Genomic DNA, 60,948 nt, shown 5'->3' on the forward strand with positions numbered 1-60,948 from the left:
TGCAGTGGTTATCAAACTTTTTTGGGTGAAGGCACCCTTGATGGCTTTGACATTTTTTCAAGGCACCCCTCTGCAAAAACAACTACAGAAATGCCGTAATGACCCTTAGCAGGCGACGACTCACACCAAGTAGCTAGTGATGCTGTTTAGTTACTGCGATTCCTCTCATGTTCAACTTCAACCATGGTTGCGGGGACTAAAGGTTAACTAGCAGGTAGCAGGTAATGCAGCCACATTGTATATCAATGTGCGGTTGCATTACCTGATGGTATTACATAAAGGATGGGGATGCATGCCGAGGCACCCCTGTTTGAGAACCCCTGCACTAGTGTCTTCTCTGCTGTCTGACTGTCAGTTGGCACTTTGCACTTGGCACTTTGCACTTGGCACTTTGCACGTCGCACTTTGCACGTGGCACTTTGCACTTGACACTTTGCACTTGGCACTTTGCACGTCACACTTTGCACGTGGCACTTTGCACTTGACACTTTGCACTTTGCACTTGGCACTTTGAACTTGGCACTTTGCTCTTGACACTTTGCACTTTGCACTTTGCATTTGACACTTTGCACTTTGCATTTGGCACTTGACACTTTGCACTTGGCACTTTGCACGTGGCAGGTGGCACTTGGCACATGTCACGTGGCATGTGCAAAGTGCCAAGTGCAAAGTGCCACGTGCAAAGTGCCAAGTGCAAAGTGCAAACTGCCAAGTGCCAAATGCAAAGTGTCACTTGCCAAGTGTCAAGTGCCACGTGCCATGTACCACTGCCAAGTGCCACGTCCGGCATGCTCCTGGCAGACGTTACACCTGCTGCTGCATTGCCCTGCTCCTGCTGCCTTTGCTGCTCCCACCACCAGGTTGCCACAGGCCACTTCTGCTGTGCTGATACCACCTATATTTAACCCAAAACACAATTGCTGCGTAATTTTTGGGAGGTGCCTGGGCTGAAAACTGCCCTGTCCCAGTTGTGCGGTTGGACTTTGGACACAATGTGGGCTGTACGACTGCTGTCTGCAACCTAGTCCTGATGTTAATTGACAGCCATATTTTTTTTTTTGGGGGGGGGGGGGGGGGGTTAAGTCACCACATCATCAATTAGTGTTTCACTTTTAAAAAAAATGATGCTACATGCCTTATTTGCCCTAAAAAAACTTTTTGAAAGCAATTTAAAGGCCATTTCCGGTTTTCCTATCCAGATATCCAAATCCGCCCGGATACCCCGGATACTGAGGTCGGATATCCAATTCGGATTCGGATTAGAAGAGTTTGAACTCGGATATCCGACCCGGATCGGATATCTGGGTATCCGAACAGCACTGCGTCTCACCATGTTTAACACAGAACTCAACTTACAGTACAATCAAATTCACCCTCACTCTCCCATTCCTAGGAGCCTGTTTGCAATTAGATGACCACCTGTATTATAGTACTTATATTTTCTCAGTCTAAATTTGAGAGCACCTATCTAGTGATAAAGAACTGAATGTAAGGTGTAATGGACACTTAATCAGGGCGGGTTGTCATATATACATTTTTTCCTTACTACCTGCTCTATAGTTATATAAAGGGTGAGGAAAAAAATTCATTAGAAAAAATTGGTGAATAATATAAACTTGAAAAAGAAAAAACACTAATCAGTGCCAACAGGTATTATTAGACAACCACAGCTGAGGAAGAACAATATCCAAAGTTGCAGATGATGTATATAAAGTCAGCACAGGTCTCATTAATGTTAGCTCTAAAACAGGAGTGTCAAACTCAAGCACAAAGTGGGCTGAAATTGCACATTGGGACCTAATCGCGGTCCAACCTCAATATCTACTGGTCACCTTCCTCCCTTATAAAGGTCCCAGGTGTCTAATGGCCCTCTTGCAGCCCTATACAGTTCTTTGGTGCCTAGTGGTTCTCGCTCCCCTTTCACAGTTCCCTGGTGTCTAGAGGCCCCAATCATCCCCTATACAGTTCCCTGGTGTCTAGAGGCCCCCACCCTTATCTATACAGACCCCCTTCACTTCCCCTATTTAGTTCCCTGGTGTTTAGTGCTTTCCCCCTCCCCATATGGCTTCTCTGTTGATCTAGGGCTTAACCTCCAATAGCTTCCCTGGTGGTCTAGAGTGGGCCAAACATAATGCAAAGTGGGGAAACCACTTGAGGGTCAAATTTAATGGCTCTGAGGGCCAGATTTGGCCTGCAGGCGCAGGCCAGAGTTTTACTTGTATGCTAAGAGTCTAGACAATAAGTTTCCACCATGCTTGATTTTTTAAACCTTCAAAATCTTGTGTCCACCATCACCAATTAAGGGAAATAAAGACTTACCAGCCACATACAACCCAGGTTAGAAGGTTGCATGTAAAGCTCTAGTGACAAAGGGTGTTGGATTGGAACCCGGAATCATGCTGTAGTATATTGTAGTCCCCCAGCCAATGTCAATATGATGTCCCAAGAAATAAATGTAGATTAGAAACACACAGCAGTTTTAAGTGTAGACTTATTTATTTATAAAAACTGCAGTATATCAAACAAGCTATGAAAATATCATAACATGAGATACTAGGGGCAATCTATCATCTACACAAGATATACTGGTTGAATTTAAGTTTCTGTATACTTTACTTTACTTTAGGATCTAGCCATGTTACTCCATAATAGCTGTTTTTCATAGTCCTCTTCAACAAATATCCTGATACTTATATCTAAAGTCAAACAACGTAGTTATGTCACTTCCGTCCCTTGTTATGAATACTAGAAGCATTCTATCACATATGGGGGATACATTGGTTGAATTCAAGTCTTTAGTAAGTCTGGAAGTAAAATCCCTTTTTCTTCTATACGTAACTAGGGCTAAAAACTATCAAATACTATCTAAATAAAACGTACCATATTTGCTGCCGTATAAGACGCTCCAGAATATAAGATGTATCTAGGTTTAGAGGGCAAACACTAGAGGAGTAAAAATTTTACTAAACTTGGTGTGTCCATAGTTCATAGTCCAGGAGCGTCTTGTACATGTTCTCCTCCAATTATTGTGCCCCTCTCTGTCCCCAGTGTGTCCCCTTCTGTCCCCAGTGTGGACCTTTCTGTAACCAGTGTGGCCTCCTCTGTCCGCCATTTTGCCTCCTGTGGCCTCCTCTGTCCCCCATTTTGCCTCCTGTGGCCTCCTCTGTACCCTGTTTTGCCTTTTCTGTTCCCACATTTTTCCTCCTCTGTCCCCCGTTTTGCCTCCTGTCTCCCCTGTTTTGCCTCCTGTGTCCATTTTTTTTTATACAGTGGCAAATACGGTATGTACAACAAAAAGTACCTAATGAATTGATAATTTCACACTGAAGAAGAATATATTTGACAAATCATTTTACAGACAGAGAAGTTACAGTATGTGGCCATGGGGCCTTGTGTTTCCTGGCCTAGGCATGCCCCCATCTGGGATTCTGAAAGGAGAATGTGTTAAGGGCCATGTCAGGCAATGGGGAACACATTATTATTATTTCAGTAGTAAAAAAGTTTGGGCCTGATCCAATTAACTTTTTCTCCAGGTTTTCTCCTAGGTGATATTTTCACATCTTATTAATAAAATGCCTTTTAAGCTGCCAGCAGGAAAATATTCAGAATAATTCTGACAGTACTTTTTCACCTACTTTTTGGCACTTTTTCAATTTGGGAGTGATGGAAATTTACTTTAAACAGAAGATGAAATATTATCTCCCAGGTTAAACTTAGGAGAAAGGTGAATGGGGCCCATTATGTACAAAACACAAACAAACAGAAAAAAACAAAAAACACACATGAGAATGTTTATAAAATAATTTATTTTAAACTGACATTTTTTTCTCATTATACAAATCTTGTCGACCTTTATTGCTAAATAAGGAATTATATAGCTACATATATTACAAAGAATGTGCAAAAACTCAGGGAGGTTGATTCACTATACTACAGTAAAACTGTATTATGCATCTAGTGCAAAGCAGTGTTATTGGTGCCAATGACCCTAGAGTAGCATGTGTTGTGCAAATTGTGCTATTACAGGGGTAATGCTTGCGTTATTCATGTACTGCAGGTTCCACTATTTGTGCAATGTGCGCTATTCTATTGCCATCAGGGCTGGATTTCTGGAAAAGCAACAAAGGCCAGGGCCTTGGGCACCTACTAACCAAAGGGTTGGCTTGACATGAAAGAGGTGCTCCTGCATAATTAACCTCTTGAGGACTGCAGTGTTAAACCCCCCTAAAGACCAGGCCTTTTTTTGTTGAAATGGCCACTGCAGCTTTAAGGCCAAACTGCAGGGCCGCACAACACAGCACACAAGTGATCTTCCCCCTTTTCTCCCCACCAACAGAGCTCTATGTTGGTGGGGTCTGATCGCCCAACATGGGCCCCCCCATGTTCATTTTTTTTAATATAAATATTATTGTTTGTGATTTTTATTAAAAAATCACTGTTTGTTTAAATAAGTTCCCTCCCTCCCTCCCCACAGCCAGCCAATTATGGCCATCGGCTGTCATAGGCTTCTGCCTATGAGAGCCGATCACTCTCTTGTCCCCCAGGGGGACAGCCATGTGACACGGCTGTCCCCAGTACAGCGCTGCAGCCGATCGCAGCGCTGTACATAGAAATAGACGGCGATCTCGCCGTCTAACAGTCTCCCCGCTCGGAGACTGAAGGCGGGGCGGAGCTCCGCCCCCCCCCCAAACAGGAGATGCGCGCGCAGCCTGTGCGCGATCTCCTGCATTAGCTGGCGCCAGGACTTTACGCCAATTGGCATTAGGCGGTCCTGGGGCTGCCGCCGCGGCCACGCCCATCAGCGTGACGCGGTCGGCAAAAGGAAGAGAACATGGAAAAGGGCTTTTAAGCATGGAAGAGGAGCCACAAGGTATTTGGCCTGGGACAGATAAGGAATAAATCCAGGTTTGAATACTGTCAGTGCCGGTAAAATTGCTGTGTGCTAGGTTGGTAGTATAGTGAGTCATCCCCGTAGCAACCAAGCAAACTGCCACTTAGAGCAGAAAGTATAATAAAACAGTAAATAGGAGAATTCTTACTAACTAAAGATCAATCATTGTTAGAATTTATTATTATAACTGCACTTTAAGGTTGCATCAAGCTAAATTTCCATTAGCCCTTCAGTCTCAGTAGTATGTGTTTTCTCTCTCCCCCCCCCCCCCCACCCCCCCGACACAAAAACTAGCAAACAGAAAAAAAAAATTGTAAATGATAACAAACCACTTATGGGCTGTTAGTTGTATTGCGATTTTTATGTCTGTTTGGTTGCAGAAATAAACACACAAACAAACCTAATGGAAATTCACCCTTACTAAAGCTAGTGATTATCAGGGAGCAATAAACAATACAACTGTTCCAGAGACCCGGAAGTGGCTTTTCTGCTATATGGTGATAAATGATGGCAGCCTTCACCTGCGTCATATCAGAGCACAGCAAGGATTACTGAAAGGCTGATAAATTGCAGTTTGTACTATTGCAGTCTCATGCAGAACCCACAGCACAGGTGGGTGAACAACAGGTAGATATATTCAGTGATGGGTATTACAATGTGCACCTGTCACACACACAGGTAGTCACTGAATGTGCTGGGCCTGGCAGTGGCGCACACAGTAGGAATTACCAAGGCTGTCTATGCAACACAAGTGTCTGTGGGACACACACACACACACACAAAAAAACAAAGATCACAAGAACAAGATTAGCTCTCAAAAGAGCTGTTGAGGGGTGCTTTTTTAGCAATAAGAATCAGCAAGGAGCAAGCTAACAAGCATACAAGACCCTAACTAAGCTTTCCCTATAGGTCTCTGCACAGCAGCTCTCCCTTCTCTAATTACTGCAGGCACACGAGTGAGTCCAATGCCTGACGCTGCCTGCCTTTTAAAAGGGGGAGGCTCCAAGAGAGGGTGTAGCCTAATTGGCTACACTGTGCCTGCTGACTGTGATGTAGAGGGTCAAAGTTGACCCTAATGAATGATGCACTATGGGGGCTTATGGAACATCCGGAAAAGTTTGCGGTTCTCCACAAACGCGAACCGTTTGGGCCATCTCTAAACAGCACAACCACTAATTCACTAACATTTTAGCAACCCCACCACGTTCTGATATGACACAGGTAAGACCTGTAAACATTAGCCAACTTACAGCAAACATTTTTAAAATATCCAGTTCATTTTTATTGGAGAACTCGGTTTCTAGTAAATCAACTCCTATAAATTCTTATAAATTAGATCATGAAATAGTCCTTGTCCTTTTTTTATTGAATGTGTTTGTCATATTTTCAGCTTCAAGTCACACAGCTCACTGAGATATTCTTCATTGTCTGGATCATATTTTAAAGCTTGTTCATAACATTCAATTGCATCTGCTATTTTACCATTAATCTTATAGACAAAGCCAAACAAACCAAACCCAACTGCGTCAGGAGGACAAACCTTTATCTTCCTCTCGGCCAGTCTTTTCAGCCCTTCCTCACTGTAGTCCCTATATTTATATCTGTCTGGTATCTGTAAGCACTCTTTGTAATGCTCTATAGCTTTGGCTTGTGATTTCATGTAATACTCTTGAAAGAGGCCATAATTCTGGTGGACCTGCTGCTTCTCTTCATTTGTAAGATTAGGGAATTTAAGGACATTTTTAAATGTGTCATCTGCCTTCTGGTTCTCTTTTGCTCCACAGTACATTTTAGCCAGGTCTATGTGCGCATACACAAATGTTTTCTTGTGTTCCAACACCTTCTGAAAGTGATAAATTGCCTTGTTAATGAATTCATCAATTTCTCCAGTGTTTGCGTAACGGCTTCGAAGGTTTTTCTTTGTATCAATCATTTTCTGTCTGTAACACACACCTATTTGGTGGTGCAGAAAGCCAGAGGTTGGCATAAGGGCTACAGCATCTTGCAAGACGGACAATGCTTCATCTACCATCCCAGCTCTTCTGTAAAACTTGGCCACATACCGTAGAAGATAGGGAGACTCTGGGGCTTGTTGTAAAGCTTTTTCTATGTATTGTCTTCCTTCCTCTACTCTTTGTAAGTCCTGCAACTTCAAGGCAAGAAGTGCCTTCAACACAGCATCTTTTGAGTTTACTTCTACAGCACTCTGCAGTAACGCTAGTGATTTGCATTCGGAAGCAGGGCATTTCACATTGTGTACAGCTTCTATGCGATAAACTGCTGTTGCATGGCCAGAATGCCACTCGGGTTCTTTTGGGTCTAGCTCTAGAGCCTTTGCAAAACATTCTCTGGCATTCTCAAAATACTGACCACCAAATTTTATCAGTGACCAGCCTTGTTCACCATAAACCTCTGCAATGTTTTCAGTACGGCATGGAGAACACTTGAGCTCTTCATAAATGTGGTCTATCTTGTCTATGTATTTCTGAGCATCTTCATATTGTTTCATGTGGTAGTATACCCAGGCATAGTTCCCGAAAGTCACCAGATATCTTTTGCCTGTTGCATCTGAGTTACTTTCTTGAATTTTCTCCTCTGCATTCTTTAAATTGTGGATGGCTTCTGTGTAATCGCCTTTCAAGTGCATAATGTACGCCCGGAGATTATACACCATATACTTGTTCTTGGTGTCCAAATATTTGAGCTCGTAGTCCAGTCTTTCCTTCATTTCATCGACATCAGCATCCTTTTCTAGAAGTTGCCACGTAAAATGGCATTTTATCTGCAGCAAACAGGATTTCAAAGCCGCTTTAGAAGGGCTACTGTAATAGAAACATAATTATTTATACAGTATGTAGTCACTACTATACATCCAATGCTTACACTTATAAATAAGGTAAATTAAATCATAATTTCCTTGTGTTCAATAATGTTATTTTTTGTTAAAGATGTTAAAGAGATCTAAGGACATCTGGGTTACATATTGTTTACATGTGCGTCCCTTTTACCAAGAGCCTGATAACCAGCACTTTATGAACACAGCAATCATCATTGTAGAACTGTCAGATTATAATAGTAAACTTGTGATCATTTGCAAGCAGCAATCTCTCATAAAAGTGATGTTCGCTTAAAACATACCTGAAGTGACATTTGACATGATTAGATAGGCAAACAACAAAAGTGGGGTTTGGGACTGCATACATGTACAAGAGAGGTGTGCCCACGATTTCAGCGTTTCAGGCCAATGGAGCTGTAATATCAAAAGTCCATTCACCATTGAATTATTAAAAATACAAAAATGTATTGGTCACATCACAGTAAAAAAGTTGTGGTACTGCTTTTTATTGTGATGGGACCAATACATTTTAGTATTTTTGATACTTCAATGATAGTGCCTGATCTGCATTGGGCTCGAGCAATTCTACAAAGTCCCTTCTTGTTTTCTAGCACAGCAAGTTTTTTTTTTTAAATCGTTATCTACGTAATAAAAACTTGTGGACAGCTTGTCAAATTCAGTCCACTTTCCTGAAAAGTATATAGAGGCTAAAGCAGCTGAGAAATAATGCTTAGGGTGGCCCTAATTCACTGCTATGACAGCTTCCACCCTAACCACCCCCCTGTCTCCACCACCAATCACTTACTGTTTGTCAGCATCTGCAGACTATATCTGACTGCACACAGCACCCGCCTGATACAGAGGCGCTGTGCTTTATACACACACTTCTAAAGTAAGCCTTTTTTTGACATGTGACATGATGAGATAGACATGTGTATGTACAGTGCCTAGCACACAAATAACTATGTTGTGTTTCTTTTTTTCTTTCTCCGTCTGAAAGAGTTAAATATCAGGCATGCAAGTGGCTGACTCAGTCCTGACTCAGACAGGAAGTGAAGACATTGTGACCCTCATTGATAAGAAATTCCCCTTTTTATCTCTTTCTTGTTCTCAGAAGCCATTTTCTGCTAGGAAAGTGTTTTATAGTTTGAATTTATCATCAGTGAGGGTCACACTGTAGTCACTTCCTGTCTGAGTCAGGACTGAGTCAGCCATTTACATACCGGATATTTCACTCTTTCAGACAGAGAAAGAAAAAAAGGAACACAGCATAGTTATTTGTGTCCTAGGCACTGTACATACACATGTCTATCTCATCATGTCACATGTCACTTCGGGTATCCTTTAATAGCAATGCAGCAAATAGGGCAAGCAGAGATGACATTTCGAGAGGAGCCTCCTCTCTTTATCAAGCCAACATGCCCTCTGAATCAATACAATCCAAGTCATCCTTAAATAGTGGTTCCTCCACATGCTCCACATCCCCAATATCCTCCCACTTCCACAATCCAAAGCTCAACAGTTCAGCCGTTTTAACTCCCTTCTCTCCCAATCCTCCTCAACCATCTTCATGCTTATCAGCAGAAGAATTTGCAACATACTTTACTGATAAAATTGACAAAATCCAAAGTGTTTTTTTCCATGCAGCCCTCAAATCCCATCTCCACATCGCTCATCGATTTTGCTCTATCTGCCTTCTCTCCGCTCTCTGAACATTCTCTCTCCTGTATAATCTCCAAATCCCATCTAACCACCTGTTCTTTGGATCCTATTCCCTCCCATCTAATTCCACAGCTGTCCTCATCATACGTTTACTAACAACACTATTTAAACTATCCCTCTCCACTGGCAAATTTCCATCCCCACTCAGAAAGGCTGTTGTGATTCAACTACTTCAACCATCACTAGATTCCAGCGCACTTGCCAACTACCCCACAGTTTCACTTCTCCCATTCTCATCCAAAGTACATGCGGAACTAAGCAATTATTTATCTGCTAACTCTCTGCCAGATCAGTTTCAGTTTGGCTTTTACTCTAATCACTCATTAGAAACCGCTCTTACTAAAGTGGCCAATGCTCTTCTTACAGCTAAATCCTAAAGTCATTTTTCCATAATTATTCTTCTTGATCTGTCGTCAGCATTTGATACTGTTCACCACACCTTACACCTACAGATACTTTCATTTGTAGGTATGAAGGGCATCACTATCTCCTGGTTATCTTACTATCTCTCTGGAAGGTCTTTCACAGTCTGTTACTCAGATCAGATCTCTTCTCCACATTGTTTGTCTTTAGGGGTACCTCAAGACTCTATCCTTTGCCCCCTCCTCTCTTCCATCTACATGCACAGTGTTGGATACTTAAACAACTGGGTTGGGTTTTAATATCACTTATATGAAGACAATACACAACTGTACCTCTCGGCCCCAGACATTAACTCCCCCCTCACACTTGCTCCTGACTGCTTGTCTGCTATATCCTCCTTCATGACCTCTCGCTTCTTAAAACTTAATAAAAATTAAACAGAACTAATCATTTTTCCACCATCTCAGTCCACCTCTCTGCCTGATACAACAATAAATGTCAAAGCGGTTTAAAACTCTGACAACATTTTCAACAAAAATGTGTTTTCCTACTTTTTATAACCCATACAATTATCATTTTTGCTTTTGTGGACACGTATTAATATTCATTTAGACATTACTACTTCCCAAAGTTCAGTTAATTGACTTTGAAAGCTGCTGGTGCATTTTATTTATAACTGTTGTCATTCTGTTGTAAATGCTGCCAGCAGTTATTTCAGATCTTCCCTGCAGAAGAAAGAGTCAGCCCTGTGATGTAACCCTTTGAATGCTGTCTTACTAAAAAAAAAAACATTGTGTTAGTATATTATATGCTGTAAATACGGTAATCTTTTAGAGCAAAGAAGAAATTCTAGGTTATATTCTGCTTTAATAACAACCCCATAACTTCAGTTTCCAAAGCACTGTGCTTAGGGGTAATATTTGACTCTTCTCTCTCTTTTATTCCTCACATTTATTCCTCTTGTCATCTTCAACTCAAAAACTTAACTTGCATCCAACCTTTTCTCACTCAGGACACAACTAAAATGTCAAAACATGCTCTTATAATATCTTGTCTGGACTATTGTAAAACTACTTTGTGGACTACCAACTAACAGACTGGCACCACTCCACTCTGTACTGAACTCAGCTGCTTGTCTCATTCATCTTTCTTCTCGATCTTCTTCTACTGCTCCTCTCTGTCAAGCTCTTCATTGGCTATCAATTAACCAGGGGATCCAGTTCAAACTCTTAACCCCAACCTACAAAGCTCTCCCTAATCTCTCTCCCCTGCACATCTCCTCACTAGTTTCCAGATACCAACCCAACCGCAAACTCAGATCCACACACCTTCTTTTTTTTTTCCCTCCTCTAGAATCACCTCCTCACATTCACATATATAAGATTTTGCATGTGCTTCACCCACTCTTCTGGAATGCCCTTCCACAACACATCTGTCACTCTCCAACCTTTGATATCCTTAAACCCTCTCTCAAAACTTACTTTTTTCCTACAATCATGTGCTCTACCTTAGGCTATTGTCCTTAGGCCAAGTTGCACTCCTACTGGATATCCTAAAACACTGCTTCTGGGTGTCTTTACTATATTGGCTGGTGGCTGGATAGTGCAATGGTTAGTGGCTTGGCTCTGCCTGTGACACAGTTGACCAGGGTTCAAATCTCGGCTCTTCCTATTAAGTAAGCCAGCACCTATTGAGTAAGGAGTTCTTTGGGCAAGACTCCCTAACACTGCTACTGCCTACTGAGTGCACTCTTGTGGCTGCCTCGCAAGTGCTTTCAGTCTAACAGGAGAAAGCGTTATACAAAAATAAAGGAAAGGAAAAAAAAGGAATTTAATGTATACAACCCCACCTCTTGTTTCCCCCTATTCCTTTAGATTGTAAGCTAGCAAGGGCAGGGCTCTCTCACCCTTTTGTGTCTTGGAATTCATTACACATCTTATTTTTCATGTTACTTTTGTCACTGTAATTACCAATTCTGTATTTTGTACCGATTCTGTATTTTGTACCAACTCTGTATTATGTATTATTCCGTATTATTATGTACCCTATGTTTGTTTCTTACGTTGTACAGCGCCACTGAGTATGTCTGTGCTTTATAAATCAATAATAATAATAACAATAATATGTAATATGTATGCAACAGGAAAGAAAGAAAATAAAAGGGAAGCAAGGATTAGAACATTTCATGCAAGGATGTAGTGGCATATTTACCTCATTCTGCAAGTTCAGTGTTAGCCCTGCGGCAATGAACTGTGTCCATCAGAGCTGCACCTTAGCAAGCTGCTTATATAAGCACAGAAGTATGCGAGAGTAGGCGGACTGGAGGAGTTTAACAGGTAATAAAACTTAGGAGCACAACAGACTGGAGAAAAGAAACTGAGACTGGCAAGCATACCACACATGATTACAGCACTGTGACATGTATATTATCAGCGGGCAGGGAAGGTGTGTGTGTTTAAAATAGAAGATATTAAAGTGCTAGGTGTGTATGTGTGTTTGTCTAAAATAGAAGAAATTAGTAGGAGGAATACTGTAAAACACATGGGGGGAGATTGGTCATTTTATTAAATAGGGGGTGCCATCTGAAGTGATTGTGGCTAAACAATATTTTATTGTAATGATTCCCATTGCATCCCTACTATACTGGTGCCCCAATAAATGTCCCCATTGCATGTCTCCCTTTTAGTTTCTCCCATCAAAGCAAAGCATCCACCTTTTCAAAGACCCCCTATTGTCTGCTCCTTAGAGTGCTTTTATATATAACTATTACAATAGTTCCTGTGCTGTGTCTCCTTTTATAACTACCGCTGGCCAAAAAACGTGTCCACACTTAATATTGATGTTGTTCATTTATTTCTCATAAATGAAATATAGTGGAACACTGAAGCACCAAGAAGCACCTTGATATATCCAGATGTAACTTCATGCCTTGTGGTACAACACCAAATTGCATGATACACCTTCAAACACCTTGGCACGCCGTGAAGACTGCATATAAACAACAAAACGTTTTGTTTCATTAGACATTAGATTACTTGCTTCCAATTTCAGAATGACATTAAGACACACATGCAGGGCAGTTTCTAACCTTTTTGTCACTCCAGGCAAGAAACACACGCACGCACACACGCACACCCACACACGCACGCACGCACACACAGGCACGCACACACACACACACACTCCCCAAGATACAAACACACCCCTTTCCTGCACTGCACTCCCGCTTAATGAGTATAGTAAAGCCTAAGCTGTGCTCTCACCTCTCCACTGGAGTCCAGTGCTGTGCTTCCGCCTGTCCGCTCGACCTAGTGCCCAGCATCTCCTACCGCATATAGCATGATTACACACAACATGATGAGAGTGAGGTGCCAGCACTAGAGAAGACAGCTTCTGCTGCACTATACTCTGCATTTACACATGGTGCTGGGGGAGTACAGGACTCAGGAGGGGGGCAGGGACAGATAGTGACACAATGGAACATAAGGAGAAACAGAGGGACAGAAGGACACACTGGTGGGCAGAGGTGGCACGGGGAATGAAGGAAGCAAAAAGGGGGACAGAAGGAGGCACAGGGCGACAGTGGGATGCAAGGTGGGGGGTGTATGTGTTTTAGAGGGACACAGTGGCGGCTGCCCGCAACTTATACTATCCAGGCACAGCAGAAGCAAGTGATAGAACACCTATGGGGCAGGGCTTAGTCCAGGGGCAGGGCTTCATCCAGGGGCATGCCACCCCCAGGAAAAATAATACTCCAGAGTAGAGATGGCCCAAATGGTTCGCAGGAGATCTTGTTCAAGCGAATTTAGCTGGTTCAATTTTGCGGTAAACCGTGAACACTTAGTGAGTTCGACCCGCCCCCTATGCCACATCATTGGGCTAAACTTTGACCCTCTACATCACAGTCAGCAGACACATGGCAGCCAATCAGGCTGCACTCCCTCCTAGAAACCCGCTCCACCTTATATAAGGCAGCAGCATCAGCAATGTTCTCACTCCGTGTGCTGCTGTATTAGTGAGAGCAGGGAGAGACATTGGAGAGATAGGGAAAGCGATAGTTAGGAGGTCTGTTAGGTTGCTCCTTGTTGATATTTGTTGATGAAAAGCACCCGAAAACTGCTTGTAACGATCGGTGTCGGCAACCAGAGAGAGAATCTGATCCTTGGCTATCCGCAGTATAAGAATACAGATATACCTGATTATTGAGGATCTGCGGAATCGTCAATAATCAGATATGTCTAACCTCTAGACACCGGAGAGAGTGTAAGTGTTTGGTGCAACAGTAACAACTCTGAGTAAAGACCACTAGAGGAGCTGGCGGCCTATGCTCTTGAGGAATTCACCCCTGACTGTGGGTGATATTCCTGTAGCCTGTGGACCCCTGGGCGGGGGACCGAGGCTGGATAGCAGGAAGCCCTGCTGCTAATATAAGAGGGTCCAGCCCGGAACTGGGCTATCGTAATACAGAAGTAGCAATGTCCTAGTTTGGGGTGTGAGGTCCGTAGTCACAACACCCTGGAACTAGTCTGGAGCATAACATAAATGATAATACAATTCCCTAGTCTTGGGTGTGAGTTCTGTGATCATCAACACCCTGGAACTAGTCTGGAATATAACACAAAGACAATACAGTTCCCTAGTCTTGGGTGTTAGTTCCGTGATCATCAACACCCTGGAACTAGTCTAACAAATAATACAATTCAATTAGTACTTTAAGCTATCAACAGAATCTGGCTAAGTGTGAATTCCTAGGTCCACCTAGTTCAAACACACTGTAAGGATCTGACTATGGTCTGAGTGCCTTCACGCAAGTGTTAGCAATGGCAGACAACCAGCAACTGACAAGCAGCAGAATATATAGTTGGTGGACTCTGCCGCCCCGCCCGAGCCATTCAGCCAATCATGAGTCCTGCAGGAATCAGCTGATCTTCCTGATCAGCTGACACTTCCCCTGCTGGTATAAAGGTCCTGAGTTCAGGCCCGCGCGCGCGTAGCTCTCCATCTGCCTATGTGCACTAACAGACCCAGCCACACCAAGCGCACGCTGCTGCATGCAAACCGCCACGTTGGACGCGGAAACAGCCGCTTTGCTGTCAGGACATGCGGCGGCTTTTCCGCATTCCACCATACTACCAGACGCGTGTCTATGCGTGCAAACCGCCGCTGTGGACGCGGAGTCAGACGCCTTGCTCTTGGCATATGCGGCGGCTTTTCCGCGTTTTCTCACACTGCTCTTTTGAGAGCTAATGTTCTTCTGATGTGTTTTTTTTTCTGCGTGTGTGTGCCACTTACATTGCATATACAGCCCTGTCTGTCGCAGCTGGCCCTTGCTAATTGCTGTACTGTGCCAGGCCCAACACATTCAATGCATACCTTTCACTGCCTCTGTGTGATTGCACTTTGTAATATACCACCAGCAGTCAGGTCAAAAAAGTGTTCAGTACCTCACCTTTATCAAAATGAATGAGGCATGGATCCCGGAGGGCTACTGCCTGCCCAAAGACTAAGTCAGTCCCCACAAACAGCATCTCTGCCTGCACGCCGTATGACTGCCTCCCCCAAGACTAAGTCAGTCCCCACACGGCATCTCTGCCTGCCGGCCGCTGTTGCCTGCCCCAAGACTAAGTCAGTCCACACACAGCATCTCTGCTTGCAAGCCACTTGACTTCCTTCTCCGCCACCACCAACAGGGTCCAGACCATGACTCCAGGTGGATTCCTGAATTTTTAACGCCAACAAAAACAACAATATTTTTTTCTGGTGCGTGTACATGCCTGCCTAATTTTTCTGCCTGCACTGCAGCTGCAACAACAAAACAAAAGGCATATACATGTGTCAATTCCCCTTCGTGATTGTTAATTTGCCACGGTGAAGGGGCTTGCGTATCACAATAGAGCAATGACCAGCTATATGAGTGTGTTGGGGGGCACACCTGACCCAAGATAATAAGGTTGTTGCTTCATTGTGGACAGTTGTTCTGTCATTGAGCTACCTCAGCCCGACCATAAGGGCTTGAAAACCGCCATCGCCTGCACTCTTGCCATCGTGCGCACCAGTCCAGCACGGCCATCACTACACAAACAGCTGTTTGCGGTGCATTACACAGTGAGTTTGGTCTGTCAGTGTGAAGCAGTACACTATTTACACTAACTGCTGATCCATGTAAGATGTTTTCAAGCATTTTAGACCTCCAATTTAGCAATGCAATGTGATTTCTGCCTTTTAGGGATTATAACCCTGCTGTGCGCCAAATCCGTAATTTTCCCTGGGACTTTTGGCGTGTATCCCACTCCGCCATGCCCCCCTCCAGGTGTTAGACCCCTTAAAACATCTTTTCCATCACTTTTGTGGCCAGAAACAGTGTTTGTAGTTTTTCAAGTTCACCTGCCTGTTGAAGTCTATTGCGGTTCGAAAAGTTCATTGGTTACAGGGCAGCCGCGGTGCGATGCAGCTATGTAGCCGCTTCGCACCACTGTAACTCTGCCTAGTTATGTGATGCTGCCAATTTGTGTGATATGCTGCATTTTGGTTTTGTTTTGTATTAATGGAGGGGGGGGGGGGCTTCATCCAACATTTTGTAGGACAGGCCTTATAAGGTCCCTTTTACACCAGCAGTTGAACTGTGTGCTCACCAAGCAGTTACCAAGCAGCAGCTGCCAGTTGAGAGTATTTACCAGGCAGGAGCAGGCAGTTGTTAGAGTTCGACAGGTTTTTCACTGCCTATCAACTGCTCGTGTGACAGGGCCCTTAGACCCCTGTTAAGTTCATGGACATTTGTCTCCACCCATGGCCACACCCACATTCTGGTGCGTGGCAACACCCATTTTCTAGCTAGAGTGCCCAAAAGTGCCCCGGATCTCTTAGGATCCTAGCAATGCCCCTGATGCATGGCAAGGAGGCTTCCCTTGTTATGAATATTAGAGGCAATCTATCATTTATATTGGTTGAATCTAAGTGTCTACTTACTTTAAAGAGAACCTGAACTGAAAATTAAAAGTCAAAATAGGCATACACAAGTCATACTTACCTTCCATGTAGTCTACTCCTCAGTGTCTTTCTCCTGTCCCGTGTCCTATTTGTTCACTGTGATCAAGGGAATTCTACGTCCTCCGTTTTGAAAATGGCCATTACCCATAATGGCTTTCTGGTCAGCACACTGTTACACTGTAACATCGCCCACTTGAGCCATAGGGAAACATGGACATTACCTGGTACATCAGTTTTCCTCTCAGCTATAACTGACAGCAACTGATAATTTACTAACAGCAACTGATATATTTCAGATCTGACAAAATATTGTCAGAACTGGAAGGGATGATTGTCAGCAGAAAATGGTGAGTTTCTGAGAGGAACTGATGGCAAGGTAACTATGTAATGTTCATTTGAAGTTACCTCATGTGTTTATTTTAAATATTTTTACTCAGTACAGGTTCTCTTTAAGATCTACCCATGTTACTCCATAATAGCTGTTTATCATAGTCCGCTTCAACAACATCATGTTTCTCTCTCTAGCTTCTGACGCGACTTCCTGTATAAACAGGAAGTCGTGTCAGAAGCTACAGATAGGAACATCGGTGGAACGCAAGAAAGGTATGTATCTGCCGCTGCCCGCCGCCTGCATGCACACAGTATTCAATGCTGGAGGGGAGCGCAGAAGTGAGAGCCCGAGGTGAGGGAGAGGGGGGGACCATCCACCCTCCCCACCGATGTGCTACCAAGCTCTCCTTATGCTGCGACCCCTTCAGCCCCCCAAAATGGCCCGGGGGGAGGGGGGCCCACTCAGAATCTCTGCAGGGGGTCCCAGCGCTTCCTAGTTACGCCCCTGTCTATTGATTAACATTGGTTGTGGTTTTACTGTGCAGAAAATGCTCAGAAAAGTGGAGACAGGCCCTTAGGGCTTGTTCACACTACAAGAGCTTTTTAAAGAGACACTGAAGTGAAAAAAAAATTATGATATGATAAATTGGTTGTGTAATACGAATAATTACAAGAATTTTAGTAGAAAAGAAAATATTCTAATATATTTATTTTCAGTTATATAGTGTTTTTTCTAACATTTCATCATTCTCTAATATTTGCAGTTTACACACTACTCAGCATTCTAAATGGGTTCACTAGCCTGCTCTGGAAAATCTTCCCTGCAGAGGGAAAAAAAAGATACATTGGGCTCTATTCATAAAACATTTGCGGTGAAAAAAATCTTGGAGGGAAAATACTGCATCGGTATTTTAGACTTTTGTGTGCTAATTCATAAAAAAGTTTACACTTGCGATGTAAGGTCGGGTAATTCCCGCACTCAACTGGCGGTACTGGCTGAGTTGTTACATTTGCTCAATCACAAGAAAATGTATGCGTGCTCTACACCAAGGGGGCAATGGGAAGCCTCCTCGTGGCGCCCCTGGATAGTGCTGTATAGCATGAACTAATTCCCGCAGGGCGATTGTTTTGCGGTTTTTGGTTTTGACCCTGCATATTTAGGCATGCGAAAGCAAATGCTTATTTGCATGAGCAATGTCTCGTGATTAGCCAATAGGCCAAATTTGCAAAGCCAGATTTGTCAGGTTCACTTGGTTGATGCACACATGTTCTTTCTCTGATTGTAGTTAGCATTGCATTTCTTTTTTCTGAGGGCAGGTAGTGAGTGGCTTGTTTTAGGAGGTGAGAGCCCTGGAGCAGGCTATTTGCGCCTGTCCGCCCCTTATGTGTCGCGCCCAGGTTATGCGCATACAGCAGAACGCAATGGACGTTGAGGTAAGTGCCTGTTTTTAATCTTGGGAGGTGTGTGCGGGCGGCTCTTCCCGGCGCTGGCCACGCTGGGGAGATCGCCTGCACCCCCCAGCCTCCGCCTCCGGGGTGCCACTGTGTGGGTTCCAGGCGGTGAGAGTGCCTGGGACCCCCGCGGCCCCCCGGTTGTATAAAAGGGGGCAATGGGAAGCCTCCTCGTGGCGCCCCTGGATAGTGCTGTATAGCATGAACTAATTCCCGCAGGGCGATTGTTTTGCGGTTTTTGGTTTTGACCCTGCATATTTAGGCATGCGAAAGCAAATGCTTATTTGCATGAGCAATGTCTCGTGATTAGCCAATAGGCCAAATTTGCAAAGCCAGATTTGTCAGGTTCACTTGGTTGATGCACACATGTTCTTTCTCTGATTGTAGTTAGCATTGCATTTCTTTTTTTTTTTTTTTTTTTTTTTTTTTTTCTGAGGGCAGGTAGTGAGTGGCTTGTTTTAGGAGGTGAGAGCCCTGGAGCAGGCTATTTGCGCCTGTCCGCCCCTTATGTGTCGCGCCCAGGTTATGCGCATACAGCAGAACGCAATGGACGTTGAGGTAAGTGCCTGTTTTTAATCTTGGGAGGTGTGTGCGGGCGGCTCTTCCCGGCGCTGGCCACGCTGGGGAGATCGCCTGCACCCCCCAGCCTCCGCCTCCGGGGTGCCACTGTGTGGGTTCCAGGCGGTGAGAGTGCCTGGGACCCCCGCGGCCCCCCGGTTGTATGGGGGCAATGGGAAGCCTCCTCGTGGCGCCCCTGGATAGTGCTGTATAGCATGAACTAATTCCCGCAGGGCGATTGTTTTGCGGTTTTTGGTTTTGACCCTGCATATTTAGGCATGCGAAAGCAAATGCTTATTTGCATGAGCAATGTCTCGTGATTAGCCAATAGGCCAAATTTGCAAAGCCAGATTTGTCAGGTTCACTTGGTTGATGCACACATGTTCTTTCTCTGATTGTAGTTAGCATTGCATTTCTTTTTTCTGAGGGCAGGTAGTGAGTGGCTTGTTTTAGGAGGTGAGAGCCCTGGAGCAGGCTATTTGCGCCTGTCCGCCCCTTATGTGTCGCGCCCAGGTTATGCGCATACAGCAGAACGCAATGGACGTTGAGGTAAGTGCCTGTTTTTAATCTTGGGAGGTGTGTGCGGGCGGCTCTTCCCGGCGCTGGCCACGCTGGGGAGATCGCCTGCACCCCCCAGCCTCCGCCTCCGGGGTGCCACTGTGTGGGTTCCAGGCGGTGAGAGTGCCTGGGACCCCCGCGGCCCCCCGGTTGTATGGGGGCAATGGGAAGCCTCCTCGTGGCGCCCCTGGATAGTGCTGTATAGCATGAACTAATTCCCGCAGGGCGATTGTTTTGCGGTTTTTGGTTTTGACCCTGCATATTTAGGCATGCGAAAGCAAATGCTTATTTGCATGAGCAATGTCTCGTGATTAGCCAATAGGCCAAATTTGCAAAGCCAGATTTGTCAGGTTCACTTGGTTGATGCACACATGTTCTTTCTCTGATTGTAGTTTGAGTTGTTACATTTGCTGGCTGAGTTGATACATTTTCTCCTGCAGAGATAGTATAAAGGAGGCAGCCCCAGCATTCCTTTACATGTGCATTCTTTTTAAAACTGCCTCTCCTTGCCCTGAATCTTCTCTGAATCTGTCTAATAGTCTTTCTAAACAATCTTTCCTATCTGTCTCCCTGGCAGCACAACTACGGGTCAGCTCCGCCCCCTGACCCCTACAGGACTGGTCTGTATAAATTTCTCGGCCCTGCCCCAGTCCAGTGCTTTTTTTCTTGCGTCCGCCGACAGGACTGGGTACTTGGTGAATACATGAGATACCTTTTTACTTTTTTTTTTTAGATTTAAATTGCGTTTTTTCTTTTGCCCTACCGGCTGTGTCTTCACAGCTCTCGCGCCCCGCATAGTTCTCGCTAGAAGATTCTAAAGGAATCAGTGTGGATGTTTTTCTCCCATCTTTCTGCTGGCCTTTATGGGGAGACATGGTTCAGGGCCCAGTGCTGTAAAGCGGCGCGTCATCGGACTGGGCAGCAGCGTGATGTGCGCCTCACGAAGGACTTCCGCATTCACCGGAAGCAAACGTCACATCCTCCCTTTGGGAGGACGGAAACCGGAAGCTCAACAGCGGGCGCCGGCCTATTTACTGGAGGATCTCCTAGGCTCAGAGCGCACAGATCACGCTGGGAAACAGGACGCTAGATGCTGCCGGGTAAGATAACCACCCTACAGAGCGGCAAGATGCGGTGAGACACGTTATTTTTCTATTTCTGAACGACATGTTTGTCCACCCATAGATATCCCAGTTGGTGAGCCCACATAGGAATTGCTCTGCTCCTAGTTCCTGCAGGAACGAAGGTATGGGATCCATTGAACATTATATCTCTCAGTGTGCTTAAAACTCCCACAGTGAACACTAATCTATGCCCCATTTTTTCCCCTCTCCTAGTGCTGCATATTGTTGCTGCCTATGAGCATGGAGGAATATCACGCTGCCCAGGAAATAGACCAGCATAATTCTGATAGGTAAGGGCATGGTTTTTTCTACATTCTTGAAGAACAGCCTTTCAGGGAAGTATTATTGCTGAGCGACTCTTAATTATGTTTTCCAGCCCCACACAACCTGAAGGGCCATCTTCAGAATCAAAGAAGAGATCATCTTCATCCAGCAAATCTCAGTCACAGAAAGAGGGACATGAGCACACACACCCACGAAGACGCAAGCCCTGTTGGGCATGTGGGGAAGAGTCAATGCCAGGGAAATTGGTGTGCGCTGCGTGCTTCTACTCAATCCCAATTGAAGAGGAGCCCACACAGGAATTACCCACGCTTGTTAGTGAGATTGTACAACAATCACTGTCAGAGTGCCTACCGTCTACCAGCGCAGGGAATGAGGATAGGACATCCGAATTTTCCTTTGGCTCAGAGAATGTTGACTCAGTAGACGGAATAGCGGTAGGATTTGACTTCACATTAGTAAGCTCTTTTGTGAAGTCGGTCCGCGGAGCTATACAATGGGAGGACCCAGAGGAGCCCCCCGCAAAAACAAGGAGGTATTTCCCACATTTGAGAAAGAAGCCTATCGGCTTCCCAGTCATGGAAGAAATAGCAGAATTGGAAAGGGATGAGTGGACAAGGGTTGACAGAAAGACCCCCTTATCCAATCGCTTTGCGAAGTTATATCCCTTGGAGAGTGAGATCACAACGCAGCTGGAGGCAGCCCCAACAGTGGACGCGTCAGTATTGCGTCTAGCAAGACACGTCACCTTGACCCTGGAGGACTCGGTGGCATTCAGAGACCCATCGGATAGAAAGATAGATACGGAACTTAGAAGAGCGTACCTAGACATGGGAGGGGCTTGCAGACCTGCAATTGCCTTAACCTCCGTCTCAAAGGCTTTGAAGACATGGACGGATAACCTGGAGGGGGCGATCCAAGCAGGAGTCAGTAAGGAGACTCTCTACCTAGCCCTAGAGGAGTTCAAATTAACTGCAGATTTTATAGGCGAGGCGGCTATCGACATCATTAGGGGTGCGTCACGGGCTATGTTACACACCATTGCCGCAAAACGCGCTATGTGGCTAAAGCCATGGTCGGCGGATGCAACCTCTAAGTCCAGTTGGTGCAAAATCCCGTTTGACGGGAAAAATCTGTTCGGACCCAGAATGGACACGGCCATCTCTAGGGTTACGGGAGGGAGATCCGGACTAATCCCCCAGGATCGACAACAGGGAAGGACCCGGAGACAAAACACGAGGGGGTTTCAGTCCAAGAATAGAGACTTTTGCGCATCAAAGAACACTCAGCCCTTTCGTAGACAATGGAAGGGAACACAGTCCTCCCTCACAAGATACAATAAGCAGCGTAACCCGACTTCAGTCTCCCAAACACAGAAATCCTTCTGAGAGCGCGTCCGCCCATCTGGAGCCAGTAGGGGGGCGGCTGCAGAATTTTGACGATATCTGGGCGGAACAAGTTCAAGATCCCTGGGTAGTCAATACTTTACGCCACGGACACTCATGGGCATTCAAGGACGACCCCCCCCCCCCAGGACCTGTTTGTGCCCACGACAATACCTCACTCGCAACAGCGCCAAAGAGTGTTACAGCAATACATTCAAGAACTATTATTAAAGAGAGCAGTGATAAAGGTCCCGGAAATGGAAAGGTCGAGGGGATTTTACTCCCCGCTCTTTTTTGTTGTAAAGAAAACAGGCCAATTGCGCCCCGGTATTAGACTTGAGACGGCTAAACCAGCATATAAAGGTGGAAAGATTCAAAATGGAATCCCTCCAGACTATCTTACCATCAATCCACTTAAACGATTGGATGCTTTACCTGGACTTAGCAGATGCATATCTGCACATTCCAATAAAACACAGCTATCAGAAGTATCTAAGATTTGCGGTAGCAAACGAACATTATCAATTTCGTGCACTGCCATTTGGAATAAACACCGCTCCCAGGACCTTCACGAAAACGTTAGTAACAGTGATTTCCCTGTTAAGACAAAAGGGACTGCAAACCTTCTATTATCTAGACGATGTGCTACTCATAGCGGAGACAGAGTCTACACTACTGGAGCACAGGGAGATAATGATAGACACACTGGAACGCTTTGGTTGGTTAATCAGTTGGGAGAAGAGCAAGCTACAGCCCACACAGGTTCTCATATTCCTGGGAGCAGAGCTGGACACACTACAAAATGCAGTGAGGTTACCACAAGACAAAGTCCAGTCGATAAGGTGCAAGACATCACAGGTGCTGCAGGTCCAGTCGCTGTCGGCGAGACAGTGCTTGTCTATCATCATAGGTACCCTAGTGGCGACAATACCGATGGTGAAATGGGCCAAGTGGAATACGAGGATAGTCCAGAAGACGTTCTTAGATCAGTGGAAGGGAGTCGATTTTCAGCAGACAATAAAGATCCTTCCAAGTATGAAAAAAGAATTAAGATGGAGGACGATTGCAGAAAATCTTACGAATAATCACAGATTAGTCCCGGACAAACCTATAGTCATCACCACGGATGCCAGCTTATGGGGCTGGGGAGCGCATCTAGAGGACACATATGGCCAGGGCAGATGGAGTGTACATCCACGGGACACCCCCGCGAACATATTGGAGATCAGAGCAGCATTCAGAGCCTTAATATTGTTCTCCAGGAAGATAGTGAACAAGAGCGTACTACTCAGGATGGACAATACCACGGCAGTGGCATACCTGCAAAACCAGGGGGGGACCCGCAGTTGGACTCTGCTAAGGGAAATAGCACCAATTATGACATGGGCACAGCAGAATGTATCCTCCCTACAGGCAATACATATCAGAATTATGTAGCAGACTCCCTCAGTCGACAATGGGTGGACAACAAAGAATGGGAGTTGAGCCCACAGATCTTCAGTATGATATGCCAGGAATGGGGACGACCACAGGTGGACATCATGGCAACCCCGGAGAACGCAAAATGCCCGGTATTCTACTCGAGATACAGGTACCGACAGGCGGCGGAATGGGATGCCCTATTGGTGCCATGAAACTTCAAACTGAGCTACATCTTTCCTCCAATCCCTCTGATTCAGCAGGTCCTGAAGAAGGTTCAGCAGGAGGCAGCAACTGTTATCATGATAGCACCATACTGTCCGCGCAGGCCATGGTTCCCGCTACTTCAGAGACTTATCATAGAACCTCCAATGAAACTGCCATGCCCTCGGGACCTTCTAATCCAGGGGAGGATCGTACACCCAGATCCGCACATTTTCAGTTTGACGGCTTGGAAACTGAGAGGTCGACCCTAGCACAGTTAGGATGCTCAACACAGGTCATAGACACACTATTAAGATCAAGGAAAAGTACAACAAATGCAACATACCACCGCACATGGAGGAAGTTCATACAATTAGTGACAGAGAGAGGTCTGCAAATAACAACGGTGGAGGTGAACACAGTGCTAGATTTCTTACAAGAGGGCGTGAATCTGGGACTCAGCCTGAGTACTATAAAAACTCAGATCTCGGCTATCTCAGCACTAACACACTACAAGTGGGCCCTACATCCACTAGTGATGCAATTTCTACAAGCACTAACAAAGATCAGGCCACCGACAAGGAACTGGTACCCTCAATGGAATCTACCTCTAGTACTGGAGGGACTGACCAAGCCTCCATTTGAACCATTGATAGATTGTAACCTCTATAATCTCACAGTGAAGGTGGTATTCCTAACAGCCATAACATCGGCCAGAAGGGTGTCTAAGATTCAGACACTGAGTTGCAGGGCACCCTATACGCAATTCTTCCCAGACAGGGTCACTTTAAGACCAGTGGACGAATTTATACCAAAGGTGTCCAGTTCGTTTCACTTTAATCAGGAGCGGAACTTACCTGCATTCGCAGACCTTAGGGCAAACACTCTTTAGATATTCCACAACTGCTAAAACTATATATTTCAAAGACTGAGTGGATCCGAAGGACAGACAGGCTCTTTATAATCCCAGGAGGATATAGGAAGGGACAACAGGCGACCACCAGAACAATCGCAACATGGCTGGTAAAAGCGATTAGCCTGGCCTACAAGAATATGGGACAAGATCCGCCTAAACAAGTAACTGCACACTCAACGAGGTCAATTGCAACCAGCTGGGCCGCAATGGTGAAAGTTTCACCGGAAATAATTTGCCGTGCAGCAAATTGGTCATCGACCAACACCTTCGTTGCACATTACAGGGTAGACCCAGGAGCTCTATCCACGGTACAATTTGGGAGGGAGATCCTCTCAGCTGCTACTATGACAAATATGTAATGTTATGTTTCTCAGTAGCCAATAGCAAGTACTTTATTTTCAAAGATTGATTACAAGCACTGTTATGTGAAACAATTGAACTAATTAAACGAGTGTTAAGCATATTACTGTTCTACTGTATCCTTATTGGCCCACCCTTCTACATAATACATATATCCCGTAGTTGTGCTGCCAGGGAGACAGATAGGAAAACGGAAAATTGAATACTCACCTTCAGGTAATTTTCCTTTCCTATTTGTCTCCATGGCAGCACACGGAGGCCCACTGTAACGATTGTGGAATTCTCTCCGTGATCAGAGCACAAGACGTGCGCTGACACTGCGGAAATCCTCCACAAGCGTGTAATTTGAGGGAACCCAGCAAAAGGTGCAATGCACCTGTAGAGGGAAATTCCTGTCGACAGGAGGAGCTGTGGAGTGCAGAGGAACAGTTCCTCTGCCCTGCCACAGACGCAAGACAGGAATTGCACGAAGGGGAGAAACGCAGGGCAAGATAGCCCTGAAGGAGAGAGAGCAAAGCGACAGAGGGTATGTGTGTCCACCAAACTAGTCGCCACCCTGCGATGATGAACACACAACCATGAAGATAAGGTGAGAAGGCAATCGCAGGAGATGGCGATTGCTAACAGCGACACAAGACAGAATAAGCACAGATGAGGAATGTATGTATGTCCACCAATCTAGCCGCCAACCTACGACAGCGGACACACAACAAAGGAAACCAAGTGAGAACACAATCGCAAGAGAAGCGATTGCGAAAGAGAATGAGCACAGGGACAGATTGTATGTGTGTGCACCAAACTAGTCGTCAACCCGCGACGGTGCATACACAACAGCAGATATGAAGTAGGAACGCAATCGCGAGAGAGGCGATTGCCAGAGGTGACACAAGGCTACAGCAAGACAGAGCACAAGAGCAGCAAATCATACAATGAGAAGATAAGGAAAATAACAAACGCTAGCTAAACGCGAACACCGCACTCATTCGCAACAGTGCACGCATTTATGCGCGGTCTCTGCGTGATAAGTACAACAGAGACAAGCACGCCTAACTAACCACCGACAGACAAACATGAAACAGAGGACGCGAGCGCTTGCTTAACGGTTACCTCACCGAGCCTCCAGCAAGCGTTCGTAGCAGACAAGACAGATACACGAAAACAGGAATAAGTGAGAGAGACGGATCCACAGCACTAGCGCAAGGCGAGTGCAATCCAGGCAAGACAGATTAGAGGAGATAGCTGGTAGCAACCGCTGCTCCAGCTATACTCCAAGAACAAATGCTTAAAAACAAGAAGAGAATCGAGAGCCCAATATAGTGCAGTATTGTTAGGTAAAATGAAGAGTTCAATACAATTTTATGTGTATATACTCACAAACACGGGTTACCCGTAGGCAACCACTTTAAATGCTGGTGGGGAGCATTAGGACCTGACCCCACTCAGGTTAAGAAGTCGCTCTCTGTAGATAGTAGATGGGGATGCACCCCTACACCCAGGGTGGACTAGAAGATCAGCAAAAGCTCGGTATACAGAGGTGCCAGAGTAGAGTAAAACTTTTTAAAAACCGTTTAAAAGCAGAGGGGGATGTTAGGGTGGACTCACCTCCCTCTTACAAAAAAGAAAGCTCACTCGAGTCTCGATAAAACAGAATTAACAAATAATTTATTCAACTCCAAAGATGCAACGCGTTTCGCAGGCGTGACCCCGCTTCCTCAAGTAAAAATGGGAGCACAACTCAGTGGGTCAAGCAGAGGCGCTCAAACCTACTGCTTGACCCACTGAGTTGTGCTCCCATTTTTGCCTGAGGAAGCAAAAATCTGTCTCAGCCTGGCTCCACCCCTCGGGGAGCATCAGACCTGTGGAAGGAATCTGATCCATATCAGTAGCTCTTACTGTCTAGCATCCATCTTACGGGTGCTTTCCTCAAAGTATCACTGTTGCACCAAACACTCTCATATCTCAGGTGTCCAGAGGTTAGAAGATATATCTGATTATCGGTGATACTGCAGATCATCAATAATCGGGTATATTCTGCATTCTCTGTGTTACACCGATCGTTACAGGGCTTGAGTCACTTAACCGTGATAACTAATATCATGGACGTTTTCGCATGCATTTTCGCAAGTGCGCGCGATCCCAAATGTTCACGCAACAACGCAGTAGTGTTTTGGAGTTTTTTAAGCGCTGGCGATTTTTCCAAATCACCCTTAAAGTGCTTGTGCAATGATTCTCTATGAGAGAGTTTACATCTGAGCAGTTTGTTTACAATCCGCTCATAGAAGCGCTGCATGGACCAGTTTTTAGGCGATTTGCTTCAATGCAAGGTATAGAACGCAAAACACACACAAAATCACTTTGTGCAGCAATTGCGTGAGCGTTTTAAAGAATAAATACATTGGGCTTGATTCACTAAACCGTGATAACTCATATCACGGTCGTTTTCGCTCGAAAATTCGCCATCACACGCAAACGCGAAAATGCACGTGAAAACAGACATGATATGAGTTATCACAGTTTAGTGAATCAAGCCCAATGTATTTATTTTTAAAAACGCTCACGCAATTGCTGCATGAAGCGATTTTGTGAGCGTTTTGCGTTTTCCTATACCTTCTATTGAAGCAAATTGCCTCAAAAATGGTCTATGCAGTGCTTCTCTGAGCGGATCATATAACAAACCACTCAGATGTGAACTCTGTCATACAGAATCATTGCACAAGCGCTTTCAGGGCGATTTGGAAGAATCGCCAGCACTTAAAGAACTCCAAAAGCACCTCCAGTGTGAACAGCATGTGGCCATGGGGCTGTGTGTTTCCTGGCCTATGCTTGGCTCCAGCTGGGGCATGTCAGGCTAGGCGGAGCACATTATTATTATTATTATTATTTCAGTAGTGAAAAAGATTGGGCCTGATTCAATTCAATTTTTCTCCAAGTTAAACAGAAGATGAAAAATTATCTCCCAGGAGAAACTTAGGAGAAAGGTGAACTGGGTCAGGCCCATTATGTACAAAAAAACCATAAAAAAAAAACCCCCAAAAAACACATGAGAATGTTCATAAAGCAATTTATTTTACATTGCTACATTTTTTTTTTATTTTACAAATCTTGTTGACCTATATTGCTAAATAAGGAATTATATAGCTACATATATTATAAAGAAAGTGCAAAAAAAATCAGAGAGGTTGATTCACTACACTATAGTAACTGTAGAATACATCTAGTGAAAGGCAATTTTATTGGTGCCAAAGGCACTAGAGAACCGTGTGGTGTGCAATTAGTGCTACCCGTGGTACATTGGTAATGCTTACATTACCCATGTACTGCGGGTTCCACTATTTGTGCACTACTCTATAATCTCCAGGGCCCGATTTCTGGAAATGCGACAAAGACCTGGGCCTATTGAGCGGTATGGCTTGGCATGAAAGAGGTGCTCCTGCATATAAAAGAGGAAGCTGCAACTGGAAAAGGATGGCAGCAAATGGGGAGGAACATATGAAAAGGAAGGTATATGATTGTTAGGCATGGAGGAGGGGACTGAACATAGAATGGTGCTGTGTATGGAAGAGGAGCCACAAGGAATTTGGCCTAGGGGCAGACTAAGAGTAAATCCAGCCTTGAATACGGTTTGTGTCGGTGCAATTGCTGTGCGCTAGGTAGGTCAACCCTGTAGTAACCAAATAAACTGCCACTTAGAACAGAAAGTACAAAAGATATTGGCCTCAATTCACTAAGATCATGCTGGAGATAATAAGGCAAGAGAAAACTTACCTCCACACAGTGAGAGCGTTATCTTATCTCTTCATTTCTTAACTACCTGACGGCCGGGTAACGCCCATGGGCGTGACCACGGCGGCAGCCCCAGGACCGCCTAACGCTGATTGGCATCAAGTCCTGCGGCTGCAGTTTGCACATCTCCTGCTTGGGGGCGGAGCTCCGCCCCGCCTTCAGTCTCCGAGCGGTGATTGCCGCTTGGAAGACTATTAGACGGCAAAACCTCCATCTATTTACATGAACAGCTGTACTGGGGACAGCTGTGTGACACGGCTGTCCCCTCCATGTGCTATTAAGTGATCGGCTGTCATAGGCTGAAGCCTATGACAGCTGATCACGCTGATTGGCTGGCAGGGGGAGGGAGGGAAATCTATTTAAAAAAAAAAAGCAAATTTGATTAAAAAAACCAATAAATATTTATTTTAAAAAATAAACACAGGGGGGGGGGGGGGGGTGGCTGGCATCAGCTCTGTTGGTGGGAAGAAAAAGGGGGGGGGGGATCACTTGTGTGCTGTGTCGTGTGGCCCTGCAGCTTGGCCTTAAAGCTGCAGTGGCCCATTTAGTTAAAATTGGCCTGGTCTTTAGTGGGGTGTAACACTGCGGTCCTCAAGTGGTTAAGTTACCTCCTCTATAGTTAATTAACTACATGTGAAAATAACTAGGAGGAGAGGAGGTAACTTAACAGCCTGGCCCATATGCAATTAACTTTTTCACCTAAGTTCTCTCCTAGGAGATAATTTTTCATCTTTGATTTAAAATAACTTTTTAGCAATTTGCTATGGAAAAAGTACCAAAAAGTAGGTGAAAATATACTGTCAACATGATTTTCAGTATTTGTTTGCTTGCTGGTAGTTGAAAATGCATTTTATTTATACAATTTTTAAAAATATCACCTAGGAGAAAACTTTAGAATTCTGTAGTTATTTTAAGGATTGAAATGTTACCTTAAAGACAGAAGAGTTAACTTTAGGTTTGCCTGAGGTTTCCTGAATACGACATGCCTCATCACCATGGTGATCACTCTAGAAACGTTATTAAAGGGACTCCAAGCAGTGCAGTAACTATGGAAAGATGCATAGATGCTCTCTTTCTCTCTTTCTCCTCTTTCCAATGATATATAAACCGCCGCCCTACGCCTTTTAGCCTTTTTTCTTTCATTCCAATGATATATAAACCGCTGCCCTACGCCTTTTAGTTTTCGCCATTTTTGCGATCGAAATCGCGACCACAGCAATTTCGATCGCGAAAATAGCGAAAACTAAAAGGCGTAGGGCAGCGGTTTATATATCATTGAAAAGAGGAGAAAGAGAGCTTCAAAATTATATGCATCTTTCCATAGTTTCTGCACTTTTTGGAGTCCAGCATTGTATTACACAGGACGACACTTTCCCCAGTGTCGGCAGCTCCATTCAGCACAATGCAATGAAATACAAGGAACCCAGGGGGATATAATTACAAACATCATGTTGGTAGGTGTGAGGATATAATTAATTAGTTGTGGGTATGCTTAAAGGCATACCCACAGGCACTGCTCAGAGTCCCTTTAAAGACAGGAGATAAGCTTAGTGAATTGAGGCCATTGTTATAATTCTTACAAAAGAGTAATCGCTGTTTGAATTCATTTTTATGACTGTACTATAAGGTTGAATTGAGCTAAATTTTCATTAGTCCTCCTATTTCAGCGTCTTTTTTTTTTCCCCCGGGCAAAAAGACAACTTGCAGATGGAAACAAACCACTGATTCTCCATGGGCTGTCAGTTGTAGTGTGATTTTCATGTCTGTTCAGGTCAGATGCGGAAATACACAAAGGGCCTGTTTCCACTACACGCAGATTGGATGCAGAATGGATGCAGAAAAGCCACTTCCAGGTTTCTGGATTACTTACAGTATGTTGTTTAATGCTCTCTGATAATCACTAGTTCCGTAAGGGTGAATTTCCATTAAGTTTGTGTGTTAGGGCCTGTTTCCACTACACAGATTGGATGCAGAATGAATGCAGAAAAACTGACTCCAATGAATGCCTGATTTTGGCCATAGCGCCCCTTTAACAACAAAATGATGTTCTTGTGTGTGCTGCTGCACATGACAGTAACAGCACAACCACTAATTCACTAACACTAGCATCCCACTCTGTTCTGATATGACACAGTTGAGAACTGTAGACGTTAGCCAATGTACAGCAAACACTTTTTAAAAGATCCAGTTTATGTTTATTGGTTTCATATCTCTAATAAATTAATTGCTATAAATTGTTATGAATAAGATCATTAAATCGTCCTTGACCTTTTTTTTGTTGTTCATATTTTCAGCTTCAAGTCACACAGCACACTTAGACAGTGGCGTACCTAGGGCATTTGGCACCCGGTGCTGGGTATTAAAAGACCCCCCACCCCTTTAAAAATGGGCGTGGCTACAACCGGCAAAAAATTGGGCGTGGTCATGACCGGATGAGGGTCGGAGCTAACTGTAATTTAAAGTATTAGCTAGTATAGTTGCCCCCAGTATAGCTAGTACAGTTGCCCCCAGTATAGCTGCCCCAGTGAAGCTAGTATAGTTGCCCCCAGTATAGCTAGTATAGTTGCCCCCAGTATAGATAGTATAGTTGCCCCCAGAGCTGCCCCAGTATAGATAGTTTAGTTGCCCCCAGTATAGCTAGTTTAGTTGCCCCCAGTATAGCTAGTATAGTTGCCCCCAGTATAGCTAGTATAGTTGCCCCCAGTATAGTTGTCCCCAGTATAGCTAGTATAGTTGCCCCCAGTATAGATAGTATAGTTGCTCCCAGAGCTTCCCCAGTATAGTTGCCCCCAGTATAGCTAGTATAGTTTTCCCCAGTATAGCTAGTATAGTTGCCCCCAGTATAGCTGCCCCCAGTATAGCTAGTATAGATGCCCCCAGTATAGCTAGTTTAGTTGCCCCCAGTATAGCTAGTTTAGTTGCCCCCAGTATAGCTAGTTTAGTTGCCCCCAGTATAGCTAGTTTAGTTGCCCCCAGTATAGCTAGTTTAGTTGCCCCCAGTATAGTTGTCCCCAGTATAGATAGTATAGTTGCCCCCAGTATAGATAGTATAGTTGCCCCCAGAGCTGTCCCAGTATAGTTGCCCCCAGTATAGCTAGTATAGTTTCCCCCAGTATAGCTAGTATAGTTGCCCCCAGTATAGCTGCCCCCAGTATAGCTAGTATAGTTGCCCCAGTATAGCTAGTATAGCTGCCCCCAGTATAGATAGTATAGTTGCCCCCAGAGCTGCCCCAGTATAGTTGCCCCAGTATAGCTAGTATAGTTGCCCCAGTATAGCTAGTATAGATGCCCCCAGTATAGCTAGTTTAGTTGCCCCCAGTATAGATGCCCCCAGTATAGTTGCCCCCACTATAGCTAGTATAGTTGCCCCAGTATAGCTAGTATAGTTGCCCCCAGTATAGCTAGTTTACTTGCCCCCAGTATAGCTAGTTTACTTGCCCCCAGTATAGCTAGTTTAGTTGCCCCCAGTATAGCTGCTCCAGGAGGGGGGAAGCAGCGCTAGAAGGAGGGGCAGTGGGGGCAGCGACGGGGAGGGGGGAAAGATCCCCCCCTCCCTCACCTGGGTCCCCTCCTTCTGCCTCTCTCCTCCTCCAAATGACAGCGGGGGCAGCGGGCAACTTACAGGCAGGGCGGGCGGGCAGAGACTACTTACTTTACTTCTGCGTTCCAGCAGCTGGAGCGCTCCGTCGCCATTACGTGCCTCTTCTCCGCCTCCAATGCTGTGACACGCATTGGAGGCGGAGAAGAGGCACGTGACGGCGACCCAGCGTTCCAGCTGCTGGAACGCAGAAGTAAAGTAAGTAGTCTCTGCCCGCCCGCCCTGCCTGTAAGTTGCCCGCTGCCCCCGCTGTCATTTGGAGGGGGAGAGAGGCAGAAGGAGGGGACCCAGGTGAGGGAGGCGGGGGGATCTTTCACCCCTCCCCGCCGCTATCCCTGTCACCCCTCCTTCTAGCGCTGCTCTTCCCCTCCTGCACTGTCTGCAATGGGGGTCGTGGCGACACCCCCCTGGCTGGCTGTCACCCGGTGCGCCACGCCCCTCTGCGCCCTATTGTAGGAACGCTACTGCACTAAGATATTTCATGTATGTTCGGATGCAGAAATACACACACACAAACAAACCTAATGGAAATTCACCCTTACTGAAGCTCGTGATTAGCAGAGAGCACTAAGTAATACAAGTGATCCAGAGACCCGAACGTGGCTTTTCTGCTATATGGTGACAAATGATGGCAGCCTTCACCTGCGTCATATCAGACCCTAGTAAGGATTACGGAAAGGCTGGTAAATTATAGTTTGTACTATTGCTGTGTCATGCAGCACCCACAGCAAATATCTATTTTGCTTAAATACACAACAACTTTAATTTATTAAGGAGAAAATGTTGTTGCTGTGGGTGCTGCACATGACAGTAACAGAACTACTAATTTACTAACATTTTAGCATCCCTACCTTGTTCTGATATGACACATATGACACATATGACACAGGTAAGAGCTATAAACGTTAACCAACTTACAGCAAACATTTTTAAAAGATCCAGTTCATTTTTATTGGAGAACTTGTATTCTCCCAGCTCTAGTAAATTAACTCTGATACATTCTTATTAATAAGGTCATGAACTTGTCCTATCCTTTTTTTTTATTGAATGTGTTGTTCATATTTTCAGCTTCAAGTCACACAGCTCACTGATATATTCTTCACTGTCTGGATCATATTTTAAAGCTTGTTGATAACATTCAATTGCATCTGCTATTTTGCCATTATTCTTATAGACAAAGCCAAGCAATCCAAACCCAGAAGCATCAGGAGGGTAAACCTTTATCTTCCTCTGGGCCAGTCTTTTCAGCCCTTCCTCACTGTAGTCTCTGTATTTATTTGAGTCTGGTATTTGGAAGCACTCTTTGTAATGCTCTACAGCTTTGGCTTGAGATTTCATGTAAATCTCTTGAAAGCGTCCATAATTCTGGTGGACCTGCTGCTTCTCTTCATTTGTAAGATTGGGGAATTTAAGGACATTTTTAAAAGTGTCATCTGCTTTCTGGTACTCCTTTGCCACACAGTACATTTTAGCCAGGTCTATGTGCGCATACACAAATGTTTTCTTGTGTTCCAACACCTTCCCAAAGTGATAAATTGCCTTGTTAATGAATTCATCAATTTCTTCAGTGTTTGCGTAATGGCTTTGATGATTATTCTTTGCGTTGAACATTTTCTGTCTGTAACACACACCTATTTGGTGGTGCAGAAAGCCAGAGGTTGGCATAAGGGCTACAGCATCGTACAAGACAGTCAATGCTTTATCTACCATCCCAGCTCTTCTGTAAAACTTAGCAATATACCGTAGAAGATAGGGAGAATCTGGGGCTTGTTGTAAAGCTTTTTCTATGTATTTTCTTCCTTCCTCTCCTCTTTGTAAGTCCTGCAACTTCAAGGCAAGAAGTGCCTTCAACACAGCATCTTTTGAGTTTACTTCTACAGCATGCTGCAGTAACTCTAGTGATTTGCATTCGGAAGCAGGGCATTTCACATTATTCCAACCTTCTATGCGGTAAACTGCTGTGGCATGGCCAGAATGCCACTCAGGTTCTTCTGGGTCTAGCTCAAGAGCCTTTGCAAAACATTCTCTGGCTTTCTCATAATACTTACTACCAAATTTTATCAGTGACCACCCTTGTTCACCATAAACCTCTGCAATGTTTTCAGTACGGCATGGAGAACACTTGAGCTCTTCATAAATGTGGTCTATCTTGTCTATGTATTTCTGAGCATCCTCATATTGTTTCATGTGGTAGTATACCCAGGCATAGTTCCCGAAAGTCACCAGATATCTTTTGCCTGTTCCATCTGAGTTACTTTCTTGAATTTTCTCCTCTGCATTCTTTAAATTGTGGATGGCTTCTGTGTAATCGCCTTTCAAGTGCATAATGTATGCCCGGTGATTATACACCATATACTTGTTCTTGGTGTCCAAATATTTGAGCTGGTAGTCCAGTCTTTCCTTCATTTCATCGGCATCAGCATCCTTTTCTAGAAGTTGCCACGTAAAATGGCATTTTATCTGCAGCAAACGGGATTTCAACGCAGCTTTAGAAGGGCCACTGTAATATAAAACATAATTATTTGTACAGTATGTAGTCTTTAAGCCAGACACACTCACTACTATACATCCAATGCATACGTGAACTTATAAATAAGGTAAATTAAATCATAATTTCTTTGTGTTCAAAAATATTATTTTTTGTGAAATATGTTAAAGAGATCTAAGGACATCTGGGTTACATGTTGTTTACATGTGCGTCCCTTTTACCAAGAGCCTGATAACCAGCACTTTATGAACACAGCAATCATCATTGTAGAACTGTCAGATTATAATAATAAACTTGTGATCATTAATGAGTAGCAATCTCTCATAAAAGTGATGTTCATTTAAAGTGTACCTGAAGTGAGATTTGACATGATTAGATAAACCAATTCAGATCAGGCACCACCACTGAATTATTAAAAATACAAACATTTATTGGTCACATCACCATAAAAATGTTGTAGTACTGCTTTTAATTGTGATGGGACCAATACATTTTAGTATTTTTGATACTTCCTTTTCAATCATTTTTCTTGTTTAAAACATAAAACTGAACAAGCATTATGTGAGCCTGGTAAATCCAGGAAGAGGTATATAGTAGAAATAGAGTGAGGAGTAATGTAATGTTTCATAACATATCATTCATAACACGTCATAGCATAAACAGTAATATTAGAACAGTATTTTCTAACATTGTGCTAGCTTAGTTATGCCTAGTGGACAATGATAACGTGATAAAGTAATAAAATATTAACAAATTGTATTTTTGATACTTCAATGGTGGTGCCTGATCTGGATTGGACTCGAGATAAATATACTGTATATACTCGCATATAAGCCTAATTTTTCAGCACAAAATTTGTGCTGAAAAGTTACCCCCCTCGGCTTATATGTAAGTCAGTGGAGCAGAATGGATGGTGGAGCAGGTTTTGCTACTGGCAGAGGAGAGTAAGGATCTTGTAATAGTGATTTTGCTCTTACCAGCTGGCTCCCTGCTGTGTCCGTGCCCCCCATCCCCTGCAACATGGTGTGCAGAGTGCGCTGCTCAAGACTACCTGTGTCCCCTGGCTTGTAGAGCGGAGCGTGCAAGCAGCATGTCAGAGGTGCAATGATTGAGGATTCTTCCTGTGTGTCAATCGCTGTGTCTCATATCTATGACGCCATCTATTGTCATCTTGACACAGCTGTATCAATGTTGGGGCACATCTGGCTATGGAGAGAGGGAATTACTTCTACTGGGAGCACATCTACTATGGCAAGGGGAGGGGGCTTATATGTGAGTCAATGACTTGTACCTGGTTTCTGAGGGAAAAGTGGGTACCTCGGCTTATACGCGGGTCGGCTTATATGCGAGTTTATACGGTAGGTACATATGATGCTATCCCTAGTAAGTAATTAAAGACTTCTGTAAAACAATTGTTATCTATGTTAAAAAAAAAGCTTTTGGACAGCTTGTCAAATTCAGTCCACTTTCCAGAAAAGTATATAGAGGCTAAAACAGCTGGGTAACAATGAGATAATGCTTGTAATAAGATGTAATTTCAGTAAATGTCAATGGGTCATTACTTCTCTACTTCTTTTATCTTAATGGAAACTGGCGGTAAGAGACATATGGAGGATGACATATGTATTTACTTTAAAACAATAACAGTTGCCTGGCTGTCTTGCTGATCCTCTGTCTCTAATGCTTGTAGCCTTGAACAAACTTCGGTATCAGATGTTTCTCACAAAAATCTGACAAGATTAGATACATGCTTGGTTCTGACCAAAAAAATCAGCAGGAAGGGGAAAAGCAATTGTAGGCAGCACCTGACCCAACCATCGAAGTGCAATGTGCTCTGGTTGTTGTCCCTCTGAATCCAGGAACAGCAATAGAAGTGCAAAGAGAAGGAACCCAGCACCGTCTTCAGTATTTTAAAGCTCTTTTATTAACCACTTGCCGACCGCACGCTTATACCGTGCGTCGGCAAAGTGGCAGCTGCAGGACCAGCGACGCAGTACTGCGTCGCCAGCTGCAGGCTGATTAATCAGGAAGCAGCCGCTCGTGCGAGCGGCTGCTTCCTGTCAATTCACGGCGGGGGGCTCCGTGAATAGCCTGCAGGCCGCCGATGGCTAAATGTAAACACAAGCGGAAATAATCCGCTTTGTTTACATTGTACGGCGCTGCTGTGCAGCAGCGCCGTAAGGCAGATCGGCGATCCCCGGCCAATCAGCGGCCGGGGATCGCCGCCATGTGACAGGGGACGTCCTGTCACTGGCTGCACAGGACGGATAGCGTCCTGTGCAGCCCGGATCACCGGGGAGGGGACAGGTAGGAGAGGGAGGGGGGAATTTCGCCGCGGAGGAGGGCTTTGAGGTGCCCCCCCCCGCTAAATGCCTGCACGCAGGAGCGATCAGACCCCCCCTGCACATCATCCCCATAGGGGGGAAAAAAGGGGGGCGATCTGATCGCTCTGTGTGCCCTCTGATCTGTGCTGGGGGCTGCAGAGCCCACCCAGCACAGATCCCATTAAACAGCGCTGGTCCTTAAGGGGGGGTAAAGGGTGGGTCCTCAAGTGGTTAAGGTGTCAATAGCAATACAGCAAATAGGGCAAGCAGAGATGATGTTTCGAGAGGAGCCTCCTCTCTTTATCAAGCTAACATGCCCTCTGAATCAATACAATCCAAGTCAGCCTTAAATAGTGTTTGCTCCACATTCTCCACATCCCTAATATCCTCCCACTTCCACAATCCAAAGCTCAAAAGTTCAGCAGTTTTAGCTCCCTTCTTCCCCATCATCCTCTACTTTCTTCATGCTTATCAGCTGAAGAATTTGCAACATACTTTACTGATAAAATTGATAAAATCCAAAGTGTTTTTTTTCCATGCAGCCCTCAACCCCATCTCCACACCTCTCATTGACTGCTCTTTAACTGCCTTCTCTACACTCTCTGAACATTCTCTCTCCTGTATAATCTCCAAATCACATCTAACCACCTGTTATTTGGATCCTATTTCCTCCCATCTAATTCCACAGCTATCCTGCAGGCTCAGACAGGCCTGGCGGGAGCTCGGGTTTTTGCCTGAGGGGGGCTCTTGCCCCCGGGGGCCATGGAGGCCCTAGTGATGAAGAGGAGGGGCACAGCGCAGGAAGGGGGAGGGGCAGTGGGCACAGAGCAGTGGGGAGGGGGGAAGCCTTCCCCCCTTCTTTACCTGGGCCCCCCCCTTCCGTGCTCCACCCTCCAGAATTACAGCCAGCCAGCGGCAGCAGTGGGGAACGGCTTATCGAGAATCAGATAACTCTGCGTGCCACTGGTCTGGTCTGATTTTCTGCACTGTCCAATTACGCTCTCACTGTACTTCCTGTGAGAGCGTGATTGGACAGTGCAGAAGACCAGACCAGCAGCAGCACGCAGAGCTCTCTGATTCTTGGTAAGTGATTTCCGTTTGCTGCCACTGGCTGGTTACAATTTTGGAGGGGGGAGTGTGGACGGGGGGGCCCCAGGTGAGAGGGGGGGATGCTTCCCCCCTCCCTGCTGCTCTGTGCCCACTGCCCCCCCCCCCTTCCAGGCTGTGGTCACCTATAGACCTGGCTGGCTGACACTTCTAGACATGTCTACCTAAACTAGGAACACCTATAGACCTGGCTACCTAAACTGTGGTCACCTATAGACCTGGCTACCTTAACTGGGGACACCTATAGACCTGCCTACCTACACTAAGGGCACCTATAGACTTGCCTACCTAAACTGGGGACACCTATAGTCCTGTCTACCTATACTGGGGACACTTATAGACCTGCCTACCTAAGCTGGGGACACCTATAGACCTGCCTACCAAAATTGGGGACACCTATAAACCTGCCTACCTAAACTAGGGTCACCTATAGACCTGCCTACCTAAATTGGGGATACCTATAGACCTGCCTACCTATATTAAGGGCACGTATAGACCTGCCTACCTAAACTGGGGACACCTATAGACCTGCCTACCTAAGCTGGGGACACCTATAGACCTGCCTACCTAAACTGGGGACACCTATAGACCTGGCTAACTAAACTGGGGACACCTATAGACCTGGCTACCTATACCGGGGGGCACCTGTAGACCTAGCTACCTATACTGGGGGCACCTATAGAACTGGGTATACCTATAGCTAACTACCTATACTGGGGACATCTATAAATTGCTATCTATACTGGGGACACCTATAGTTAACTACCTATACTGGGGACACCTATAGCTTGCTACCTATACTGGGGGTGCCTATAACTAATTACTTATAATGGGGGCACCTATAACTTGCTACCTATACTGGGGACATTTATAGCTGGTTACCTATACTGGGGACCACTATACTCAGGCTCTAGGCCATTCATATGACACTTGCCTCAGCAGGCCCATGCCCTGGCCCTGCATACTCTAAGGCCAGCACACACAAGCAATAGAACACAGCAGTACATGCATCCAGCTACATTTAAGTTGTCAGCAGGTGCTCGTCAGCCGATCAGGATGCACTGTCAGGCATCCCTCCCACAGGGGTCCCCCCCCTAACTGCTCACCTGTCCGCCATGTCCTAGAGCTGAAAGAAAACGTTTAAAAACACACGATTGGTTCGCACGATGGCTAGGGGCCCCGGACCTCTCTCACTGGCCGGGGCCCCAAGGCCAATATGCGATACCTGGAGGGGAGTGCAGGTGGGCCTGGACCTCTCACACCCAGGCTCTGGACCTCTCACATCCAGAAAACCCACCAACACTGCCTCCATACTGAATGCTAAATTCAACACACACAAGCAATAGAACACAGCAGTACATGCATCCAGCTACATTTAAGTGGTCAGCAGGTGCTCGTCAGCCAATCAGGATGCACTGTCATACACCCTTTACCTGCCATACCACATCTAGCAGGTGGGAGGCTTCAGTTGGACGCCATCGCAAGATTGCGTCGCTAGCAGGACCGCCCCGTGCAGGCATCCCTCCCACAGGGGTCCCTCCCTAACCGCTCACCTGTCCGCCATGTCCTAGAGCTGAAAGAAAACGTTTAAAAACACACGATTGGTTCGCACGATGGCTAGGGGCCCCGGACCTCTCTCACTGGCCGGGGCCCCAAGGACAATATGCGATACCTGGAGGGGAGTGCAAGTGGGCCGGGACCTCTCACACCCAGGCTCTGGACCTCTCACATCCAGAAAACCCACCAACACTGCCTCCACACTGAATGCTAAATTCAACACACACCAGCAATAGAACCAGGGGCGTTTCTAGGGTCCTTGGAGATCGGGGGCACCTGTGGGCACCAGGTGGGGAGGTAAAAAATGGGCGTGGCCATGAGGTGAGTGGGCGTGGCCATGGGTAGGGCCAAATGTACATGAACTTAGCAGCGGTGTAAGCTACAGATAACGGGCCTGCCCATCGAAATATTGGATGGAGCCCCCTGTCCTTTATTTAGATAATTTACAATCAGTATAGGCATAGATCAAAGATGTATACGCACATACAATTTTGATTTATCACTGACCCCCAATTTTACCACCCCCGTGCAGTAAGTGGGCCAACAGACAATGAATTTTATGAACAGAGCTAAAATTGGCTAATCAAAATTGTATGTGTGTACCAGGCTTTACAGCTAATACTGTACATACTGAAAGTAGCAGGGATCAGCATACAATATAGCTGGTTTACAATCAGTAAAGGTACAGAGTAACACCTTACACTGTACACACTGGAGGTAAATCAGCACATAGTGCAGGCACTAGACAACAGCGTATACTGTACATACTGTAGGCAGCAGAATTCAGCACACTTCAGCTAGCGTGCCAAAAATATGAGGATCACGTTGTGCGGCGTGCTTATCGTGCCGCACCGAAAAATGGGTGGGCCATGGACCAGGATATAGGTGTGGTAACGGGTGGAGACAAATTTACATGAACCTAGCAATGGTGGGACATTAGATTATGACAGTGGTGGCGAACCTTTTGGAGGCCGAGTGCCCAAACTGCAACCCAAAAGTCACTTATCTATCGCAAAGTGGCAACAGCAATTTAAACTAAATACTGTACAAACGTTTTAACTCATACATGAACATTATGGAAAATCCAAGTTGAACTGTGAAGATAAATAATTTCATCCATCCTACTCCTGAAAAATGTATTCAATTTTTTAGAACCTCCCAGTTTTATTTTCTGTTTTAAAAAGCTAAAAAAGTAGGTTTAATGCTATTGTCTCACATGATAAGGATTCAGCGTTTCCCAGTCTCGCAGTTAGCAATCATGTAACCCCCAACAAGACAAATTCAGCAATCATGAGGCCCCCAACAAATCATGAGGCCCCCAACAAGACAAATTCAGCAATCATGAGGCCTCCAACAAATCATGAGGCCCCCAACAAGACAAATTCAGCAATCATGAGGCCCCCAACAAATCATGAGGCCCCCAACAAGACAAATTCAGCAATCTTGAGGCCCCCAACAAATCATAAGGCTCCCAACAAGACAAATTCAGCAGTCATGGGGCACATAAATAGACAGCATTTCACATAAATAGGCAGAATGCCCCCTTAATATGGTAGCCCCCCAAGTTAGGTAGTGAGTGAAAGGGACCCCCAGGTTAGCTAGTGAGTGACAGGCGCCTCCAGTTAGGTAGTGAGTGACAGGGACCCCGATAGTGAGTGCCAGGGAGCCGCTTTAGGCAGTGAGTGAGTGCCAGGGAGCCCCCTCAGGCAGTGGGTGAGTGCCAGGGAGCCCCTTCAGGCAGTGGGTGAGTGCCAGGGAGCCCCTTTAGGGAGTGAGTGAGTGCCAGGGAGCCCCTTTAGGGGGTGAGTGAGTGCCAGGGATCCCCTTTAGGGAGTGAGTGCCAGGGAGCCCCTTTAGGTAGTGAGTGAGTGCCAGGGAGCCCCTTTATTCAGTGAGTGAGTGCCAGGGAGCCCCATTAGGCAGTGAGTGAGTGCCAGGGAGCCCCTTTAGGCAGTGAGTGAGTGCCAGGGAGCCCCTTTAGGCAGTGAGTGAGTGCCATGCAGCCCCTTTAGGCAGTGAGTGAGTGCCAGGGAGCCCCTTTAGGCAGTGAGTGAGTGCCAAGGAGCCCCTTTAGGGAGTGAGTGAGTGACAGGGAGCCCCTTTAGGCAGTGAGTGAGTGACAGGGAGCCCTTTTAGGGAGTGAGTGAGTGACAGGGAGGCCCTTTAGGTAGTGAGTGAGTGACAGGGAGGCCCTTTAGGGAGTGAGTGAGTGCCAGGGAGCCCCTTTAGGGAGTGAGTGAGTGCCAGGGAGCCCCTTTAGGCAGTGAGTGAGTGCCATGGAGCCCCTTTAGGGAGTGAGTGAGTGACAGGGAGCCCCTTTAGGTAGTGAGTGAGTGACAGGGAGGCCCTTTAGGGAGTGAGTGAGTGCCAGGGAGCCCCTTTAGGGAGTGAGTGCCAGGGAGCCCTTTTAGGCAGTGAGTGAGTGCCAAGGAGCCCCTTTAGGGAGTGAGTGAGTGCCAGGGAGCCCCTTTATGCAGTGAGTGAGTGCCAGGGAGCCCCTTTAGGCAGTGAGTGAGTGCCAGGGAGCCCCTTTAGGCAGTGAGTGAGTGCCAGGGAGCCCCTTTAGGCAGTGAGTGAGTGCCAGGCAGCCCCTTCCGGCAGTGAGTGAGTGACAGGGAGCCCCTTTAGGTAGTGAGTGAGTGACAGGGAGGCCCTTTAGGGAGTGAGTGAGTGCCAGGGAGCCCCTTTAGGCAGTGAGTGAGTGCCAGGAAGCCCCTTTAGGCAGTGAGTGAGTGCCAAGGAGCCCCTTTAGGGAGTGAGTGAGTGACAGGGAGCCCCTTTAGGCAGTGAGTGAGTGACAGGGAGCCCCTTTAGGGAGTGAGTGAGTGACAGGGAGGCCCTTTAGGTAGTGAGTGAGTGACAGGGAGGCCCTTTAGGGAGTGAGTGAGTGCCAGGGAGCCCCTTTAGGGAGTGAGTGAGTGCCAGGGAGCCACTTTAGGCAGTGAGTGAGTGACAGGGAGCCCCTTTAGGCAGTGAGTGAGTGCCAGGGAGCCCCTTTAGGGAGTGAGTGAATGCCAGGGAGCCCCTTTAGGGAGTGAGTGAGTGCCAGGGAGCCCCTTTAGGGAGTGAGTGAGTGCCAGGGAGCCCCTTTAGGGAGTGAGTGAGTGAGTGAGTGTGTGACAGGGAGCCCCTTTAGGGAGTGAGTGAGTGACAGGGAGGCCCTTTAGGTAGTGAGTGAGTGACAGGGAGGCCCTTTAGGGAGTGAGTGAGTGCCAGGGAGCCCCTTTAGGGAGTGAGTGAGTGCCAGGGAGCCCCTTTAGGCAGTGAGTGAGTGTCAGGGAGCCCCTTTAGGGAGTGAGTGAATGCCAGGGAGCCCCTTTAGGTAGTGAGTGAGTGACAGGGAGCCCCTTTAGGAAGTGAGTGAGTGCCAGGGAGCCCCTTTAGGAAGTGAGTGAGTGACAGGGAGCCCCTTTAGGGAGTGAGTGAGTGCCAGGGAGGCCCTTTAGGTAGTGAGTGAGTGCCAGGGAGCCCCTTTAGGGAGTGAGTGAGTGAGTGACAGGGAGCCCCTTTAGGGAGTGAGTGAGTGCCAGGGAGGCCCTTTAGGGAGTGAGTGAGTGCCAGGGAGGCCCTTTAGGTAGTGAGTGAGTGCCAGGGAGCCCCTTTAGGGAGTGAGTGAGTGCCAGAGAGCCCCTTTAGGCAGTGAGTGAGTGACAGGGGTGACAGGGAGGGCCCCCCCCCCCAGGCAGTGAGTGAGTGACAGGCCCCCCAGGCAGTGAGTGAGTGACAGGGCCCCAGGCAGTGAGTGAGTGACAGGGAGGGCTCCCCTCTAGCCGCCGCCTCCCCTACCTCGCAGCAGACCTCATGATCAGTGGCGACCCGACCAGTACCAGCGGGCGCCGGACGCACCCACTCGATATGCGGAAGTGATGTCACTTCCGCATATCAGTGCGGGCGCTGGGTCCTAGTGCCCGCACGATTGGTCGCCGGCTCGCCGCCTGATGCTGAGGTCTGACTGAGTGTGACGCGGCGGCGGCTGCGCTGACAGAGGGGGTGAGCGGCGGGCGGAGATCCGTGGCACCCCAGGACAGATTGGGGGCACGTGCCCCCCCAAAATAGGGCTAGCGACGCCCCTGAATAGAACACAGCAGTACATGCATCCAGCTACATTTAAGTGGTCAGCAGGTGCTCGTCAGCCAATCAGGATGCACTGTCATACACCCACTCCAACTGAAGCCTCCCACCTGAATGCTAATGGCTGCTAGATGTGGTATGGCAGGTAAAGGGTGTATGACAGTGCATCCTGATTGGCTGACGAGCACCTGCTGACCACTTAAATGTAGCTGGATGCATGTACTGCTGTGTTCTATTGCTTGTGTGTGTTGAATTTAGCATTCAGTATGGAGGCAGTGTTGGTAGGTTTTCTGGATGTGAGAGGTCCAGAGCCTGGGTGTGAGAGGTCCAGGCCCACCTGCACTCACCTCCAGGTATCACGTGTTGGCCTTGGGGCCCCGGCCAGTGAGAGAGGTCCGTGGCCCCTAGCCATCGTGCGAACCAATCGTGTGTTTTTAAACGTTTTCTTTCAGCTCTAGGACATACCAATTTAACATTCAGTATGGAGGCAGTGTTGGTGGGTTTTTTTGGATGTGAGAGGTCCAGAGCCTGGGTGTGAGAGGTCCAGGCCCATCTGCACTCCCCTCCAGGTATCGCATATTGGCCTTGGGGCCCCGGCCAGTGAGAGAGATCCGGGGCCCCTAGCCATCGTGCAAACCAATCGTGTGTTTTTAAACATTTTCTTTCAGCTCTAGGACATACCAATATAGCATTCAGTATGGAGGCAGTGTTGGTGGGTTTTCTGGATGTGAGAGGTCCAGAGCCTGGGTGTGAGAGGTCCAGGCCCACCTGCACTCCCCTCCAGGTATCGCATATTGGCCTTGGGGCCCCGGCCAGTGAGAGAGGTCTGGGGCCCCTAGCCATCGTGCGAACCAATCGTGTGTTTTTAAACGTTTTCTTTCAGCTCTAGGACATGGCGGTTAGGGAGGGACCCCTGTGGGAGGGATGCCTGCACGGGGCGGTCCTGCTAGCGACACAATCTTGCAACGGCGTCCAACTGAAGCCTCCCACCTGAATGATAATGGCTGCTAGATGTGGTATGGCAGGTAAAGGGTGTATGACAGTGCATCCTGATTGGCTGACGAGCACCTGCTGACCACTTAAATGTAGCTGGATGCATGTACTGCTGTGTTCTATTGCTTGTGTGTGTTGAATTTAGCATTCAGTATGGATGCAGTGTTGGTGGGTTTTCTGGATGTGAGAGGTCCAGAGCCTGGGTGTGAGAGGTCCAGGCCCACCTGCACTCCCCTCCAGGTATCGCATATTGGCCTTGGGGCCCCGGCCAGTGAGAGAGGTCCGGGACCCCTAGCCATCGTGCGAACCAATCGTGTGTTTTTAAACGTTTTCTTTCAGCTCTAGGACATGGCGGACAGGTGAGCGGTTAGGGAGGGACCCCTGTGGGAGGGATGCCTGCACGGGGCGGTCCTGCTAGCGACACAATCTTGCGATGGCGTCCAACTGAAGCCTCCCACCTGAATGCTAATGGCTGCTAGATGTGGTATGGCAGGTAAAGGGTGTATGACAGTACATCCTGATTGGCTGACGAGCACCTGCTGACCACTTAAATGTAACTGGATGCATGTACTGCTGTGTTCTATTGCTTGTGTGTGTTGAATTTAGCATTCAGTATGGAGGCAGTGTTGGTGGTTTTTCTGGATGTGAGAGGTCCAGAGCCTGGGTGTGAGAGGTCCAGGCCCACCTGCACTCCCCTCCAGGTATCGCATATTGGCCTTGGGGCCCCGGCCAGTGAGAGAGGTCTGTGGCCCCTAGCCATCGTGCGAACCAATCGTGTGTTTTTAAACGTTTTCTTTCAGCTCTAGGACATGGCGGTTAGGGAGGGACCCCTGTGGGAGGGATGCCTGCACGGGGCGGTCCTGCTAGCGACACAATCTTGCAACGGCGTCCAACTGAAGCCTCCCACCTGAATGATAATGGCTGCTAGATGTGGTATGGCAGGTAAAGGGTGTATGACAGTGCATCCTGATTGGCTGACGAGCACCTGCTGACCACTTAAATGTAGCTGGATGCATGTACTGCTGTGTTCTATTGCTTGTGTGTGTTGAATTTAGCATTCAGTATGGATGCAGTGTTGGTGGGTTTTCTGGATGTGAGAGGTCCAGAGCCTGGGTGTGAGAGGTCCAGGCCCACCTGCACTCCCCTCCAGGTATCGCATATTGGCCTTGGGGCCCCGGCCAGTGAGAGAGGTCCGGGACCCCTAGCCATCGTGCGAACCAATCGTGTGTTTTTAAACGTTTTCTTTCAGCTCTAGGACATGGCGGACAGGTGAGCGGTTAGGGAGGGACCCCTGTGGGAGGGATGCCTGCACGGGGCGGTCCTGCTAGCGACACAATCTTGCGATGGCGTCCAACTGAAGCCTCCCACCTGAATGCTAATGGCTGCTAGATGTGGTATGGCAGGTAAAGGGTGTATGACAGTACATCCTGATTGGCTGACGAGCACCTGCTGACCACTTAAATGTAACTGGATGCATGTACTGCTGTGTTCTATTGCTTGTGTGTGTTGAATTTAGCATTCAGTATGGAGGCAGTGTTGGTGGGTTTTCTGGATGTGAGAGGTCCAGAGCCTGGGTGTGAGAGGTCCAGGCCCACCTGCACTCCCCTCCAGGTATCGCATATTGGCCTTGGGGCCCCGGCCAGTGAGAGAGGTCCGTGGCCCCTAGCCATCGTGCGAACCAATCCAGTGTTTTTAAACATATACTCTAAGGCCACCCAGCAAAGCACCCAGCCCTCCCCAGCCAGCACTGGCTACCTAATACTGATATATATGGGCATATGACCACTTCTGTTTTTTGGGGAACATGGTTGCTTTATTTAGGTATACAGGGCCCATTTGGCTACTAAATTATTTTATTTTTAAGCACCTGGATATTTATTGTGTTCATTGTAAGGCGCCTGGCTACTTAATTATTTTATCTTAAAAGTGTTTGACTACTTAATATTTTTATTTTGCGACATTTGACTACTTGATGAATTATCATGAGGCATGTAACTGCTTGATTATATTATCTAAAATGTATCTGGTCAGACCCACTCTCTGTGAATAACACCGCTACTTATTTTGTGTATTTTCTTGTTATTTTGTGTAGTTTTAAGTCTGCCCATGACCCATCATGACCACGCCCATGTTCCAGTGCGTGGTGACACCCATTTATTTTTGCTGTGGCCATCTCTCTGTTGTGGACTGTCCTCAGAAATGCTTACAATCTATTCCCTACCGTGATCTAATGTCCTACCAAGTCATGTATATATATGGGGGGCGGTCGGGGCAGCGGGCCCCAGGCTAAAGCTTTCCTGGTGGGCCCTTAGTGTCCCAGTCCGACCCTGGCTATCCTTCATACCTGTACTAACATCACTATTTAACCGATCCCTCTCCACTGGCAAATTTCTGTCCCCATTCAAAAAGGCTGTTGTGATTCAACTACTTGAAAAACCCTCACTAGATCCCACCGCACTTGCCAACTACCCCACAGTTCCACTTTTCTCATTCTCATCCAAATTACTTGAACTACACATACATGCTGAACTAAGCAATTATTTATCTGCTAACTCCCTGCTTGATCAGTTCAAGTCTGGCTTTCACTCTAACCACTCCACAGAAGCAGTTCTTACTAAAGTGGCCAATGATCTTCTTACAGCTAAATCCAAAAGTCATTCTTCCATACTCATACTTCTTGATTTGTCATCAGCATTTGATTCTGTTGACCACACCTTACTCCTACAGATACTATTGCTCTTTCCTGGTTATCTTCCTATCTCTCTGGAAGGTCTTTCACAGTCTGTTACTCAGATATGATCTCTTCTCCACATCGTTTGTCTGTGGGGGTACTTCAAGACTCTCTCCTTTGCCCCTCCTCTCTTTCCTCCATCGACATGCATAGTCTTGGCAGTGGCGTAGGAAGCGCGGTCGCAGCACTCGCACGCGCGACCGGGCCGTGGCCTCCAGGGGCCTGTGCATGTCTCAATACAGTGAGCTCTGTGTGTGGTCCGGATGCTTGCATCACATTACACTGGGACTGGGAGCGCAGCAAATTAGATCTCACGGAACAGCATACAAAGCAGAAATAGTTCCGCCTCCTCCCCTCTTGTCTGAGAGCACAGGGAAGCCCATAAGAATGCTGGCTCACTTGCGGCACCTCCCCTCTGCTGGAGCTTCATCCCATCCTCGGCTCTCTCCCCTCTTGTCCTGTAATAGCTGCGTGTGTTGGTTCCGCAGCATAGCACTAGCAGTAGCAGGGCTGTGTGTCTGCACACTGGCAGAGTGTCAGGCTCTCTTGCTCAGACTTCCATGTGCTTCCTCTCTCCCCCTTCAGTTTCTGCTATCCCCTCTGCCTAGCCCTGTGATATGCAGCCTGGGTCTCTGAGCTCCCTTGTAAATAAATCCTGAGTGGAGCGAACTGCTGCTGTACTGTGATGATCCCTGAGCTTCTGTGTGGGTAAGCTATTTACAAGTAAAGACGTTTCAAATCAATACAAATTCAAGGTTAGCGCTCTTGGAGAAAATACGTCAGCCCCTGATGAGTCAGACCCTCTGACGAAACGCTTAGGGCGGAGCTACGTCAGCCCTAAGCGCCCTAAGGATGAGGAAGACGCGGGGATTTCAAGCGGCAGTCATACGGGAGGTCACCCGAGACTCAACTGTGTTACAATGCGCTTTCCCAAGTCTCCTTTTGTGAGTGTATCTTATGAATCTTTTAACTTTCTTTATTAAACGGTTTGACGCTATGTGGTGCAATTTTAGTTTGTAGAGCGGTTGATGCTGCTCTGATCTATAGTGAAATCATCCCCCTAAGTGATTAATCCTGCCTCTGGAGATTGTTGGAGGATTGCTGGGTGAGTGTGGATATTGCAGGGGAATGTCAGGGTGCTCACCTGAGGTGTTACAGTAATCTTAATCCCTCGGTCAACTTACTATAGTATTTATGGAGGTGGTGGAATCTGTGTACTAACAGAGTTACACTATTGGTCTTTTTATAGCTCCCCTTTTTTACATGCGATGTGTCGGCCCTATGAGAATAAGTGACAAGGAACCTGGACGACTATACCATTGATAAAAGTGGACATAAACTGTTCTGACAATCCATATCAGGTGATCCCTGCACTTTTTCCTAAAAGAGGCTCTGAGCGCTGCTTATTTGTCTATTGTGCATTTTGGATTAATCTATATTCATCAGGTTTCTGAGTGCGCACCACATATTGAACTGTTGATGTTTTCTCCAAGAGCGCTAACCTTGAATTTGTGTGGATTTGAAACTTCTTTACTTGTAAAAAGCTTACCGCTGCTATAAATAGCTTAGCGCTGCTCATTTGTCTATTGTGCATTTTGAAGTAAACAGGACCTATAGCTCACATACCAGGAATTCCTGATCTCAGCAAAATGCATCACTCACTGTCTACTAAGTGTGCTGTGCATGTCGGGAAAATGTATCATTGCATAGTATGTGTGCTTAAAGTACCCATAATCTGCTTGATGGTCACTAGATTGATTATCAGATAGATCCCTATCTGATCAGAGAGGGATCTATTGGCTGCCCACACACTGTACAGAGATATCTAATCGATTTCAGCATGAAATCTATTGGAAATCATCCTGGCGCCACCGCCACCTGCCTGGCTACCATCCCCCAACCCAGATTGTGTATATGTACACCGCCCGAACAAGCTCCCCCACCAAGCCCCCAGCTCCCCCCTCCACCCCCGGGGCCCAGATCAAAATTTTGAATCGGGCCCTGAGGTCTGTAGCTACGCCACTGAGTCTTGGTAACTTAAACGACTGGGTTGGGTTTTAATGTCACTTATATGCAGACAATACACAACTGTACCTCTCAGCTCCAGACCTTAACTCCCTCCTCACATGTGTTCCTGACTGCTTGTCTGCTCTTTCATGACCTCTCGCTTATTAAAACTTAAAGGGACTCCGAGCTCACCCAAAAAAAGAAAGTTGTACTCACCAGGGGCTTTCTCCAGCCCAGTGCTGGTCGGGAGGTCCCACGCCGGCGTCCTGGCTCCTCTCCTTCTCCCCGATCCGGAATGGCTGACAGGCCGCAGCCCGGGCGACACTCGGCAGAGTGTCGGGCTGCTCCTTCCCGCATATGACACGGCTGACGTCACACGCCGGCCGCCTCGCGTCATCACGGCGGCAGGCGTGAAAGTACTGCGCATGCGCGCTTTAATCGCGCATGCGCAGTACTTTCACGCCGGCCGCCGTGATGACGCGAGGCGGCCGGCGTGTGACGTCAGCCGCGTCATACGCAGGAAGGAGCAGCCCGACACTCTGCCGAGTGTCGCCCGGGCTGCGGCTTGTCAGCCATTCCGGAGCGGGGAGAAGGAGAGGAGCCAGGACGCCGGCGTGGGACATCCCGACCAGCACTGGGCTGGAGAAAGCCCCTGGTGAGTACAACTTTCTTTTTTTGGGTGAGCTCGGAGTCCCTTTAATATGAGTTAAACAGAACAAATCATTTTTCCACCATCTCTGTCCACCTCTCAGCCTGATACAACAATAAATGTTATTAACAGCCCCATAACTTCAGTTTCCAAAGCACTGTGCTTAGGGGTAATATTTGACTCTTCTCTCTCTTTTATTCCTCACATTCACTCCCTTAGGCCCCGTTCACACTTGCATTTTGCCATGCAAACGGACCGGATCCTGATCGGATCCTGATCGGATCAGGACCTGATCCGGATCGGAACCATACAGATCCGGTCCGTTTGCATCAGGCATGCATCAGGGCAAAAAATAGCGAAATTTTAAGAAAAAACTGTTGGGGTCAGCAGAAGGTGCACCTGGTGCACCTGTAGAATCAGGTTCCTCCACTGTAGGCCTCACCTCCACCTCCGACATTCTGCCAAACAGCTCCAGCACGTCTGTCACTGCTGCTCCACTCCAGACATGCTTGGCCCATGTGTCCCCATCCGAAATGGCCGCTTGGATACGCATAGGAAGTGGGGTAGAACGTCAGGTTTTTGTAGGCAGTGTGTTCTGTGCCTTCCGTTTCCCATTGGTTTCTGTGTTCCGGATGGTGCTGTCAGGCTCAGGTCCGGCTCCGGTCCGGATGCGTGGGCCGGAGATCCGGACCCAAAAAATAGAGCATGTTGGAAAATAGTCCGGAGTCCGGATCCGATCCGGCTCCGGTACGTACGGAACGGACGCGTGTGAACGTCCGCATAGACTTTACATTGCTATGCGGAACGTACGTTCCGTTTGTACAGTATGCGGTCCGGATCAGATCCGGAAAATCCGGATAGCGAACGCTAATGTGAACCAGGCCTAACTAGCTCTTATCATCTCCAACTCAAAAACATAAGTTGCATCCAACCTTTTCTCACTCAGGACACAACTAAAATGTCAAAACATGCTCTTATAATATCTTGTCTAGACTATTGTAACACTACTTTGTGGACTATCAACTAACAGACTGGCACCACTCCAATCTGTACTGAACTCAACTGCTTGTCTCATTCATCTTTCTTCTAGATCTTCTTCTACTGCTCCTCTCTGTCAAACTCTTCATTGGCTATCAATTAACCAGGGGATCCAGTTCAAACTCTTAACGCCAACCTGCAAAGCTCTCCTCGATCTCTCTCCCCTGTACATCTCCTAACTAGTTTCCAGATACCAACCCAACCGCTATCTCAGATCCACACATGACCTTTTTTTTTCCTCCTCTAGAATCACCTCCTCAAATTCACATATACAGTATAAGATTTTGCATGTGCTTCACCCACTCCTCTGGAATGCCCTTCCACAACACATCTGTCACACTCTAACCTTTGATATCCTTAAACCCTGTCTCAAAACTCACTTTTCCTACAAGCATGTGCTCTACCTTAACCACTTGAGGACCTAGGGCTTTCTACACCTTAAGGACCGGCCACTTTTTTTCCATTCAGACCACTGCAGCTTTCACGGTTTATTGCTCGCTCATACAACCTACCACCTAAATGAATTTTGGCTCCTTTTCTTGTCACTAATAAAGCTTTCTTTTGGTGCTATTTGATTGCTCCTGCGATTTTTACTTTTTATTATATTCAGCAAAAAAGACATGAATTTTGGCAAAAAAATGATTTTTTTAACTTTCTGTGCTGACAGTTTTCAAATAAAGTAAAATTTCTGTATACATGCAGCGCGAAAAATGTGGACAAACATGTTTTGGATTAAAAAACCCCATTCAGCGTATATTTATTGGTTTGGGTAAAAGTTATGGCGTTTACAAACTATGGTGCAAAAAGTGAATTTTCCCATTTTCAAGCATCTATGACTTTTCTGACCCCCTGTCATGTTTCATGAGGGGCTAGAATTCCAGGATAGTATAAATACCCCCCAAATGACCCCATTTTGGAAAGACATCCTAAAGTATTCACTGAGAGGCATAGTGAGTTCATAGAAGATATTATTTTTTGTCACAAGTAAGCGGAAAATGACACTTTGTGAACAGTTTCCATTTCTTCTAACTTGCGACAAAAAAAATGAAATCTGCCACAGACTCACCATGCCCCTCTCTGAATACCTTGAAGGGTCTACTTTCCAAAATGGGGTCATTTGTGGGGTGTGTTTACTGTCCTGACATTTTGGGGGGTGCTAAATTGTAAGCACCCCTGTAAAGCCTAAAGGTGCTCATTGGACTTTGGACCCCTTAGCGCAGTTAGGCTGCAAAAAAGTGCCGCACATGTGGTATTGCCGTACTCAGGAGAAGGAGTATAATGTGTTTTGGGGTGTATTTTTACACATACCCATGCTGGGTGGGAGAAATATCTCTGTAAATGACCATTTTTAATTTTTTTTACACACAATTGTCCATTTACAGAGGTATTTCTCCCACCCAGCATGGGTATGTGTAAAAATACACCCCAAAACACATTGTACTACTTCTCCCGAGTACGGCAATACCACATGTGTGGCACTTTTGTGCACCCTAACTGCGCTAAAGGGCCCAAAGTCCAATGAGTACCTTTAGGATTTCACAGGTCATTTTGCGGAATTTGATTTCCAGACTACTCCTCACGGTTTAGGGCCACTAAAATGCCAGGGCAGTATAGGAACCCCACAAATGACCCCATTTTAGAAAGAAGACACCCCAAGGTATTCCGTTAGGAGTATGGTGAGTTCATAGAAGATTTTTTTTTTTGTCAAAAGTTAGTGGAAAATTGATTTTTATTGTTTTTTTCACAAAGTGTCATTTTCCACTAACTTGTGACAAAAAATAAAATCTTCTATGAACTCACCATACTCCTAACGGAATACCTTGGGGTGTCTTCTTTCTAAAATGGGGTCATTTGTGGGGTTCCTATACTGCCCTGGCATTTTAGGGGCCCTAAACCGTGAGGAGTAGTCTGGAAATCAAATTCCGCAAAATGACCTGTGAAAGCCTAAAGGTGCTCATTGGACTTTGGGCCCTTTAGCACAGTTAGGGTGCAAAAAAGTGCCACACATGTGGTATCGCCGTACTCGGGAGAAGTAGTACAATGTGTTTTGGGGTGTATTTTTACACATACCCATGCTGGGTGGGAGAAATACCTCTGTAAATGACAATCTTTTGATTTTTTTACACACAATTGTCCATTTACAGAGATATTTCTCCCACCCAGCATGGGTATGTGTAAAAATTCACCCCAAAACACATTGTACTACTTCTCCCGAGTACGGTGATACCACATGTGTGGCACTTTTTTGCACCCTAACTGCGCTAAAGGGCCCAAAGTCCAGTGAGCACCTTTAGGCTTTCACAGGTCATTTTGCGGAATTTGATTTCCAGACTACTCCTCACGGTTTAGGGCCCCTAAAATGCCAGGGCAGTATAGGAACCCCACAAATGACCCCATTTTAGAAAGAAGACACCCCAAGGTATTCCGTTAGGAGTATGGTGAGTTCATAGAAGATTTTATTTTTTGTCACAAGTTAGTGGAAAATGACACTTTGTGAAAAAAACAATAAAAATCAATTTTCCGCTAACTTTTGACAAAAAAAAAATCTTCTATGAACTCACCATACTCCTAACGGAATACCTTGGGGTGTCTTCTTTCTAAAATGGGGTCATTTGTGGGGTTCCTATACTGCCCTGGCATTTTAGGGGCCCTAAGCCGTGAGGAGGAGTCTGGAAATCAAATTCCGCAAAATGACCTGTGAAATCCTAAAGGTGCTCATTGGACTTTGAGCCCTTTAGCGCAGTTAGGGTGCAAAAAAGTGCCACACATGTGGTATCGCCGTACTCGGGAGAAGTAGTACAATGTGTTTTGGGGTGTATTTTTACACATACCCATGCTGGGTGGGAGAAATAACTCTGTAAATGGACAATTGTGTGTAAAAAAATCAAAAGATTGTCATTTACAGAGGTATTTCTCCCACCCAGCATGGGTATGTGTAAAAATACACCCCAAAACACATTGTACTACTTCTCCCGAGTACGGCGATACCACATGTGTGGCACTTTTTTGCACCCTAACTGCTCTAAGGGGCCCAGAGTCCAATGAGTAACTTTAGGCTTTACAGGGGTGCTCACAATTTAGCACCCCGCCCACTTGCCAGGACAGTTAACAAACCCCACAAATGACCCCATTTTGGAAAGAATACACAACAAGGTATTCCATGAGGGTAATGGTGAGGTCATTGAAAATTTTATTTTTTGTCACAAGTAAACGGAAAATGACACTTTGTTAAAAAAAAAATAAAAAAAAAATTCTGCTAACTTGTGACAAAAACTAAAATCTTTTATGAACTCACCGTGCACCTCACATAATACTTTAGGGTGTCCTCTTTCCAAAATGGGGTCTTTTGTGGAGTCTGTCCTGGCATTTTAGGGTCTCTGCAATCATTACATGTATGGCCAGTATTAGGAGTTTCTGCTATACTCCTTATATTGGGTATACAAGTAATGCACTCTGGGCTGAAAGGAAAAATGAACGGCAAACATACCTTGCTCCACATCAATGGCAGATCTTCCTCCACATCAATGGCAGTGATAACCTCAGGAGAGAGACACCCCGTGCCACCCTGCACTCAGGGTGAGCCACCAACTTATGTGACTGGGCCTCAGAACTTTAGTATACAGCATTATGCCTGTAGGATACAGCAATATGCCTGCCAATAGAGATGACTCTGTGTGGCATTAAAGCATCATCATAGGCCCAAATCACATATAAACCGGGGGTGTCCACACTCAAGGGAAATTCAAACATGCCGTCTTATATTGCCAACCCAGGACAGATCAGCAATATCAAGCATGGAAACCGATCCTTCTTCCCACTTTTATGCTTACCCGTTTGGTCTTCAAGCTTACCTCTCCTCTCCCTGCGACAATGTGCAAAAGACCACTCAGTGTGTGCCTACTCCTGTGTCTGGAGTTCCCTAGGTTCTAATAGTGTACCTGCTCGTGGTACCTCTCAAAACACGGCCCTACACATAGGCCAGGCTGGTCAGGACAGCGGGGACAATAAAAACTGGTGTCATTCCTTCTTCCAGTCCTGCTGCAGACACGACAACGTTTTCTTCGGATGCGTTGACCTGGGGCACACGGAATCTGATAGGCGTAATGCCTACCATGCAGTCGGCTAGTTGCATCTGGGGGGGGGGGGGGGGGGGGGGCTGGCACCTCCTGGATACAGGATGTCCAGAATGATCTGTTCCTGAAATTGGAGGAATGATCCAGTTCTCCCAGCCTTACTGTAGAGAACAAAGCTGTTGTAAACTGCCAATTGAATCAGATAAAAAGACACTTTCTTATACCAGCGTCTTGTTTTCCGGGTCATTAAATAGGGCGCTAACCTCTGGTCATTGAAGTCCACCCCTCCCATGTTGACATTATATTTGTGGACGACAAGGGGCTTTTCAATGACCTTAGTTGCCCGTTGAATTTGGACTGTCGTGTCTGTGTGAATGGTGGACAAAAGTAAACGTCCCTCTTGTCCCTCCATTTCACCGCAAGCAGGTCTTCAGTACGCAAGGCGGCCCTCTGCCCCCGTTCAAGTCTGGTGGTAACGAGCCGTTGGGGGAAGCCCTGGCGACTAGGCCGCGCAGTGCCACAGCATCGGATTCCTTTTAACTTTAAGTGCTGAAAGAGGGCCACACTTGTGTAATAATTGTCCACAAAAAGATGGTACCCCTTCTGGAACAAGGGTGACACCAAGTCCCACACAACCTTTCCACTGCTCCCCAGGTAGTCAGGGCATCCGACCGGCTCCAATTTTGAGTCTTTTCCCTCATAGACCCTAAAACGACATGTATAGCCTGTGGCCCTTTCACAGAGCTTATACAGTTTCACCCCATACCGGGCGCGCTTGCTTGGGATGTACTGTTTGATGCCAAGGCGCCCGGTAAAGCGTAAGAGGGACTCGTCTACGCAGATGTTCTGTTCAGGGATATAAGCATCTGCAAATGTTGAGGACAGGTGGTCTATGAGGGGCCGAATTTTGTGGAGCCGGTCATAAGCAGGGTCTCCCCTTTCATGACAGGTTTCGTCGTCGTTGAAGTGCAGGAAGCGCAGGATGGACTCAAATCGTGTCCTGGACATGGCAGCAGGGTACAAGGGAACATGATGTACTGGGTTCGTAGACCAATACGACCGCAATACATTCTGTTTCATTAGTCCCAAGTGAAGGATAAGGGCCAAAAAGATTTTAATGTCGGAAACTTGGACTGGTTTCCACCCGAAAGGCTGGGCATACATGCTCTCCGGGTGCTCGGTGATGAATTGCGTGGCTTTACGGTTGGTCTCAACCACAATTAAGTCCAAGAGAACCTGGGTGATGAACAGCTGCAAAAATTCTAGGGCCGTTCCTAGATGAGCTGTCGCCACCTGGACTCCAGACTGGGCGGTGAAAGGGGGCACTACGGGTGCGGCGGAATCAGGGGATTGCCAATCTGGTTGTGCCAGCACCTCTGGGAGTCTATGGGTACTACGGGCCCGTCTTCTTCTTGGTGGCTGCGACGAGGGTACTACTGCACTTGCCACCGTACCAGTTTCAACTTTCATGCTGACGCTCACCACTTCGCCAGGGTCTACGGAAGCACTGGCACTAAGTCCAGGAGATGCTGCGCTGCTGGTGCCTGCCTCACCAAGAAAACTATCAACAGCGCTAGCACCACCCTGCTGCCCTTGAGGCGGATCCTGCGCCACCTGCGGTCTAACGACTTGGGGTCTGGTACGCCTGGCTCTAGCCGGGACCATAGCCTCGTCATCACTATCGGTCAGGGAACCACTGCTTTCTACAGGTTCAAATTCGGACCCGGAAGATTCGACGGATGATTCTTCCCAAAAGAACTCATCCGACTGGTCCATGTACCTGTATACCTCGTCATCGGAAAGCCCCCTTCTTGCCATTTTGGATTGCTAAATTTATGGGGTTTTCCTCCGAGACTACCCAGAAAAAAAGAGCACCTACCTAGCAAAAAGGGAGTATTTGAGAGGTATTGGGGTTGGTGGGAAGTGGGGTCTCAGAGGCAATCAAACAATCACGGGACAATCAAATACAATTACAGCACAATCGACTCCAATCACAGCACAATCAAATCTGATGCACTCGGAAGGTGATGGGGGGAGGGTGGGATTGGGTGTGGCGGGAAGTGGGGACTCAGGCAATCAAACAATCACGGGGCAATCGAAGCCGATCACGGGACAATCAAATACAATTACAGCACAATCGACTCCAATCACAGCCCAATCAAATCTGATGCACTCGGAAGGTGATGGGGGGAGGGTGGGATTGGGTGTGGCGGGAAGTGGGGTCTCAGGCAATCAAACAATCACGGGGCAATCGAAGCCGATCACGGGACAATCAAATACAATTACAGCACAATCGACTCCAATCACAGCACAAGCAAATCTGATGCACTCGGAAGGTGGTGGTTGGAGGTGGTGGGGGGGGAGGGGGGGGTTGGGTGTGGTGGTGGGGGGGGGGAGGGGGGGTTGGGTGTGGTGGGAAGTGGGGTCTCAGGCAATCAAACAATCACGGGACAATCGAAGCAGATCACGGGACAATCAAATACAATCGCAGCACAATCAAATACAAGCGCAGCACAATCGAATACAAGCGCAGCACAGTCAAATACAATGCACTTGGACGGTGATTAGGGGGGGGGGGTCTGAGGGCGATTTGAGGGGGTGGGGGGTTGATCAGGAGCCCGCACGGGGCAGACTGAGTCCTGATCTGATGAGAGGCAGACACAGGGGGTTACTGATCAAAGATCAGTTAGTGATCGCTGGGGAGGACAGATGTAAACAAAGAGCAGGGGATGTAATCAGGCGGGGGGTATGAGGGCAATCGAGGGCATGGGCAGGTGATCGGTTACCCCCGCGGGGCAGTTAGGGTCTGCTCTGATGGGTGGGGGTGCTGAGGGGTGATGGACAGGTGATAGACAGGTGATCAGAGGGGGATCAGGGGGTAAGGTAGCTGTATACAGATGTATACAGTATACAGGGGGGTAGTCTGGGATGGGGTCTGGGGGTGATCTAAAGGTATGGGGGGGGGGGATCAGGGGTGACTAGGAGGCAGTTAGGGACCTAAACTAAGGGGCAGCGTCGCTAGTTAGTGGCAGGTGGGGGGGGGTGGGGGTTTTGCAGGGGTGCAAGGGTGCTGGCAGGGGTCTGCTGGGGTGATCAGGGGGGGTATGAGGCCTGGGGTGGGTGATCAGGGGGCTGTAAGGCAAAAAAAAAAGGCTGTGTGCTGGTACTTACAAAGTGCTTCCTCCTCGCTAGTGGTCTCTGCAACAATGAGACCACGAGGCGAGGAGGAAGCACGTATAAGGCACTTTGTTTACTTAAAGGACTTCCGAGGCCAAAACTAAGAAAATTACACTGTACCTTTTTTCTAGCCGAATCCACTGAGGACGCCCTGCGCGTCCTCCGCTCCGTTCTGCCGTCAGTGTCGGCCTATTCGTTCCCCCAGGGCAAGCCCCGACCCCACCGAACGGGTCGCATCGATGCCACCCCTAAGATGGCCGCCACCTTGATCCGCGGCTGCGCAGTACGCTTTGCCGCGATTGCGACTGCGCAGCCTTTAGCCCGCCTCCCGCCGCACGCTTCAGGAGGATGCCGGGACCCATACGCGGCGAGAGGCGGGCTAAAGGCTGCGCAGTCGCAATCGCGGCAAAGCGTACTGCGTAGCCGTGGATCAAGGCGGCGGCCATCTTAGGGGTGGCATCGATGCGACCCGTTCGGTGGGGTCGGGGCTTGCCCTGGGGGAACGAATAGGCCGACACTGACAGCAGAACGGAGCGGAGGACGCGCAGGGCGTCCTCCGTGGATTCGGCTAGAAAAAAGGTACAGTGTAATTTTCTTAGTTTTGGCCTCGGAAGTCCTTTAACAAAGTGCCTTATACTACCTGATTGGCTACTTTGTTGGATTCCTCCGCTCGCCGGCTCTGCTAAGTGGCCGGCGAGCAGAGGCAAAATGCCGGGCTTCCGACTCCCGGCGGAGGATCGCGTCACTGATGACGCGATCGCTCCGCCCATGCCCCTACAAGGACCGCCGCCATTTGTCAATACGGTGGTCCTTGCGGGGTGCACTTCCCGGCCGCCATTTGTCTATACGGCGGTCGGGAAGTAGTTAAGCCATTCTCTCTTTGTCCTTTGGCCAAGTTGCACTCCTACTGGATATCCTAAAACACACTGCTTTTAGATGTCTTTACTATATTGGCTGGTGGCTGGATAGTGTAATGGTTTGGGGCTCTGCCTGTGACTCAGGACACCAGGGTTCAAATCTCGGCTCTTCCTATTCAGCAAGCCAGCACCTATTCAGTAAGGAGTTATTTGGGCAAGACTCCCTAACACTGCTACTGCCTATTGAGTGTGCTCTAGTGGCTGCCTCGCATATGCTTTGAGTCCAACAGGAGAAAAGTGCTATACACATATAAAGGGAAAAAAAGGAATTTAATGTATACAACCCCACCTCTTGTTTCCCCCTATTCCTTTAGATTTTAAGCTAGCAAGGGCAGGGCTCTCTCACCCTTTTGTGTCTTGGAATTCATTATACATCTTATTTTTCATGTTACTTTTGTCACTGTAATTACCAATTCTGTATTTTGTACCGATTCTGTATTTTGTACCAACTCTGTATTCCGTATTATTATGTACTCTGTTTCTTACTTTGTACAGCGCCACTGAATATGTTGACGCTTTATAAATGCATAATAATAATAACAATAATAATAATAACAATAATACTGTAATATGTATGCAACAGGAAAGAAAGAAAATAAAAGGCAAGGAAGGATTAGAACATTTGATGCAAGAGTGTAGTGGCATATTTACCTCATTCTGCAAGGTCAGTGTTAGCGCTGCAGCAATGCACTGTATCTATTCCAGCAGCACCTTAGCAAGCTGCTTATATATACACAGAAGTATGCGAGAGTAGGCGGACTGGAGGAGTTTAACAGGTAATGAAACCTAAGGAGCACAACAGATTGGAGAAAAGAAACTGAGACTGGCAATGGCAAGCATACCACACATGATTAAAGAGTAAAGAGAAGAGATTAATAATAATCCAAACATTTGTAAAGCACTTTTCTCCTGTTGGACTCAAAGCGCTCAAGAGCTGCAGCCACTGGGATGCGCTCAAGAGGCCACCTACAGTGTTAGGGAGTCTTGCCTTGAACTCCTTACTGAATAGGTACCGACCCTAGCCAGGATTCAAACCCTGGTCTCCCAT

At 46.8% G+C, this 60,948-nt stretch overlaps 2 protein-coding genes across 2 annotated transcripts; both read right to left on the bottom strand.

Moving 5' to 3' along the window:
• Window positions 1-6,244: 6,244 nt before the first annotated feature.
• LOC137534973 (interferon-induced protein with tetratricopeptide repeats 5-like) lies at window positions 6,245-12,065 on the bottom strand. Its single transcript, XM_068256725.1, has 2 exons — window positions 12,024-12,065; window positions 6,245-7,713 (listed from the first exon to the last, which is right to left on the bottom strand). The coding sequence occupies exons 1-2, from the start codon at window positions 12,026-12,028 to the stop codon at window positions 6,270-6,272; spliced, it is 1,449 nt and encodes a 482-aa protein (XP_068112826.1). The 5' UTR covers window positions 12,029-12,065; the 3' UTR covers window positions 6,245-6,269.
• A 21,759-nt stretch (window positions 12,066-33,824) lies between these two features.
• LOC137534699 (interferon-induced protein with tetratricopeptide repeats 5-like) lies at window positions 33,825-60,603 on the bottom strand. Its single transcript, XM_068256313.1, has 2 exons — window positions 60,552-60,603; window positions 33,825-35,268 (listed from the first exon to the last, which is right to left on the bottom strand). The coding sequence occupies exons 1-2, from the start codon at window positions 60,554-60,556 to the stop codon at window positions 33,825-33,827; spliced, it is 1,449 nt and encodes a 482-aa protein (XP_068112414.1). The 5' UTR covers window positions 60,557-60,603.
• Window positions 60,604-60,948: the final 345 nt, after the last annotated feature.

Source organism: Hyperolius riggenbachi, chromosome 10 (genome assembly GCF_040937935.1).
Source record: "Hyperolius riggenbachi isolate aHypRig1 chromosome 10, aHypRig1.pri, whole genome shotgun sequence".
Taxonomy (NCBI): domain Eukaryota; kingdom Metazoa; phylum Chordata; class Amphibia; order Anura; family Hyperoliidae; genus Hyperolius; species Hyperolius riggenbachi.